This window comes from Prunus mume, linkage group LG8 (assembly GCF_029339155.1).
Source record: "Prunus mume cultivar Tortuosa linkage group LG8, ASM2933915v1, whole genome shotgun sequence".
Classification (NCBI taxonomy): domain Eukaryota; kingdom Viridiplantae; phylum Streptophyta; class Magnoliopsida; order Rosales; family Rosaceae; genus Prunus; species Prunus mume.
The window spans coordinates 14831420-14886702 of record NC_142705.1 but is presented as its reverse complement, the minus strand read 5'-3'; the positions used below and the strand labels follow the sequence as shown (position 1 = coordinate 14886702).

At 35.6% G+C, this 55283-nt stretch overlaps 1 protein-coding gene and 2 pseudogenes across 2 annotated transcripts; 1 reads left to right on the top strand and 2 right to left on the bottom strand.

The window, feature by feature from the left end:
• Nucleotides 1-12689: 12689 nt before the first annotated feature.
• On the bottom strand, nt 12690-25913 carry LOC148914811 (putative calcium-transporting ATPase 11, plasma membrane-type; annotated as a pseudogene).
• Nucleotides 25914-30347: 4434 nt separating this feature from the next.
• On the top strand, nt 30348-31291 carry LOC148914810 (uncharacterized). The gene is made up of 2 exons (XM_089043308.1): nt 30348-30670; nt 30934-31291. Exons 1-2 carry the CDS (start codon nt 30348-30350, stop codon nt 31289-31291), a joined length of 681 nt encoding a protein of 226 aa, XP_088899434.1.
• A 15040-nt stretch (nt 31292-46331) lies between these two features.
• On the bottom strand, nt 46332-52800 carry LOC148914809 (putative calcium-transporting ATPase 11, plasma membrane-type; annotated as a pseudogene). Its single transcript, XR_016122945.1, has 6 exons — nt 52481-52800; nt 48982-51381; nt 48735-48893; nt 47336-47499; nt 46959-47240; nt 46332-46777 (listed from the first exon to the last, which is right to left on the bottom strand). The product of XR_016122945.1 is annotated as a putative calcium-transporting ATPase 11, plasma membrane-type (transcript).
• Nucleotides 52801-55283: the final 2483 nt, after the last annotated feature.

Sequence of the window (55283 nt, the reverse complement as noted above, 5' to 3'; positions counted from 1 at the left end):
AGAAAGTGACACTAATTTTCCCTTTGAGAATTAATTATTGTGGTTAAATTTTGAACTCATCACGTTTGTCTCTTTTTTGTTGTAAAGAAAGTGATGAAGTCCACATAAAGAAAAGAAAGAAATAATATTCAAAAATCTTAATGATGATGTTGGAGCTTAATGATATATTGGGTAAGCCATCCAATTTACCTATAAATAGGCTTCTCGTAGCTTAGCAAGATACACCAGCGGAGAAGAGAGAAAAGAAACGAAGAGAAGAAAGGAAGAGTGAGAGGAAATGAGAGAGTGAAATCTGAGTGTTAGTGAGTTCTATCTAAGAGAAAATTATATCAGTGTAAACACTAAAAGAACAAATATAATTCTACTCCCAATATTCAGTGGTACGTTTCATACTCTAATTATTTTATTTTTATAACACGTTATTAGCACAATAGTCTCTCCTCTTTACTTCTAAATTATCCCAGCTCAACACTATGTGGTTATTTCTTTGTCTCCTATCTATCATATGTCTCCTCTCACTTTACTACTACGACAACATGCAAACTTTCTTTTTTGTATTTTCACAATTTTTATGTTGTTTCATCCATGTTTGTTTAATTTATTTTTTCATACTGTAATTTGGAATGGTGCGGTTTTATACCTCATCCTGTTATTTTATGGTGGTGTAATTTTCATTGCCCATTGCATTGTAACACATATTATTGTAATAAAAATGATAGTGTGATCTTAAAACCCATATTATTATATCTTGAATAGTGGCGCAGTTATATTGTCCACAATATATAATATGTTATATACTTCATATATATTAGGTGATGGTTTTATCCCTGCATTTACTTTATTTATTATATGGTGTAGGTTTATTAACCCTACGACAGTATTTATTTAAAAGTGTGGAGCGGGTTTATCGTCTACACAACTGCCTTTAGCATTTACTTTATTTACTGTATGGTGTAGGCTTGTTACTCATATGACAATATTTATTTGGCTTATTATCACAAAATGTCTCTAAGGTTTACGAAACTATCAGATTACATCCTTAATCTTTTTTTATGTTACTCGTGGTCCTCAATGTTAGTATGTGCGATCACAAATGATCTCTGCCGTTAGGTTCTGGAAAAAACTTTGTTAGTTTGCTAATGTGGCATATATATATATATATGTATATCACAAAACATCCCTGATGTTCACACACCTATCACAAATGGTCCCTACGAAATTGTTTAATTTTTTAATTTAAAATTCATAAAATTTTAGTTTTCTTTTTACAATTATTTATAAATGAAAAAACCATTTATAGAAGGATTTAATCTTGAGGACCATTTATGAACCCTAAACCCTTAGTTTTTTCATTTTTAAATTTTATGAATTTTAAATTTTTTTTTAAACTCCATTAATTTGTTGATGTGGCATATATATGGAGCCCACATCTACAATAATATAGTGTCACATGTATTTAAAATATAATATATATTTTTAAATTTTTTAAAATTCATAAAATGTTAAAAAGAAACCAAAATTTTATGAATTTTAAATATAAAAAATTAAAAAATTTCACAGGGACCATTTTGTGATAGGTGAGTGAACTTCAAGGATGTTTCGCTATATATATATATATATATATGCCATATCAGCAAATTAACGGAGTTTTTGACGGAACCTAATGGTAGGGACCATTTGTGATTACTCATACTAACCTTGAGGACCACGAATGACACAAAAAAAACATTAATGATGCAATCTGATAGTTTCGTAAACCTTAGGAACGTTTTGTGATAATAAGCCTATTTATTTAAAAGTGTGGCGTGGGTTTATCGTCCACACAACTGCCTTTATCTTTTATTTAAAGTATGAGGTAGAATTAGTATCCATGAAAGCACATTTACTTTATCGTACATTTACTTTACTATTTAAAGTATGGTGCGGAATTAACGTCCATACAGCAAGCAATTTATTTTACCACACATTTACCTTTATTTAAAGTATGGTGCAAGTTTATTATCCATACCAGCAATTTATTTACAAGCAATTTATAGCAATTTATGAATTAATTGTGTGATATGATGAGTTTTACAGCATATAGAGATCAGGACTAGAAATTCCTTAATCTTCATCATACAACTACGTCAGGACTTGAAGATCCTTGATGATGATAATGATATGAGAGCTGGCAGTATTTCCAGTACTATATTTGTAAACAAGAGATTGGACCTGAAGATCCTTGATTCTTGACATGTAAATAAGAACCTAGAGTTCCTTGATAATGTAACAGTACCGTATTGGTTAATAATGTCGTACACATGAATAGTAATTGTATTGGAAAATCTACTATACGCATGAATATGTATTCATGACTTGGTTAATAGTACTGTATACATGAATAGTGATGTATACATAAATATTAACCATTTTGGGTAATTGTCACTATATACAAAATATGTACTGGAAATTATAAAACTATACAAAATATGTACGGGAAACTATACATAAATATTAACCATTTTGGGTAAACTGTCACAATTATGTAAGGGGCTAAGTCCCAAAATATGTACGGGAAATTATAAAAATGTCCATACCATGAAAATATGTGTTTTGGGCCTGAAGTTCAAAATCTGACAATATTGAGAACCTGAAGTTCCAGCAGTTAAATGGACAACCCTTGAGGTATTATTAATTGTGGTACATCACATATTTCTTTGGCATAACAAAATGATGAATTTAATGAAGTTCGATTTTGTTATAATCGACACCTCAAGGAAAAAATATATGTTGTGAACATTCCGGTTGTTAAGAATACACCGTGAAATGGATAATATCAGGATAAACCTCAAAGGATGAATTAAGGCTCTCCACATATTTTGTTATATTATATGATCTGGGCCAGAATCCCATGGATCCAAATATATGAGAGATCCTGAACTTGAAGTTTTGGGTATATAGTAGTTAATGCTCTTCACTACTATATTGCAATATTATCATGGCTTTTACTCGATTTATATTTCATGCCCATTTGAAAAGGGCAAATACATTCTGAGGTCGTGTTTAGCCCGGGCAAGAAGTTCCGGACTCACATGCATTGAAATATGTAATTTGAGATATTTGATGTGGTTATTTGAACCTATAAGGCACAAGGTTCCAAACCATCATTTTGAAAAGACGTAAAAACCACAGGTGCAAGTTTAAGAATTTACCCAATTATTATAACAAGAAAGGAGCATACAACAGATAGGTTCTCTTCACCTACAAGGAAGGAGCAGTCTCTGTAAAATCTATAAAAATTTATTTTGTTATGGAAGCCTCTAAAGGAAGAGGACGACGCCTGTTAAGCTTAGCCATGAGCCTCTCGTGGTCTCCCAAAATCTTTCCATTGGAAATCAGCAGCATGTCAACAAGGCCTTATTTTCCTCTTTAAGTTTTTCAACCTCTTGCTGAGACTCATGAAGCATTCTCCGAAAAGATGAATTTTCAGTGTTAAACTCTTGAATCTCGTTTGCTCTGGCATGCAAAAAATCAACCATGTTAGAAACAAAAGCAGCACTCTAAATGCTAAAAGCCATTGAGTCGTCAATAGCCTATTCGTCACACCTTTTTGTTAATAGTATTTCATCCATAGGAGTAAGGAAATTCCTAGCTACTATGACAGCAATCGTATCATTCATCATCACAGAATCATTAACCATCACAGAATCATTAGCCGTGAGATGACAATTTTGGGATACAAATGATGGACGCTAGACTTTAGCATCACAGGTTGTTTTGGGAGCAACATTTAAATCGAAATAACTTGGATGAGAAGAAGAGGAAGCCATTTTAAGAGGGTTTTGAGGAAAGTCCTATAAAAGCTTAATCTTTAGAAAATGGAAGGAAGTTTAGTTGAAATGCAGATCAGGACTTGCAGAGGCAATATCTATAGATGGAAATGTGGAAGTTTATTAACGTGCAGATCAGGAAGTTTAGTAACATATTTATACACAAATTAGAGGGTTGCAAGGACTATTTTAGTTAATTTGAAATTTACCGGATCTACCTGTTCCTCTAATTTGTGTATAAATATGTTACTAACGAAATCTTCTTTGCATAATACATCCAGTTTTCTCCGTATCTAGTGATGCAATATCCACTTGTTTTTCCTATCAGTGAGCACTTGATGTGCTTGAGGAGCAAGACTATCTCTGATCATCCATGCAGGAAGCAAGACTATCCCTGATCACGTTTCAGCTAGATCAGTGAACTAGAAGGGCGACCACATGCTCTAATCTCCTGAAGTTCGTCTAGGCTATGAGAAATGAGAGTTTGTTGTCTGTTACCTCCCTAGTTTCCTTCCCTGATATCTTACCTACCTTGCAATCAATATCACAATTTTTTTTGTATCTTTTCTCTCTTTTTACAACTCTCTATTCATAAGAGATTTTGTTTTCTTTAGAACGAACATCTGAAGAACAAATCCATGTAGTGAACCTCACATTGAGGGTTATTTTTTTGGCAGAGATAGAAGAATTGTGATTTTGCTCTTGCAGGATATAACTAGATCATCAAGCATTACATTATATTTGCTGAGCCGATACGAGCTTGAATGATATTTGAGCAAAGTTTCTCCCACCTAAGGATGTAAGCAATACTTGTGTTATTTCATGCTTGTACTCTTATTTTGATATTTTGTACGACATCCTTAAAGGCAACCAAATGGAAAGATAAGGCCGTTCCAAAAGAATGCCATGCAAAGGATCATTCCAGAGGAATAATGACTTGCATTATAGATCGTTCCAAAAGAACGACTTGTATTATGACCATTCTAGAAGAATGACTTGTATCATTCTGATATGTATTCATTAATTATTAATGCAAAATTCATAGATTGCAAGTTGAATACATTAATAATACACTGCATAGATTAAAGTCCAATAAGAACATAACATGGGTATAGCAGTAATCGATATGATGAACGCTTGTTGCATAGCAAATGATATGGATTGAAGTCCCGTAAGGACAATCCATTAACATGTCAATATTAATACGGTGCACGCTTAATGCGTAGCAAATTATATGGTTTAAAGTGCTAGAAAAACAATTCATTGACATATGTGTATTAATCTGTGGCATGTTTGCAGCATGACAGATAAATGGGTTCTAAATGTTCCAACTCCCTGAATGGAGATTTTCCACGCCCCATTGTAAAATAATGCTCCATTTGGAGGTTAAGATCCACATTATCATATAATTCATCCTATAAGAGATGTCTGTCTAGAAAGAGACAATAAAAGCCCCTGAAGTGGCTTGGGTACCCAAAAGCAAAGAAATGCTTTACTTAATGCATGCGCATGCACATGAGAATAGTAGGATCACAAATTAATGAATGACAATTTTTGATTTTGGAGTAGCTACTCAAATCATCAATGGGCTGTGTTGATTGGAACCATATTCTATTATTAAATGTCGACAATCTCATTGGCCAAAAATGGAAAAAGGCAATTCTATTACAAATGAGAATAAACGTGAAGGAACAAACCTATAATACAAACCCCAAAAGATGTTAACCCTGAAAGTTATACTTGGGTGTTCGGAATGAAAGAGGAATATACTCAATTTATATGACACAATGTTTCTTGTAGAAACAAGGAATGTTGAGTTTTTCATATTTACAGATGCAATCGTGCCTTCTTATTACATATTTACGGAGACCAACATGTTATCTTTAAGGGTTATCAAATGCACGGAGCATATCGCCAGAAGCGATTCCCTAAAGATGTACAAGCAGAAGAAATAGCTAGATATGAAGTTATATAATGTGTCATGAAGATCCCTTAAATAAAATCCCTAAAGGATTGTGTTGATGCTCTTTTTGGGAGGTCAACTTAGAGAGAAGTAGATTGCCTTCGGCATGGGAGAAGGTGTGGACCTTTGGTAAGGGAAGAGCCTGTAGAAGACAAAGTAGGAGAAGCAGTCATTAAGGTTCAGACACCGGTGTGGTGCCGACCGATGGCTCTCCGATGCTTAAGTCAGCTAAGAGGTAAATTTGGCAGAGTAACAATTAAAGTGAGAGAGAAGTTACCCTTTTTACTTGGGTGCTGTTCCCTATTTATAGGGAAGTGAAAGTGAAAGGCATGTGCAAAGTTTCGATGTGGGACTTTGTGCAAGTCGCTCTGTGGTGAGACGTGTCTTGGAAATCAGGTTCAGATCGAGCTTGGCGATCGGGAGCTTGGTAGGTGTCGGCACCTCGGAAGAATGTCTTCCTTCGGTAGGGGAGAAGGCGTGTCTGCCTTGGTACTAGTCGTTTTGAGGATGGATATGCTCGGTTGATTATGGTGTACACAGTAGTCCCCCAAGTTCGCAATCAAGAAGTAACTGGGTTGGGAACTTGTTAGATTTTGTGTAATCCTGAGAGCATTCCAGGTTCGATGGAGCCGTAGGGCATTCCCTAGTCCCCTAAGTTGGCAAGCTAGAAGTTGCGTTAACACTTGGAAGGTATGACAAAAGTAGTGTGAGCCTCTAGAACTGTCGATAGTGGGTACCTGGCGTTCGACAAGAGTTAGGTCGTGGGATTGTGCCAAGTACACACTTGGTTTAGGTTATGCAAAGCGGGCTACTTTGGAGAGAAAAGTAAACTCGAGCCTCTCAAGCTTGGCAGAGGTTTTTGATTTGTTTTTTGGGCTTAAGGGTGAAAAGGGATGCGAAGATTGGTTCTATCTTGAAGAGAATGAGACTTAAGGTCGAGTTGCGTTCGGTAAGGTGGGTGCCGAATGGTAAGGGTGGCGTCGGCGTGGCTATCACGCGAGTCCCTTGCGTTCGGCCATATGGGTGCCGAGCGGTAGGGATGACGTCGGCGTGCATGTCGTCTGCGATTCCCTCACGTTTGGCGGTGGGTGCGAGCGGTAGGGATGACGTTATCGTCGCGTGTCACACGAGAGTCCTTCGTGCGTTCGGCCAAAGGGTGCTGAGCGATAGGGATGACGCGTCATCGTCGTGTCTCACGTGAGTCATTTTGTATGTTCGATCAAAAGGGTGTCGAGCGGTAAGGGTGATGTCGGCGTGCTTGTCGCCGCGAGTCCTCACACATTCAGCCCGGTGGGTGTCGAGCGATATGGGTGACCTTAACATGCATGTCTCGCATTAGTCCATGGCACGTTAGGCCGGTGGGTGCCAAGCGGTAGAGGTGGCGTCGAGGCTGCCATGTGGTATGTTCACCATGAAGGTGCCGAATGGTAGGGGTGGCGTCGGTGTGCGTGTCGCATGCAAGTCCCTCACACGTTCGGCTAGGTGGTTCTTGAGCGGAAGGGTGGCGTCGACATGCGTGTCGCATACGATTTGGAGAATAGCTTTTCAGCCATAGACAATTTTCAGTAAAAGCAATTTTCGGCAAATTTTCAGTGGTGGCGCGATTTCCGGCATCCTTCTATGGTGGTGATAACAGGGTACGTCTCGTTTCGTCTCTTGTTTTTGGATCAAATTACATGTTGACTATGAGTTTTGTATGAATATATGAAGGACGTGGATGAACTGGTATGTCCCTTGTAGAACACGTCTAGGAACTTGCTTTCAATCTTCACATGCCCATTAGTTTCTGTATTTTTCTGTTTGTAGATGTCTGATAACTCTGAAAGAGAAAGTCAGAGTCCAACTAGTCCTCATGCCTTGATGGGGAAGACTTAGAGAGTGTTGAAGCATTGGAGTACAGATGATGAGAGTATCAGTCTGAAGGCTTGGTAGAGGTTTGATAGTGGAGCAGGGTAAAGTAGGTGAAGAAGAGCAATCAGTTAGCTCTGGGGGAAGGCTTACCGAGAAATGCAGAGGAACTATACAACTTTGGAAGTTGTTGCCAATTGAGTTTTAGGTATAACACAGGCCTCATAAGTCAATTCTAGTGGATGGGGTGAGGCTTCTGGGTGCAGGACAATGATTGTGGCTTCTGCTAGTGTGAGTGTGCCAATGAGAGTCCCTTTGCCGAGGAAAAATAAGTTGACCATCTATGAGTTGAAGCAGGTGAAGGTAGATTTCAGATTCAGTTGTGTGGGACTGAGGTTGCCAACGCCTACTAAAGCGATGAGGTACCCACCTGAGGGATGAGTGATGCTGTTCTCGGCCATCTATAAGAATGGTTTGAGGCTGCCACTGCATCCCTGGTGCAGATGATGTTGGTGAGGCTAGGCTATGCCTTGGGCGTATAACCCCAACTTTTGGATCGTTCGCATAGTGTGTACATAGCTTGGTGGCTGGCCAAGCGGAAGGAACCATCCTTTGAGCAGTTCATGCACCTCTACTCTGTCTCCAAGCAGCAGGGTAACTTTGGTTAGGTGTAAGTGAATTGTCGAAAGGCGAATGAGGTGACCCTGGGAATGCATAACCAGGAAATGCCCCTTGTGAATGCCTTCCTGACCGGGGTAAAGATTGACGTAGGGGAGCTCGCTCGGACCAAGGCTACCAACTTTCCCAATGGGGTCCAGAAGCCCATTCTCTCCACCGCCAATGTAAGTGGTCTAGTGCCTTGGTTAGAAATTGAGAACATGGATTTTATGGATATAGCCAATGCAGATTTGCTGAGTAGAGCTCACACCTATCTAAATAATCCCATCTACTCATTCTATCTCACCCCTTGGAAGTTGTATTTTGATGGGTTTAAAAGCGATCTGGCTTATAGAGCAGGAATTGTTTTAAAAGATCCATTGGGAATCAGATACTGTTATTCATTCCAGCTAGATTTTCAATGCACCAACAATAGAGCAGAGTATGAAGCTTTGATCATTGGCCTCGAGATGCTAGGAGATTCCATGCTTGTTATGAAGCAGATTGCCGGAGAATACAAGTCTTTGAATCATTCCTTAACTGTTTATTTGGTGGCAGCTGAAATCTCCGAAGTCGGGAAGCCACTCGGGAACATATTCTAAGGGAAAAGAATTTTGCAACCAATGAAAGGGCTCAAATAGAAACAGGAGTGCAAATACCTGAAAACTGTGTATCAGAGAATCATCGAAGTGGGGAAAAAAGTCTACCATCTGTTACGACCAGGGGAATGGAGATAGATGTCAATTCTGCCATAATGACTGAGGAGGATTGGTGATTGCCTATAATTAGTTATTTGCAGTATCCAACCCTTCCTTCCGAGAAGAAGATAAGAATCATGGCTTTGAACTATCTCACGTGGAATGAAGACTTAGTTCGAAAGAGCAAGGATGAGCTACTCTTGAGGTGCTTGGGGAAGGAAGAATACATGAAAGTCATGGGAGAAGTCCACGAGGGAATCTATGGAGCTCATCAGAACGGAAGAAAAATGTGTTGGTTGATCAGAAGGTAAGGTTATTTCCGACCAACCATGATGAAAGACTGCATAGAATATTCCAAAGAATGTGAAGCTTGCCGGAAACATGGACCAATCCAACAAGCTCCCTCAACTCCCATGAATCCAATCGTTAAGCCATGGCCATTCAGGGGATGGGCAATGGACCTCATTGGTAAGACCTATCCAGCTAGCAACAAACACCACTATTTCATCATTGTGGCTACAAATCACTTCACTAAGTGGGTGAAGGCTAAACCAATCAAATCCACTACATCTCAAGAGATCATCACTTTCATTGAGGAGCAAATTGTACACAGGTTTGGCATACCTGAATCAATCACAACTGACAAGGGGACTTCCTTCATATCCAAGGAGATGCAAGATATGGAAAGTAGGCTCAAGATCAAGTTACTCCAGTCTACTCCTTACTATGCTCAGGCAAATGGACAGGCAGAATCAAGCAATAAGGTGATCATTAATATTATCAGGAAAATGCTTGAGGAAAATCCAAGGCAATGACATGAAAAGTGGTTAGAAACCTTATGGGCCTAAAGAACTTGAAAGAGAGTGGCAACTGGCATGACCCCATTGTTAGATATATGCCTTAGAAATCAATATAAAATGGATAATTTAAAGGAAATGATATATAATAGTAAAGGGGCAAGAACGTTGCTTTAGATATATAATGTACACAAAGTAACAAGTCCATGAATTAAGATATAAATGGAAAATGGTCTAAAGAAGTTGGATGTATGAGACCTTTCCATACATATAAATATCGTATCCTAAAAGGTTCCTGGTCATAGGATCACCAATTAGACAATGGTGACCCGCAAAGACTGGTACACATTATGTCCGCTCAATTGTGAGGATGTCTAGTTTCAAGTCATTCGTGTAGAGACACTGAGACAGATGTGTAGGTACTCTATAAAAGATGGAGTCTACTAAACGTGATCATGGAAATTAATCCTTAGACCCGGGACATCACAGTTGTCTTGTGTATATGTTGTTTCTCTTTGAGAACACTATACGGTCGTATCAAAATGATGTGACTTAAAGATATTCCTCAGGATTCTCAGCGTGTACGCAGAGACAGGTAAATGTACAACAAGGAATCTCTACTCTTAGTAAGAAGAGAGAATACTCTAAAGATATGATTCGTGAATCTTTGGCCAAAATATTGGATGGAAATTGAAACAAGAACGTTTGCAATTTCATCAAATTGAATAATATAATCATGAGATGTCATCTTAGGGATTTTGGCACAAGTTTACCATATCCCGAGAATATGACATAGAGTATTGAATTAGAGAATGATCGAATTGCATTGTAATCACAAACTGACTAGGTTCTCTAAATGAATTTTTTTTAGGTAGGGTAGCCATAACATACTGCTAGGTGTCACTCATGGCTTATGGAAGCTCTGTAAGGACTAATTATAATTAACTTTCACCAATAGGGAGAATTGTATGGAGGGATACAATTCACACTTGATTTAGAGTGAATCATTCATACCCACTTGCCTCGCTAATTAGAACCTACAAGATCGCACACCGAAAAAAGAATCAATTGGGAAATTATGAAGAGAGTGAATGATTTTGTGACTTGATCAAAGTCAATGTGAAAGCAAAGGTCAAAGTCAAAAGTCAAAGGCCAAAGGTCAAACGGTTGACCCGACACCTGACACGGTCAACTAAGGAAGACCGGGACCAACACTCGTTAGACAAGTAAGTGATTGAAGTAGTCAAGTCACTAGAGTAATTAAATTGATTAGATTAATTTAATTATTCAATTAAAGTTATGAAACTTTAATTAAAGGTCCCATATGACTTGGAAATTCGTAAGGGATTTAACCATATTGACTTAGCACATATGTGACACATTATAGGATTAATGTGTTGGACCAAGATAGCAAAAGATGACACACACAAAAGGAGGTGTGGCTACAAAAGGGCTTGGGGGCATTTTTGTCACTCTAGTTACATTTTTTTATCCTATAAGTGTGTAGCTATGGAATCATATCATCCTAGGGTTTTTCAAGTTGGTGAAATTGGAAGAGAGAAAACATCAAGCTCTCTCTCCCTAACCCCTGAATCTATCACATCAAGTGAAGGTGCTAGCACCACTCTTCACTTGGTGTGTACTCATTCTCTCATCCCATTCAATCCTTGGTGATGAGCTTTGGGGAGGTGCATATCTTTGTACCTATTTGAAGAGCTACAAGATGGAGAATCAACATCAAAGGGACACTCCCTCTACTTGAACACTATTCTTGGTTTCAAGATTCACTCCAAGGGTATGAACATATTATCTCTCTCAAATAGGATTTAGAGAGTCTTTGGTGCACTCTTTCATAGACTTATAAAGATTGGGACCAAATGAGACTTGCATGAATCCCTAGTTTATTTAATGCTTCCTTTCTTACTTTGATTTCATATTAGATATGGCATGCTAGGTGATTTATATTCTCAAAGTTTGGTTGTAGAGTTTTTAGAAATCTCTACACAACACCATTTCCACAATATTCACTTCACCCATATGCTCTAACCTATGGACATGATGCAATTCTGCCAATGGAAATCATAGTCCAGTCCATTAGAATTGCCCAGTAGCATAACTTAGTTGGAGAAGACTATTCACAGGCATTGCTGCTAGAATTGGAGGGATTGGACATGAGCAGAATTGATACCCTCAACAAACTCTTAGCAGGAAAAGAAGTTGTGGCAAGAGCTTATAATAAGATGGTTAAAAACAAGAGCTTTGAAGAGGGAGAAATCGTCTGGAGAGCAGTTCTGCCCCTTGGATCCCACGTGGCTGGTTATGAAAAATAGTCACCCACATCTGAAGACCCTTTTCTAATTAAACAAGTCTTTGGATTGGGGGCATATAGGTTACAGGACCAAGATGGAGAAGTCCATGCTGCGCCGATTAATGGCAAATGGTTAAAGAAGTTCTATTCAACTATGTGGGATTCACAAGCAGTACAAACAGATCCTGAGATCGAAGGAGAAGTGGATAGAACTATTTCTTGACTTTTGATTAGTTGATGTATATGTGGTTCATTTTTGTCTATTCTGCCCATCTGTGATGTTTGAATGAGGTGAAAAATATGAAAATGCAAGATTGGCAAAAATAAATAGAACTTTTCATTCATAATTGTCATTAATAAATGACTTAAGTTTTATTACAGAATAGATATTTTCTAGAGGCCTAGTTTCTTGAGAGTCTCTTGCAATCCAGCCTTCTTAATGGAGATCTCCTTCTGGAGAAGCACTCCTTGATGAATGGAGGCCTCTGCAATCTCTAGTTCATGCCTTGAAGTTGCGACCATGCTCTACACAAGGAAGCTGGACTTGGTCTTCGCACCCAATCCAGCTCTAAGATTCTTCTACCTCTTCCTTAGTGCAGCTACTTGCTTCTAGAGGTCCTCAATGTGCTTCTCCAGACTTATCAGCTGCAGATTTACCAATGCATCTAGTTCTAACTTCGATAGTCCACTCGTTGGCTTCATGCGTAGCCTTGCGAATCGAAGCACTAAAGGAGGGTCGAGATGTTCATATCGATTGTGAAGGTTGATTAAATCTCTAGCCGGACCGGTGATCTCAAGAACAGTCGAGGAGCCATGTTCTCCTGTGCGTGAGTCCGGATATTTCATCGGTTGATCAATAATTTCTTTGTTCTCATCTAGATCCAGCTCCGTCGACTGCCAGATTTTAATTCTATCCAATGCCTCATCCACTGCTTTGGACTTGCCTTTGTTTGGAGTGGCTTCTAATTTTTCAATCCTCCGCAGCAGAGCATCCAGGTCCATAACTTCAAACTTTGCCAATTCTGGATCAGCAAAGGAGGCTATAGTTGTTGAGCTTGGGACAGAATGAAGGGGCATTTGCATAAACTAGCCCCAATTAGGTTCTGTCTCAAACTAAAATCAGGAAATGGGATTTTTAGGGCCTAGCAATACTTACAGCCACGATCATGGGCTTGAGAGGGCTTTAGTAGAAAATGACGATTTAATTTGCAACCTACGATTATCGATCACTGAATTTTTAGCAGTCCAAATTACTCAAATTTAAATGCTGAAAATTGTTTTAATTTCTTTTGTTTTCCTACCCTTTTTTTCTTGGTAACCAAACAATCAGTCCAGCAAAACCTCTATAAATGGCAGCGTGTTCATATTTTTTTAACGAAATGAAAACAAAAACGTAAAACTGCATAAGCTGAGAGAGAGAGAGAGATAACTGGATTTGACGCTTCTTGTCGGCCTCGGACCGATTATCGAGATCGGCGACGAAGCGAAACCTTATGCGAGGGTTCTTGAGCACAATCGCAACAAGCATGCTAATCGATCCAAGTAAAATGCAAAGTAACCATAGTTGCGACTTAGTGGAACAAGATACTAGCAAAAGCTCCCAAGAACTCTACTATGATAACTTGAAGGCCACTGTGCAAACCATGACGCCTAGGAATACCCGGTAAATCAAACATGCCCACGAATATGTTCATCTTCTCTATGTCATGGTTGTTTATCTCATTAAACACCTGATAAAAACAAAAGCAAACAAACATCATATGTATGCAGGATTCGAGTATTGATCTTTGGTGTGTTAAGATTTGAGAGACAGACGGACACATGCATAGCCAGAAGAAGTTCTGGTGTATTAAACTTAATCCTGTTGATGATGCAAGAGAAAACTAGGGCTGCTTTTAACCAGTAAAATGTACCTCGCAAAACACAAATGTATTGAATATCATAGTGTCTAGAACTTCATTGCATCTGAACCAGAAAGTCCAAGTAGTGTTTCCCATAGAAATTGAAAACTCCAAGGACAATCAGTTGATAGATACTCTGGCCACACTACTACAAAAAGTGAAAAAGACGACCAAAAAGACGGTAGAAGAAAAACCGTCGTTGTATTTAAAAAGACGATAACAAAAAACCGTCGTGGATAAGTGACTTAAACAACAAAAAACGGAGGTCTGTTGAATATTTTTTTATAACGACGCACACAAATAAAAAGCGTCGTCTTATTAAAAAGGTTTTCTTCAGAGTTAAAATCGACCAAAAACAACGACATAGATAAGACAAGCGTCGTCTTTTAAAAATCAAGTGTCCTTTTTTTGGTAAAGACATGGTTGTTTTGAAAGAACCGTCGTCTATTATATGTAAAGATGACGCTTTTTATACAAACCGTCGTCTATTATTTGTAAAGATGACGCTTTTTATAAAATCCGTCGTCTATTATATATAAAGATGACGCTTTTATAAAACGGTCGTCTATTATATGTAAAGATGACGCTTTTTATAAAAGCTGTCGTCTATTATATGTAAAGATGACGCTTTTTATAAAAAACCGTCGTCTATTATATATAATAGATTACGCATTTTATAAAAAAACCTAGTCTATTATATGTAAAGATGACGCTTTTTTAAAAAAGGTCATCTATTATATGTAAAGATGACGCTTTTTATAAAACCGTCGTCTGTTATGAAGTAAAGATGACGCTTTTTATAAAAACCATCGCCTATTATATGTAAAGATGACGCTTTTTATAAAAACCATCGTCTATTATATGTAAAGATGACACTTTTTATAAAAACTATAAATCTATTATATATAAAGATGATTTTTTTTTTTTTTTTAAAATGGTCGTCTATTATATATAAAATGACGCTTTTTATAAAAAATGGTAGTCTATTATATGTAAAAATGACGCTTTTTATAAATAAATAAAAAGGTCATCAATTATATGTAAAGATGATGGTTTGTTAAAATAACCGGTAAATCATGATTTTTCATTTATAACCGTTGAAATTTTTTGTCCCGTTACTTGATCTCTGAATGTTTATTTTTTCCGATTTTTGGTGTATATGATCTCGACGTATAAACAAACAAGTTTGACAGTTGGATCGTTGAAACTAGTTTCTTAGAATGCGTATGCCATCAAAACAATATATTCACTAACAATTAAGAGTTTATTTATACTTTCATTAAATATAACATAAGATTTTGTGGTATCCACTAGTGTAAATATTTTAAATTGAAGATCAAATTCAGTCATTGTATTCATATAGGGTCAAGGAGTGTAGTGGTAAAAACTCATCAAAATCGGAGTTAAAATAACCGTTAAATCATGATTTTTCATTGATAACCGTCGAAATTTTTTGTCTCGTTACTTGATCTCTGCATGTTTATTTTTTCCGATTTTTGGCGTATATGATCTCGAAGTATAAAAAAACAAGTTTGACGGTTGGATCATCATAACAAGTTTCTTAGAATGTGTATGCCATCAAATCAATATATTCACTAATAATTAAGAGTTTATTTATACTGTCGTTAAATATAATATAAGATTTTGTGGTATCCACTAGTGTAAATATTTTAAATTGAAGATCAAATTTAATCATTGTATTCATATAGGGTCAAGGAGTGTAGCGGTAAAAAATCATCATAATTGGAGTTAAAATAACCGTTAAATCATGATTTTTCATTTATAACCGTCGAAATTTTTTGTCCCGTTACTTGATCTCTGAATGTTTATTTTTTCCGATTTTTGGCGCATATGATCTCGAAGTATAAACAAACAAGTTTGACAGTTGGATCGTTGAAACTAGTTTCTTAAAATGCGTATGCCATCAAAAAACTATATTCACTAATAATTAAGAGTTTATTTATATTTTCGTTAAATATAACATAAGATTTTGTGGTTCACTAGTGTAAATATTTTAAATTGAAGATCAAATTCAGTCATTGTATTCATATAGGGTCAAGGAGTGTAGCGGTAAAAAAATCATCAAAATCGGAGTTAAAATAACCATGAAATCATTATTTTTCATTTATAACCGTCGAAATGTTTTGTCCTTTACTTAATCTCTGAATGTTTATTTTTTCCGATTTTTGGCGTATATGATCTCGAAGTATAAAAAAACAAGTTTGACGGTTGGATCATTGAAACTAGTTTCTTAGAATGCGTATGCCATCAAAATAATATATTCACTAACTATTAAGAGTTTATTTATACTTTCATTAAATATAATATAAGATTTTGTGGTATCCACTAGTGTAAATATTTTAAATTGAAGATCAAATTCAATCATTGTATTCATATAGGGTCAAGGAGTGTAGCGGTAAAAAATCATCAAAATCGGAGTTAAAATAACCGTTAAATCATCATTTTTCATTTATAACCGTCGAAATTTTTTGTCCTGTTACTTGATCTCTGAATGTTTATTTTTTCCGATTTTTGGCGTATATGATCTCGAAGTATAAACAAACAAGTTTGACGGTTGGATCGTTGAAACTAGTTTCTTAAAATGCGTATGCCATCAAAAAATATATTCACTAACAATTAAGAGTTTATTTATACTTTCATTAAATATAACATAAGATTTTGTGGTATCCACTAGTGTAAATATTTTAAATTGAAGATCAAATTCAGTCATTGTATTCATATAGGGTCAAGGAGTGTAGCGGTAAAAAATCATCATAATCGGAGTTAAAATAACCGTTAAATCATGATTTTTCATTTATAACCGTCGAATTTTTTTGTCCCGTTACTTGATCTCTGAATGTTTATTTTTTCCGATTTTTGGCGTATATGATCTCAAAGTATAAACAAACAAATTTGACGGTTGGATCATTATAACAAGTTTCTTAGAATGCGTGTGCCATCAAATCAATATATTCACTAATAATTAAGAGTTTATTTATACTTTATATAATATAAGATTTTGTGGTATCCACTAGTGCAAATATTTTAAATTGAAGATCAAATTCAATAATTGTATTCATATAGGGTCAAGGAGTGTAGCGGTAAAAAATCATCATAATCGGAGTTAAAATAACCGTTAAATCATGATTTTTCATTTATAACCGTCGAATTTTTTTGTCCCGTTACTTGATCTATGAATGTTTATTTTTTCCGATCTTTGGCGTATATGATCTCGAAGTATAAACAAACAAGTTTGACAGTTGGATCGTTGAAGCTAGTTTCCTAAAATGCGTATGCCATCAAAAAAATATATTCACTAACAATTAAGAGTTTATTTATACTTTCGTTAAATATAACATAAGATTTTGTGGTATCCACTAGTGTAAATATTTTAAATTGAAGATCAAATTCAGTCATTGTATTCATATAGGGTCAAGGAGTGTAGCGGTAAAAAATCATCAAAATCGGAGTTAAAATAGCCGTTAAATCATGATTTTTCATTTGTAACCGTCGTAATTTTTTGTCCTGTCACTTGATCTCTGAATGTTTATTTTTTTTTTTTTTGGCGTATATGATCTCAAAGTATAAACAAACAAGTTTGACGGTTGGATCATTGAAACTAGTTTCTTAGAATGCGTATGCCATCAAAACAATATATTCAATAACAATTAAGAGTTTATTTATACATTCGTTAAATATAACATAAGATTTTGTGGTATCCACTAGTGTAAATATTTTAAATTGAAGATCAAATTCAGTCATTGTATTCATATAGAGTCAAGGAGTGTAGTGGTAAAAAATCATCAAAATCGGAGTTAAAATAGCCGTTAAATCATGATTTTTCATTTGTAACCGTCGTAATTTTTTGTCCTGTCACTTAATCTCTGAATGTTTATTTTTTTTTTATTTTTGGCGTATATGATCTCAAAGTATAAACAAACAAGTTTGACGGTTGGATCATTGAAACTAGTTTCTTAGAATGCGTATGCCATCAAAACAATATATTCAATAACAATTAAGAGTTTATTTATACATTCGTTAAATATAACATAAGATTTTGTGGTATCCACTAGTGTAAATATTTTAAATTGAAGATCAAATTCAATCATTGTATTCATATATTGTCAAGGAGTGTAGCGGTAAAAAATCATCAAAATCGGAGTTAAAATATATGTTAAATCATGATTTTTCATTTATAACCGTCGAAATTTTTTGTCCCGTTACTTGATCTCTGAATGTTTATTTTTTCCGATTTTTGGTGTATATGATCTCGAAGTATAAACAAACAAGTTTGACGGTTGAATCGTTGAAACTAGTTTCTTAAAATGCGTATGCCATCAAAACAATATATTCACTAACAATTGAGAGTTTATTTATACTTTCGTTAGATATAACATAAGATTTTGTGGTATCCAGTAGTGTCGTCTGTTATATGTAAAGATGATGGTTTGTTTTAAAAAGGGTCTTCTATTATGAAATAAAGATGACGCTTTTTATAAAAAAAAGCGTCGTCTATTATGTAAAGATGACGCTTTTTATAAAAACCGTCGTCTATTATATGTAAAGATGACGATTTTTATACAACCGTCGTCTATTATATGTAAAAATGACGTTTTTTTTTATAAAACAACCGTCATCTATTATATGTAAAGATGACGCTGTTTATAAAAAATCGTTGTCTATTATATGAAAAGATGACGCTTTTTATAAAAACCATCGTCTATTATGTGTAAAGATGACAATTTGTTTTTATAAAAGCGTCGTCTTTAAAACACGCTAAAAATGGGCGCTTGTGAATTCGCGCCGACAAATTTTCAAATTTTACCTGTCTTTGAAAACCTTATCTCTCATTAACAAGCGTCGTCTTTTAAAACACGCTAAAAAAAGGCTACTTAAGTGAATTTGCGCTCGACAAATTTTCAGATTTTCCTCGTCTCTGCAAATCTTATCTCTCCCTCCTTGAAACCCTCCTGCACTCTCTAAAACACCCTCATGAAACTCTCTACAAAATCATCAAAAAATCGATATCAGTGAAGGAGTTGAGAGATTGAGGTCTTCGCAGATCTATAAGATGTAGAGGGATGTTCTGTATTTGAGAATCAAAGCTGGTTGAAAGGTTTGATTTGAAAGTCACCTAATCTCTTAATACCCTTCTATATCTTGCTAGTGAATTCTAGATTAGTCTCTTTGCGTTTCTGGTATGTTCTTTGTCTCCCTAATTTTAGATTTTGTCTTTTTTGATTTGTCTGGTTTGTTTACATATTTTTTTTATTTTATATTTCTAGTTTCTTTTTAGATTTTCTGATTTGGTTATCAGGAGATGAGGAGGAAGCCTACAAATTTATAACTTTTTCTTTTGCAGGTTTTCTATGTGAGTCGTATGTTTTTTTATTGTTGAAAATTTGCAGGTTCTCGATGGTATTTTTTATGCTCATTTTACAAGTTTTCTATGGAAATATGGACCAATGGTAAAATTTCTCTTCTACCTAATTTTTTATGTTTATAATCTTAGCTTCTTCTTTTTCTCTATTTGTCATTTTGATTTATTTACAGGGATGATGGAGGAGACTTCAGTTGTGCATCATTTGTATGTTTGGATGAGGAATGCTTGGATTAGGAGTACGTAGGTCTTGTTAGGAATTATGTTTGTTGTAGAATAAAGATTGGTTAACTATGTAATAACTATTGAATCTTCAAGTTTTATGAAAGAAACTATTTTTGAGTGTATATATTCATTAATAAAGCATTATGGTTGGTTTTCTAATTAAAATCGTTGTATAGCATCATAGGAAATAAAAAAACTAAAATGTAGCAGTTTGGAAACTTATTAGACGACAGTTTTTATAATAAATTATGGTCTTTACAGATAATTAACGACGATTTTTATAAAAAAAAGGTCGTCTATTATATGTAAAGATGACGCTTTTATAAAACCGTAGTCTATTATATGTAAAGATGACGCTTTTTATTAAAAAAAACCGTCATCTATTATATGTAAAGATGATGATTTTTATACAAACCGTCGTCTATTATATGTAAAGATGACGCTTTTATAAAACCGTCTTCTATTATATGTAAAGATGATGTTTTTTATAAAAAACCGTCGTTATATGTAAAGATGACGATTTTTATACAAACTGCCGTAAATCTGTTATATGTAAAGATGACGCTTTTATAAAAAAACCGTCGTCTATTATATGTAAAGATGATGCTCTTTATAAAAAACCGTCGTCTATTATATGTAAAGATGACGTTTTTATAAAAAACCGTCGTCTATTATATATAAAGATGACGCTTTTTATAAAACAACCGTCGTCTTTATAAACAATCCACGATGGTTTTCATAAAAAATCGTCCTCTTAACATACAATACACGACGGTTTTATTAAAAAATAGTCGTCTTTTTTCCTATAATTAATGATCTTCATCTCTAAACAACGACGATTTTCTTTAAAAACTGTCGTCATTACGCCGTCGTAGTTTGACACCCAAATAGATGTCGGTCGATTTCACGACGTTTTGAAAACCGAATGCACGACGGTGAATTCCCGTCGTCTTTTGCCTTTTTTTGTAGTAGTGCCAATGATATTTGTCCACATGGCCTCGGTTATGAATTTTGTAACCCCCAACAAAACAGGGGCCTTTTCATAAGTCCATCATTTGGAGGCTCTGTTGCCAGTGCCACTGCCCCAAGAGTGTCCATAATCATGTTGACCCAAAGCAATTGCACAGCCGTAAGGGGAGCAGATCCTGAAAGAGGTTAAATTTATCGTTATTTATTTGTCTTTCTAAACAAATATAATGGTGTAGCATGCAAGAAAAATCTGCCAGATCAACATACCTGAGACACATGCAGAAACAAAATTGATTATTAGAGCAACAACGTTAACTGTCAACTGGAACTGCACAAAGTTTTGAATGTTTACGTACACTGAACGTCCCCATCTGGCCACATTTACCATAGTCTTAAAATTGTCATCCAATATGGCGACATCAGCACTTTTCTTGGCAACCTGTATATACCATCCATGAATTGGCTATTCAGAACTAGGAACAACATCCAATTATCAAGCAGCGAAGAGGAGAAAACAAATCCTAAACGACACAAAATGGTAGTTAACCTTATGCACATTCAGATTGCAGGAAACAAAAAAGGGCCCCGTCGATAATTAGCTAAATATAATTGAGTAGAGGGACTTGTGATTTCCAGAAATCAGCAACTGAAATTTATTGGAAGGATACCATTCCAAGTATACTACTTGGACAAGGTAATGGTTCAAAAATGATTTAGAAAAGTCATAGAGCAGCTCGTTGAGGTACACGTTGTAGTTTGGAGTTACCTTTTCCTTTAGCAAGCAGTATTTGCTATAATTAGCAAGAGGACCAGAGGGAAATCACAGTAAATATCTCAAGTTGGCCTATTCACCAAGTCAAGGGGTGTTAAAAAGCAACATAAATTGACAAAAAGAACAAGACACCAATTTCTTTTTCTGGTAAATGTTATACAAGTTACAACAATCAAGTTGCATTCACCAGCTTCTTGGTAGGAGGGTACTGAAGAGGGCAGTTCGAAACTACAGCCTTAATTGTTTTTCCTTCTGGCTATGCACCAAGAATATATCCTTAACATAATTGTTTTACTCAGTAACATGACGCGCCATGTGTCATACCATCAAAGATTATGTGTCTTGTCAACGCATGCTACATGTGACATACATGAAATGAGTTCAAGTGAAATATGTGACAAATCATGTTAGTAGCTATGTCATGGAGTAAATCAATTTTGTTGGATGAAAACATTTGAAAGTTTCAGGGGAAAAAAAGCTGCAAAGTGATAGTAAGGAGAAGTTATGGGAACTGAAATTCCAAGGAGCAACATAGGATTAAATCATCAGTCTGAAAATGGGTGTCATAGAATGAGTTATTTGAGTAAGATGATGCTTGGTCATCAAGGTTGAGATACACAGAAGAAAAAGTAGCTGAGGCACAAACCTCTGTTCCTGCTATGCCCATAGCAAGTCCAATGTCTGCCTCGTGCAAAGCAGGAGCGTCGTTGGTCCCATCACCAGTCACTGCAACTACCTCACCAAATTCATCTCTCAGAGTTTTTACCAAGGTGTGCTTATCCAATGGTAAAGACCGAGCCATCACCTGTATCCACATGAACATTTCAATTTTTTGTGAACATCTTTAAATAGTTATGGTTGAGGGTGAAAATTTTCCAATGAAATTATTTAGTAACCTGAATCCTCGGTGTAATAGCTTTCTTCTGCTCAGGAGACATGTTACAAAACTCCTGTCTTTCTATGGCTAAACCATCCTCTGTGAGTGTGCCGCATTCTTTAGCTATGGCTTTAGCCGTATTTAAATTGTCACCAGTGACCATTCGTACAGTTATTCCAGCAGGTAAACAAGTTTGAACTGCATCCTTGACCCCAGGGCGCACAGGATCCTTGATACCGGCAACTGCTACCAATGTATAGCCATCATCTGGGATGTCATTTTCGATGGAAGAGTCATCTATATTTTTGAAAGCCAAGCAGAGCGTTCTCAAGGCTTCAGAAGCAAAAGAATTAATGACATCCGTGATATTCTTTACCTTTTCTAGGGAGAGAATAATAGATTCTCCATTAAAGTCAATAAATTTGTTACACATTCTCAGTACTATTTCTGATGCACCTTTGCAAAAGGCTTGTTTCCCACCATGAGGATGAGCTACAAGCACAGACATTTTCTTCCTCACAGAATTGAAAGGTTCAACCTTAAGAATATTAACCTCTCTGCGCACGGCATCAAAATCGCCACCCAAAAGTAAACCAAATTCTAATAATGCTGACTCTGTTGGTGTCCCCGAAATGGAGGTCTTTCCATCTTCCTTAATAACCTGAGAGCTTGTATTTTGGAATATAACCTGTCAAAGGATGCTTGATGCTCCAGATATTTCTGATCTCAATATTTCTCTACTCTCATTACCTCTTACATCCAAAAGATTTTCACATATCCATATCTTGTTAACTACCATGTGGTTTGTGGTTAATGTCCCTGTTTTATCTGTGCAGATGCAATTAGCAGAACCCATTGTCTCACATGCTGAGGGATGCCTTACGAGTGCCCTATCATTCATTAATTTTTTCATAGCAAAAGCAAGGCTCAGCGTCGCTGCCAATAGTAATCCTTCGGGAACTGCAACAACAATTATAGTTACTGCAATGACAAAGTAGTTCAATAGGATTACTGGATCGGTTGAAGACCAATCAGTGATCTCGTTGTTAAGTATTTTTTCCACCAAAAATCTTACTGCCAATACCAAAAATGTCAACACAGCAAAAGTCAGACCAATTTTGCCAATAATTCTAGCAACACCATTCAGCTTTACCTGCAGTGGGGTCTCATCTTCTTCTCCTTCACTCAGAGTTTCCATCAACTTTCCCCATTCAGTTCTCATACCAACTGTTGTCACCAGCATTATACCTGACCCATCCTGCACTTTAGTTCCTGAAAGAAGAAAAGGCTTCTCTTCATATACATTCACCGGCTCACTCTCACCTGACAAGCTTGACTCATCAATCAGCGAAGAGTATCCTGATATGAAAATCCCATCAGCTGGAACTTGGTCCCCATTGACAAATGGACAATATCTCCAACAACCAAGTCATAAATGGAAACTTTTTGTCTTTTTTTATCCCTAGTGACCTGAACAAAAATCTTTTTCTTCTCCCTGTCCAAATCCTTGAATTGCAATGACTGTCTGTAGTCACTAATGGCAGTAACCATAACCACTTAAACTATACTAATTAGAATTCCCACACCATCGTCCATGCCTTTTGGCCACCCCTCAGTGGCAATTCCAACTCCTATTGAAACCACAGCGCATACCAGAAGGATAATTAATGTCAAGTCTTGTAGGGCTTCCCATACAAACATAAAAAATGTTCCGGGAGGTTTCTCCGTATAGCGGTTTAAGCCATAAACATTTTGCCTGATTGGTATGTTACTATCCTTGACACCTTCATCTAGCGAGACAGAGACTTTCCTTAAAATCCCATGAATTCCACCATGCATTTTCAAGGCCTTAATATCACGGCCACGCGTGATAGATGCAAGTTCATCTGGGTGAATGCTGAAACCTCCGGTTCTGGCATCTTCAGACAGCTTGTATTCATCCTGTCCTGGCTTTTCATTGGATTGATCACCAGCACCAGCTTCGTAAGATCACATAAGAAAGAGAGAGAAGGAATGAATACATACTTGACCTATAAACTTAAAGATGATACCTTTAATAAACTGCAGTGCTGCTTTCTGAACGCAAAGAGCAACGTGAATCTTTTCCTGGTAAAACAAAGAAGAATGACAAAGTCAAAAAACAGATGACAATCATAGTCCCCCAGAACTATAGTAGCAGTAGAAGTTCACAATTCAAAGTCTTCAACTGAAAATAACAGAGTAACCACCGAGTATATTCAAACATATATAGCTTACAACCAAATTTGTGCATCTGCACGCATATATGCAGTTGTTTCTCCTGTACGGTCCTCAAATAAGATCTTGTCCTATTATCAGTTATCACATCAGATTTGAACTACTCTCAATGCATCTCAGTATTCAATATATACAAGGTATTAAAAGTTGTTGCAGGTCTGAAAACACAAACATTTACAAACTATTAACAAACAATTGATATAACTTGTTTGGGACTACTTCTCTAAAATAAATGAGACTAGCCTCTCTACACGTGCTTGCCTGCGAAAGACTTTTTTAAAAAAAAAAATTAATTTATTTTAGAATAAAAAAAGATAATGGGTAGTTGTGTTTTATAAAAATATGATCTATTATCTGATTTTTCATTTAATTTAATTTTTTAAAATATAAAAAGTGTGAATTTACCATATTATCCTCATTTACCTTATAATTTCAATTCTTAATGTTTGCATTAACTATTTTTTGGTATTTTGAATGTTTCGTCATTCTTTGGCTTTTGCTTTATAAATATAGATAAAACAGAAAGAAGCTTATCTTAATATTTTAAGACTCAAGTGGATGAAATATCATCTACATAAAATTTAAAGAGCCCACGATGCCCCCACTTGGGTGACCCACCCTCCCAATTTAAGGATCAAATTGGATAGGGACTCAACTAATAATCTCTATCAATACTCACCCACTATTGTCTAAAATATCGATAATATCGACAAAATATCGAGGATATTATCGTTTTTTCGAGTCACGGATATTTTGGAACGTATTCATAGACATATCGTATAAATATCGACGATAATATCGGAAAATATCGATGTCGATAATTTCGCTCACACTTCAACAATATTTTGTCAAAATATCACTATAATATCGAATATATCGAAAATATCGATGTAATGGAAAAAATGAAAAAAAAAAAACACACAAAGCACACACGCAAAGGGAATTCAAACCCTTGCCATTTCACTCCTCCAACGCCTTAATCACCATGTTGCTTATGTTTTTGCGATAATATGCTAAAATATGTATACTTTTATTGTTTTGTTTTGAACTATTTTTGCAAAAATTAGATTTTCACATGAGACTGTGAGTCTTTGACCTTTCCCTTTTGGGATGGAATCGAACGGCTCATAGAAAGAATCCGAGACCCAATCTTCAAATGATTTTGCTTATGGACAACGTCAACCAATCTCGAATCCATATGAGTGGCACGTTAACAATTACATGCAAAACTATTTTGAGGATTTATCATTTAGTGATTTCTCTTCACAATACACTTACTCTACACATAGAGATGATGAAGATAGTGAAAAATTTGAACCTCATAGCTTGTGAAAAGTCATGGCGTGTGGAAAAGTCATAGAGCAGAGGCTCAATCACTCCCAAAACACATCGAACAAGACCCCTCCCCTCTTGCCTCTTCTCTCTGTCTCTGCCTCTCTCCCTCTCTAAGCATGTATATATTTTTTTATGGTGTTTATTGAACATGTCTAAAATTTTTAGATATCTGATTTAAAACTACTTAAGCTTCCCACTCAAAATCCAACCCCTTTCTTGTTTAAAAGATATACAATTTTTTATAATGAATTTTCCATTTTTAAAATACCCTTGAAAATGGAAAGACTAAAATACCCTTAAAATGGATGGAAATTGGATGATGTTAAAGTCATATGACAAATCATGGATTTTGAAAAATTAAGGTGACATTTCTATTAAAATTTTCTTTAATGTGATAAATTGACACTGAGGTATAAGTTAATGTGACATTTCTACAAAAATTCCTTAGCATTATTAGGATGCATAATTCTCCAAATAAAACAAAGTTGCAACTCAGATGACAAATCATGGATTTTGAAAAATTAAGGTGACATTTGTATTAAATTTTTCTTTAAGGTGACAAATTGACATTGAGGTATAAGTTCATGTGACATTTCTACAAAAATTCTTAAAAATAAATAATGAGATTACAAGCCACTAATGCCTAATAACCAGAGCTCCAATCGCAACTGAAAGAACCAGAGATCCACCACATCAAAGCGAACCAAATTGAAAGTGAACCAGAGCTCCAATTTCAAATCGTGCGTACTTTAAACCTACAAGGGTGAAAACATCATTTATATTGTAAGTTTTAAAGTTGGGCCATGCATTAAAGAAGAAGGGTACCATTGTCTTTTTAGTTATTATTTTAAGCTAGGTCAATGAATTTGGGCCTCCTCTTTGGCCTAATCTAAAATAAAATTTGGTTCCTAGGTATTTAAACCCAAACAAAAATAATCTGTCTCAAATACTAATTAATAAGGATAGTTATGTCTAATACCTAATTTTTCTTAAAATTTAATCCAAAAGACTTTAAATTGACACATGATCTTTAAAATATAACCCAATTTCTTTATAATTAAAAAAGAAAAATAACCCTAATTGAACTAACATGAAACTTAATACCCCCAAATTGAGTTATTCTTTCGTTGAAGAGTGAGGCCAATCTTCATCTCTCTCTCTGTCTCAATAATTATTTTCAAATTTAAGTACTTCAATAGTAAATGGATATATGATGGATTGATGCTACGAAGGTTATATCCAAAGGGAAGACAAACCGATAGTGAATAAGCCATGCCTTGAGAATGAATTGGTTCTGTGAAATGTTGATTAAGTTCTTGGTTGTAGATTTATCAATTTTAAAAAAAAAATTATTTGACAATGCTATTGGCAACCTGGGAAGAGTTCTGTATTTGATACAATAGTTGTTTGCTTTCTGGTTGGTCTCTTTGTATTTTCCGGCCTTCGTGCCATTGGAATGAATCTGCTACTTTCGACGAAAAAAGAATCTATTTTCTTGTTTTGTTTCTACTCTTCTATATATTTGGATATAGAATCAGACCCTTACACATCCATTTGAAAAAAAAAAAAAAAAAAACAGAAAAGAAAATCGTGTAAGTTGTAACGAGGATGAAGAACTGATTTGGGGAAGAGAAGATTAGGCTTTACTTTTAATTTTTTTTATCTGGTGTTATTTTCATAGTTATTGGATGATATTTAAATGAGGTGGCATGTTTAAAATAAAAGACAAGCAGATTGAGAATCCAAGCAGAGGATTCAGATCCTTATATATATTAGGGTCATGCTAGGGAGACTAACTTTAGATACCAACTTGTGTATCATCTCTTTTATTTAGATACCAACTTTCATAATTACATCATAACATGTAAATTTACATAATTTATTTGATTCTTCCCTCCACGAGATCATGATTTGTTTTTCTGGTATTTCCAAGAAATACGAAAACCAAACTCGTAGTTCTTTATTAATGCATAATACTCGAGCAAGTTCCAGAGCAAGAATTAACATACTTCAACCTTCTCTCCAAATCTGACGATAAAAATATAAATAAATAAAAAAGAAGAAGAAAAAGAAACGTGAGTCCAATAATGTACACAAATAATCACACAAGAAGAGAGAGAGAGATTATGGAGATGAAGGGGTTATTATTTGGTTCAGGTAAATACACATATAATCAGCCAAGCTATTAATCAAGATGACGAGGTTGAAATTGGATAGAATGATGACCCGATAGTTAAGAGCTCAAGAATTAATGTGGAAGAAGAAATGCAAGGGCCCCTCGTACTAGTATTGATGAGGAAATGGGGGTTTCTCACATACACATTATCAAAGTGTCACAGAAGTTCAAATATAAGACCATTTGGTCTACAATTCAATGTCCTTATCTATTGGACTAGACCACGTCAATGCCCTTTGAATTTTGGTGATCCGTAAATCCTTTAAAGTATTATTGGCATATCTTATGAATTTAAAATTAAATAATTTTTTTTTTTTGGTACAGTCTTCATATATTTTAAAATTTTCCTTAATTTGTGGGGGTTGAGTTTTTCCTTAACTATGTGGGAAATTGTTGGAATTTTTTGGGTATTCAAAATACAAAATTAATTTCAATACTTATTTTATGTTGAATTTAATTTTCCAGATTTTGAGTGGCTTGATTACCTCTTTAAAACTGAAGTTATGTTGTACATCGATTATAAAATTTTTTGATATCTCCTTTATCCAGATTTATCCTATCTTGTTTTAATTAGCTCCCAAATGTTTACGTTATTTTCTTTTACTTACCTATTAATTTGTTTTTCTTCAGTTTCATTGTACCTTAATAGCTTTCCAATTTGTGTTATAAAAATTAGTTTTCTTCTTTCTGTAAAGCCAAATACAAAAACCTTTATATTATAAATAACATATAAACAAATTGGAAAGCTATTAAGGTACAATGAAACTGTAAAAAACTATAATTTTTATAAAAATCTAAAGCCTTTGTCGCCTCCCTACGTGCAGGTACCAATGGTCTACAAGACTCTAAGATACGACTCTTTGTACACAAACTCAAGATCCACTTTGAGCACGTTCATAGACGGATATAGGTATCCAAGTCACATAAAGTAGAGAAAGTATATAAAAAGTAGAATATGAGAGAATCAGATTATGGTGATGATTGTGGTATGTGATATTATGAAGGTGTATTGTTGTTGTTCAAATGTGAAGGAGGAGTGGCCTTTTATAGGCATCCAATAACATGTAACCTTCACCACATTAAACTATAAAATTAAGGCATTTAATATATAAATAATACCTGAAAATTAAATATGTATAACACCCACAATAAATAAAATAAAACAGCCAAAATAATTAAATAAATAAAATAGTTGCATTTTTAAAACCTTTTTAAAATTCCATAATAAAAACTCCCATAATAAATAAATAAAATTAAACGTTTTATTTTTTTATTAATGTTTTGACTTTTTTTTTTATATTTATTACAGGAGTTACAAATTGTTTAATTTTTAGTTTTTATTTTCTATTTATTGCCTTAATTTTTTTGGTTAAACGTGTTTGGAGGTTACAAATGTTTGATGCCTATAAAAGGTCACTCCTCCTTCACATTTGAACACACCACAATCAGATTTCTCTATTCTCATACTTTCATATATTCCATACTTTCCATATTATTATTTTGAGCAACGGTTCTGTGGCTTGAAGATTTCTATCCGACTGTAAACGTGCTCATAGCGGACCTTGAGCTTGTGTATTGGGGTCGTATCTTGGAGTCTTGTAGACCATTATTACCTGCACATAGGGAGGCTACAAAAGCTTTAGGACAGCGTCTTTGACTTGCTTTCACTATACCAGGCTTGTTTTCTTACTCTTAACTTATTTTATTTATTTGTTTGTTTCTTTATTTTTACTTTACTGTTAAAGCTTTGTTTTTTATATTATTTATATCTAAAGGTTTGAATAAGAATTTTGATAAATAAAAAATAAAAAAAACTAAAATTTCATTAACAATCTAAACCTCCTAGGGTTACAAAAATTACCATAACTCAAGTGGAGGAAGTGTAACCCTAGCAAATGACACTGTCACACAAGTACGTGGAATAGGAGAAGTGGAATTGAAGATGACATCTAGGAAAGCTTAAACTCTCATGGATGTGTGACATGTTTCTGATGTGAGTAGAAACCTTATCAGTGGATCGTCCTTAGTAAAACAAGGATACAAAATTGTAATTGACTCAAATATGATTGTTATTACTATAAACAATGTCTTTATTAGAAAAGGATATGTTTGTGATGGATTGTTCAAAATAAATGCAGTTTTTGAAGAAAATAAAATCTCTCCTCAAGATTTCAATGTTGAATCTTGTAATGTATGGCATGGAAGGTTAGGACATGTAAGTTTGAGCAAAATCAAAAGGTTAATAGATCTTGAGCTAATCCCTAAGTCTAACGTAGACCTTAAGCACAAATGTGAAGTGTGTGTTCAAGCCAAACAAACTAGGAATTCTTTCAAACATGTAGAGAGAAACACCCAAAAGAGCTCATACATAGTGACATGTGTGATTCAAATAGGTCTCCTACTAGAGGTGGAAACAAGTACTTTGTGACATTTATTAATGACTTCTCTAGGTATTGCCATACTTATCTTATTAAGACAAAAGATGAAGTGTTTGATAAACTCAAGGTTTATAAAAGTGAAGCTGAAAATCAATTGGAGAAAAAGATTAAGAGATTTAGATATGATAGAGGTGGAGAGTATACCTCAAATGAGCTTGGAGTGTTTTGTGAAGAACATGGAATTATACAAAAGTTACTCCAGCATATTCACCACAATCTAATGGAGTGGCTGAAAGGGAAAATAGAACTCTTATGGATATGGTAAATTATATGCTTCTTAGTAGTGGGCTACCTGAGAACTTGTGGGGGGAAGCAATGCTAACTGGTTGTTTCATACTTAATAGGATAACAATGAAGGACAATGAGAAAACTCCTTATGAGTTATGGAAAGAAAGATCACCTAACCTTAGAATCCTAAAAGTGTAGGGGTGTTTAGCTAGGGTACTCATACCCGATCCTAAGAGAAAGAAAATAGGTCCCAAGACTATAGACGCAGTTTTCCTCGGTTATGCCAAAAATAACAGTGCCAATCAGTTTTTGGTGATTAACAATGAAGTAAAGGAGGTTGCAAACAACACAGTTATGGAAGCTAGAGATGCTACATTCCTTGAAGATATTTTCCCACACAAGACAAGAATTTCTAAGGAAGTAAAAACAAGTGAGAAGCCTTCTAGCTCAATTATGATTGAAAATTTAGAATCTCAAGAACTCAGAAGAAGCAAAAGAGCAAGAGTTGAGAAGAATTTTGGAGATGTTTTCTATACCTTTCTAGTGGAAGGAGATCTCACAAGTTACAAGGAAGCTGTTATGTCTGTGAATGTACCATTCTGGAAAAAGGCTATAAATGATGAGTTCCAATCTATAATCCAAAATAATACATGAATGTTAACAGATTTACCTGCTGGAAATAAAGTGATAGGGTGCAAGTGGGTGTTTAGGAAAAAGTTGAAACTAGATAGAAGTATTGATAAGTACAAAGAAAGATTGGTAGCTAAGGATTTTACACAAAAGAAATGGATAGATTGCTTTGATACTTACTCACCTATTTCTAGGATTACCACCAGAAGGACTCTAATAGCTTTAGCATCTGTGCATAATTTAGTGATTCATCAAATGGATGTAAAGACGGCATTTTTGAATGGAGACTTAGATGCAGAGATCTATATGGAGCAACTTGAAGGATTCATAGTTAAGGCCCAAGAATACAAAGTGTGTAAGTTGGTTAAATCTTTATATGGCCTAAAGCAAGCTCCTAAGCAATTGCATGAGAAATTTGACAAGGTGATTCTAGATTATGATCTTAAGTTTAATGGTCATGACAAATGCATTTATTATAAAGAGAATAATGGAGAACATGTAATCTTGTGCCCATATGTTGATGACATTTTGATCTTTGGGATGAATTTAGAGATTGTGAATGATGTAAAGTCATATTTATCAAGGAAGTTTGACATGAAAGATGTGGGAGAAGCACATATAATCTTAGGAATGAAAATTGAGAATACAACACAAGGAATTTCTCTAAATCAATCTAGTACTATTAAGAAGATGTTGAAGAAGTTCAATTACTTTGAGTGTAAGCCCACACCAACACCTTATGATCCCAATGTTCATTTAAAGAAAAATCAAGGTGAACCATTTTCTCAGCTAAAGTACTCCCAGATAATAGGTTCTTTGTTGTACATTGCAAATAAGACTAGGCTAGACATTGCTTATGTGGTTGGAAGATTAAGTAGGTATACACATAACCCAAGCAAGAAACATTGGAATGCTTTGGAAAGAGTTGTCAAGTACCTAAGAGGAACAATAGATTTTTCACTGTGCTATAAAGGATTTTCAAATGTAGTAGAGGGATGTAGTGATGCAAATTGGATAACAGACAAATGGCTCCGAATGGGCTTTCAAACTCAACCTCAACCTTAAAATTAAATTCCCTTCAATTTATTTATATTTAGATATTTACTTAACATATCATTTTTCTTGCCAAATTATGAAGAAATTGTTAGTAGTTTATATTTGTGTTCAGGCAGAATGGGAATATACACCTCTAGATGACCGAAGAACCGAAAGAGATGCTAGTATAATATTGGGTCTCCCTCTCCAGCGAGATCAGAAAAGGTTGTATTAAAGTTTATATAGATCCCGAGCCTCTATATTTATACACAATTCATTTATTGACATTTCACAACATCTAGGCTATTCTTATAATCTAACGACTTAAGATTTGACACATCATTTTAAAACTTTTGACATCTATCCCTATTAAGTTTTAATAAAAATATAAAATATAAAAAATAAAAACCTAGTAGCCATCCAAAAAATTTACAAAATACACACACACAAAATCACATATTATACACGTATTTTTTATATATTATTGAATAAAAATAATATACATTATAAATTTTAAATAAATTAAATTAATTATATAGTGGCCAAACTTTTCATTTGTACTTTTCAAATAATACATGTACTTTTTTTTTTGGTACTTTTTTCTGTTCTCTATTTTACTAATTATGAGTTGCAGTTTTGTGAGATTAATTGCTCAAATATAAGCCATGATGCCTGGTTTCATGAGAACGAGGAGAGACTTGGGATGATCGATAAGAATGTTTCGAACAAGAAAAGAGAAGATTTTTTTTATTTGTCATCCAGATATAGGACAATGCACGTACTTTTTTTTCTTCTTTATTCTAACTAAAACCCAAAATTTGAGTTGAACACCAAATTGTCCATAAATATTGAATTACTTATTACAATATGATGTTAGGATAAATACTATACAAATTTATAAATAAATCCAATCCTAGACATGTATTTATAAAAAAAAAACCCAAGCACTATTTAAACATAGAAACACACCTAAAATTAACCCCAAAGTCAACTTTTTGGGTGTGTTTATAAATGGGTTTTGAGTGTGTGTAATGATGGGTTTGGGTGTGTTTATATATTAAAATAGTGTTTGGGTTTTTTTATAATTTCAACCCCCATTTTGGGTGTTTTAGTGAAACTCCCTAAATACTATCGTACATGACAATATTTTTAAATTTAGGTTTTTCTTGGAAGTTGAAATCCAAAATCTTCTTGGCACTCTCCTAATCCTCAATCTTCTTTAACCCTAACATTCTTAACTCTCCTTCTGTCTCTGCAAACCATGAGTTCTAGAACCAATTCTGCACATTGGATTGAAAGCTCTGAGAGTTCTAATGGGGTTTGTTTTTATAACTAAAATTCATCATCAATGAGCATGTAATAACAATCACAAATCAAATTCAAACAATTTTTAATGTTTTCATTTGATAAAGTTAAATATTAGTATGCTCGGTGAAAAAAAAAAAAAGAGTTCAAGAGAAAGAAGAAGAATTCAACCAAAAAAAATAAGAGAAAGAAGAAAGCATGAAATCTTTCCCCTTGTTGTAAATGCATGAGTTGGTGGATGACCACCATACCTCTTAATATTCCACCATTGAATTTTATGTAACATATGCACTAAGTATTTGTAATTAGTGCTTGTAACCTGTAGGTATATTGTAAATGATGGTATTGAATCTCCTATCTTGTAAGCCTATAAATAGGTGATTCTACAAAAGATTAAGAGAAGAATAAATATGGTAAAACTTTATCTTTAGCATATCACTTCTCTCTACATTTTCTCCCTCTAGTTTTATAACACGTTATCAGCACGACATTGCTCTTGATATGTTTTCTTTCTTTGAATTTTCTTTCTTTTCATATGAGCTAAAGTCATCACATGATATAGAGTTTCTTTGTACTCACCATCAGACTTCATCATGCTCGTTTAAGGAAAAAAATCCTTATTCTTGTTACACATAAATATAATGCCGTGTTTTTTTTATTTGTTTGTTTATTTAATTTTAAGTATGATCTTAATTATTATGATGAGTTTGTATTATACAAAATATCAGGCTCGAAGTTCCTCAATCCTCATCATATAACTAGATTAGGACCTAGAGTTCTTTTGATTGAATCAGAACTTGAAGTTTTTTTATTCCAAATAATTGAGGGCGTGAAGTTCCTCGAATTTAAAGAGCACATAAGGACATGAAAATCCTTGATTTTGTATTAATCAAAATCAGAATTCCATAAGGCCTGCATATGTTAAGAACCCGAACCAGAAGTTTCGAGTTCATATACATCGATTTGAGTATGACGTTCAAAGAACAACTATTAATTCAATTTATTTAGATCTACGTATTTGAACTTGAAGTTTCGAATATATGTTGATATGAACCTGAAGTTCATAGTTTTTCATGGATCTTAATACTCTATATCTTAATATTATATATGAACCTGAAGTTTATTACTTATTTGCGCCTATATGAACCTAAATTGGTTGGAAATCTAATTCTTAAACTTGTAGTTTTATCTACATATTGAATCCACATTAATATTGGATTGTCTTGGAATTTCATAGTCTTTAATTTATTTATTTTATTTCTCGTTTATACCACTTTACTCATTTTATTTTATTTTATTTTATTTATGTTGGGTTATTAGTTAATTTCGTTTTACAATGGTAATGTTTTGTATTACCGCCCCAATATTGACAGCCATAGGCGTCTATTGGAGAAATTTCCTACTTTCTTTTGTGGGTAGAAAGTTTATGATGTCATGAACCAGAAGTTCATGAAGCCCCAATATTACACAACTATTAAAGTAGTTGAAGATTATGATGTCATGAACCAGAAGTTCATTGACTGAATAACTTTTATGTTGTGGCATGACTGTCTTGACAATCCATGTTCCTCAATGATACATAATATCTTTATAAATTTGTAAGGACATCGTTTAAAGACTTGAAATATTGTCTTTTTCAACAAATATCATTACAAAGAATGCTCACAAATAAAAGCTGTCGTAAGATCATCTCAATCAAAAATTGACTTTAAGCCCTAATTTAAGGGGATATTTGTGAGCATATACAACATTTAATTATGAATCACTTCACCAGTTTTACTGAATGTGCCTACTAAAATGGTCCCATATTTGATAATGATAGTGAGTTTATTTTCCTACATTTTGAGACAATTTTCCCGCCGTTAGGGAGAGAAATGACAGTTCCTGAAGAACGTCGTAAAATAGTGTTGAATTGGTCCGCTTTTGTCTCATCAAGATAATGCATATATAAAGTTATGAATATGCAAGCATGGATTGATATTCATATATCACAATCCATTAACATGACAATAAGTGACTGTGAGCATGACAAAATATAGGTTCTAAAAACTTAACTCCCTAGAAGTGGAGATTATTTGAAAAATTCAAGCCCTATAAAAAATAACACTCTATATGAGGTTATGATCCACATATTCTAATTAATTCATCGTAAAAGAAATGTTTGTCCCATAAGTAACAACATCAGCCCCTGAAGAGGCATTGGTACGCCAAGGCAATGAGATGCTTATAAATTATACATGCGCATGCACATGAGAGTTGTGGGATCATGAATTGATGATACATTTGGTTTATTAGCAGCTACTACAATCACCAAGGGCTATGATTATATTAAATCTCGCCTTATGAATGTCGACAAGTTAAGTGATTGGCCAAAATGGAAATAGGCAATTCCATTTATCACTAAATATGAAGTGTGAGATATTGAACCTATAACTCAAACACCAAATTACAAATGTTAAGTATGAAGGTTATGAATGGTGCTTGTGAAGTGAAATAAGATCACTAATATTACATAAGGTTTCCTAGTAGAGACATGGTTTTAGTCTCCCATCTCATCATAGATGCATCCACATTTCTATAAGTACAATTGTTATTTTAACGCGAAACTTCTAGTATGTGTTAAATGCATATTTATTAAGACTGTATAGTACATGAAGATCCTCAAAACTCATGAAATATTTAAGATATATCAGATGAAGCGACCCCTTGAAGGATATAAAGTACCACAATATTCTTAATTAAGAGTTAACACTAAGAGTTTGAGTATTTTGAATGCAAATTTGATATTGTTGTAATATATTCTAACTAATTAAATTAGTCGTTGATGCTCCTAAAGAGTTTAATCATTTGAAAAGTGAAAAGCAGGTCGAATAGTGTGATAGACGATCATGTATGAAGACAATGTTGCTTGTATTGCTCAAATCAGAGAATGGTTCATCTAGGGTGACATAGTTTTAGAAAAAAGCCAAGAGATTGGTGTTAAACAAATTCGTTCACAAGATAATTTGGCGAACCTTTTTTCCAAAGCTTTTTCTGAAGCCTAAATTCCAGAAGTTAATGAAAATCAAGGGGAGATATTAATCAGAGGGAGATATCAATCATGGGGAGCATCCAATTCTACTACATACAAGACATATGCGCATTGTACTCTTTTTCCCTTCGACTAGGTTTTTGTCCCATTGAGTTTTTCCTAGCAAGGTTTTAACGAGGCAACATAAGCGCATGCAACACCATATCAATGATCCAGAAGAAAGTTTCACTCTTTTTACCTTCGCTTTGGTTTTGTCCCACTGGGTTTTCCAAGCAAGGTTTTTAATGAGGGAACTATGTCATTGTATGGTGGACATCCAAGGGGGAGTGTTGTAAATGCATGAGTTGGTGGATGACCACCATAATAAACATGGTGAAACTTTATCTTTAGCATATCACTTCTCTCTACATTTTCTCCCTCTAGTTTTATAACACCCCTTTATTTTTTCACATGCTTATGTTTTTTTAAAACTATTTAAAATTTTGTTGTTAGAATGACAAGGAGATTTGAACTTGGGCCTTGTACCAAGGGGTATGCGTTAGAAACAAGCTCCACCAAATACATTTTTATGTCAATGTGCTGCACGCTGGAGTATATATACAGTTTTATAATATTAATATATATATATATAGTATAAAGGGAAAAAAATTTCGGTGGCCCTCAAAAATCGGGTGCTCTGTGCCGTGGCTCCACTTGCACCACGCCAGGGCCACCCCTAGGTTTACGTTTAGGATGGAGAAGAATGAGACTCAAATTACTACTTCTGTTCTCTCTTATTAAACCTGATAAGGAGATATAGACAATAGAAATTTTAGATACATTTTCAAAACAGTTCACATGTGCTCGGGAAAAAATATGTAGACATTGAGAATTTTATGATTTATTTTTTTTAGAATTAGCGATAGATACATTGCATTGAGGAGGGGGGCACTTATCCTGGGATTCGAATAGGTGACCAAGGGGGGGAAGGGGGAGGGACCTCACCACTAGGATTAGCAGTAGAATTTTATGATATTTGAATGCTTGTTTTAGCCAAATCATATTGTCTCTCATTTGTCACACTCATTTCTCTAACAAACCCAAAATACCAATTACAAAAAGATTAATTCAAGCTTCAAGCTTTCAGCTCAATATGTTAAAGCACATACACACATGGAAACCAACAATCACAACATCACCTCATATATATATATATATATATATATATATACATTCCCGATCTCTTGAATCACAAGGGTCCAAGAGATTTGTGGTCACTCACAATTGGATGTTAATCCAACAATTCAAAAAAAATTTCTTAAAATGAGTACAAGAGTAAGTGAACCGTTAAATTTACATCAAACGGTGAGTGACTACAAATCTCTTGGACCCCTATAGTCTGAGAGATCAGGTCTATATATATAACCTGAAAAGAAGAAAAAACAATTAAATGTCATTGAAGTTTTTTATAACATTAGTTATTCACGTGTTTTTTTTATAACACTAGTCATTCATGTGTTTTTTTATATAATATTCTTCGACATAAAACTCCATGCATGTCACAAAATCTTCGCCTGATTCATAATGTAGACAATTTTTAAACTCAGGGATACATTTGATATATGCAATGTACTTTTTATAGAAATAATGATATATAAAGTTAAGGTTAATTGTTTTACTAGTCCCTGAATTTAGACTTAATTTGCATTTGAGTTCCTCAATTTCCAAAATGGTTCACGTGGTCCTTTAACTTCACTTTCGTTAGGACAAATGGTCCCACTGTCAATTTTGTTAACTTTTTCTGTTAAATGCAGGGGCAAAATGGTATTTTTATATTAAAACAAAAAAATTGAATAAAAAAATCATATCTTTAAAATAACAATAAAATCAAATCAAATAAAAAACCGACAAAAAAAAAATTGTTTGGGGGAAGAAAATAGGAATAGAGGGGGAGAAAGTTTTTTTTATATTTTTTATTCATATTTTAATCAATTTTGATACGAAAATACCATTTTGCTCATGCATTTAACAGAAAAATTAACAAAATTGGCGACATGACCCTTTGGTCTAACGACACTGAAGTTAAAGGACCACGAGAACCATTTTAGAAATAAAGAGGCTCAAATGCAAATCAGGTATAAGTTCAATGATTAATAAAACGATTAACCGTATATAGTTATAACTTGTATCCGTCGATGAGAGTGACAATAAAAATATTCTGAAAAAAATTTCGTCTACTAATCTTTCACTCCCCCAACTTCAAAAAATGATTTAGCCTTTCATGAATTAGAGAGCAATTAGTTAATTAAAATATTAAACCTCAATCTTTGGTCACTAATGGATAGACAACGGTATACTTGATGTTCTAATAATAATCCAACATTTATAATTAAGTAAACGTTAAACTGGTTCGAAACGAAACTAGAAATATAATTCTTCAATTATGCCAAAGATCGAGATCTATTGAGAAGTGAATTTTTATTGAAAATTTATTTACAAACGATGTGATGTTTTTAAATTATAAAACGATATTGCAAATTACTTTAATATACGACGAGGTGGATCAAACTCGAGTGCAAGGAGGCACATTGCGTTGGCAAAATGATATGATATTTACAAAGCTATTTCTATAGTGGGACAATTCATCTATAACAAAGCTACGCCGCCACAACTGACTAGCCACTACTAGGTATCAAACTCATCACAAATATGTATTATCGTTCATATGAGTCGAACACAACAAACAATTAGCAGCAAACCCTTTAACCGACATCCCAGTGCTTGATCTAAGAACACCACCACCAGCAATGTACTTTTTGATAAATGAGTACAGCTGCAATAGCCAATATCATACCAAACATTGCATATTGGGGCTTACTTGGGGAGGAAGCCTGATCGAAAGTGACAAAATCTCTAGGCAGAGGCCAATGAGTAAGAGCGCCCACTCTACCCAAGTAGCCTACAAAAGAAACTAGTATTACGTCATAAAAGTTCATAGATATCTTGTAATAAATAAACGTAGGTTATGTTAAACAACTCGCCTTCTAAATCTTGTTCTTTGATGTAACCGATGGCAATAGACTAAACTAGTAAATATTAAAACACTTAGAAACACACAAGAATTATACTGGTTCGGCAGAACTTTTGCCTACGTCCAGTTGTGATTTCTCTAGGTAGAGAAATCACCGCTCCTTTGATTAATAATAGAGATTACAGAACTTTTGCAACCCTAGAACTAATCTCAAAACTCTTGGCTGTCTCTGGCTGTTTTTCCTCTCTTTAAAATAAGCCTTGTCACACCCTATTTATAGATATAGAGTTGGCTTACATGTCCCAAGGCTGATTGGATTCCTATTCCTAAGTAGATTAGGAAATTACACTTATCCAAATCCTAATAGACTTCTAGAAATCCAAACCTGAATTTAATAAGGAAAACTGAAATTCTTTCCTAATCCCTCTAGGACAAGAATTGGTATACCTCTAATTTTTCTAAAACAATCCTAAACCAACTAGGACATATTTGACGAGCCAAAATCCTAACTATCTCCACCTTGGTGAGTCAAACCAAGTCTTGATCGTTGCACCCTAGAGTATCTTTGAACCTCCTTGAAGCAACTCTGGAAATCTTCAAGAGTCTTCACCTTGGCAATCTTCTTCTTACCTTATTGCACCTCAAGTGAGGAGGCGCTCCACTTTAATCAATCAACGAGATTGATCAAGTTCAAGCAATGCTTGAACTTCTTGGCCGGCACTATCTTTGTAAGGAAATCTGCGGCATTGTCATCCGTATAAATCTTTTCAATCCAAATCTCCTTAGACTCCACCCAATTTCTGATTCTGTGATATCTTGCTTTAATGTGCTTTGATCTTCCAGAAAAAACTTGATTCTTTGCCAAGTGAATGGCACTTTGACTATCACACTTCAGCTTCACAAAATCTTGGGTGATTCTCATTTTACCTACCAAGCCATTAAGCCAAATTGCTTCCTTTCCAGCTTCGGCCAATGCAATGTACTCTGCCTATGTGGTCGACAAAGTCGTAATTGGTTGCGATAGTGCCCTCCAACTGATCGGTCCTCCTGCGCATGTAAACACATAGCCAGTTGACCTTCTCTTGTCCAAGTCCCCTGCATAATCAGCATCCACATATCCCAACACCCTTGCATTTTCTTTTTGCTTCTCAAACATAATCCTTTGTCGCCAAGAACCCTTCAAATAACGCAAAATCCACTTGACTGCATCCCAATGTTGCTTTCCTGGATTTCCCATGTATCTGGAAACGACACTGATTGCTTGAGCTATGTCTGGACGTGTGCATACCATTGCATACATAAGGCAGCCCACGACATTAGCATAAGGAACCTTCTCCATTACTTGCTGCTCTTCCTCGGACTTAGGACACTGTTGCCCACTTAACTTGAAGTGAGCTGCCAAAGGAGTCAAACTGCCTTTGCTTCTTGCATGTTGAACTTCTCAAGAACCTTCTGAATATACTTGGCTTGTGATATCCAGATCCTTCCAGCGGTTCTATCTCTCTGAATCTCCATGCCAAGGATTTTCTGTGCTGCACCTAGATCCTTCATGTCGAACTCCTCGCTCAACATCTTCTTCAAGTCTTGAATTCTAGACTTGTCTTGACAAGCGATTAGCATGTCATCCACATATAACAACATCAATATGACCATCCCATCTTGGAATACATGATAGTACACACAACAGTCATATAAACATTTTCTAAAATTAATTTTCAGCATGAAGTAATCGAACCTCTTGTACCACTGCCTTGGAGACTATTTCAGGCCATACAGGGACTTCTTTAGCTGACATACTAGGTTTTCTTTCCCATATTCAACAAACCCTTCTGGTTGAGCCATGAAAATTGTCTCCTCTAGATCCCCATGAAGAAACGCTGTCTTCATATCCATCTGCTCAATCTCCATGTCATGTTGAGTTGCCATTGCTAAAAGCAATCTGATAGAAGTATGTTTAACTACGAGTGAAAAGATCTCATCATAATCCACCCCTTCCTTTTGTGAGTATCCTTTAACCACGAGCCTTGCTTTGAATCTCACGGCATCTTGTTCATGTAGTCCTTCCTTTTTCCTAAATACCCACTTGCATCCAACTAGCTTTCTGTCTTTGGGCTTAGGAACCAACTCCCAAACAGAGTTCTTGTAAAGAGACTCCATTTCTTTTGTCATAGCACTTATCCAACTATCTCGCTCATCACTTGCTATAGTTTCTCGATAAGTAGTTGGATCTCCTTGACTAATGTTGAGAGCATAACTAACTTCGTCTTGGTCAAACCCAAACCTGTCAGGTTTCTTCTTGTTCCGATTAAGTTTGTCCAGTGCTATGCATCTCTGAAATGCAGGTGGATTGTTGGTTGGAGTTCTAACCCTTTGGGATGTCTGGCGGATTAGAGTGCCTTCAATCTGCCCTATTTCTTGCTCCACCTGATTCCTAACTGGTGAACAATGCTGATACTCTTGGTCGTTAAGGCGTATTCTCAAAATACCGATATCTACAATTGTGCAACAGCGCGTGATTTGGTAATACGCCAATTTGTCCACTATTAGTAGATAAAATAATTTCTTTCACTTCCGAATCCCAAACAATTCGATTCGGGGTCAGTACACAAAGATTTAAGGTCATTTCTTCAATTTGCTCTCCATTTCTAAGTTCCTAAGGTCGTAGCTTTCGCAGTAGCTTCATCGATGTTACCTACCAAATAAAAGGCCTGTTCGGGAAGGCCGTCTAATTCTCCAGAAAGGATCAATTTAAACCCTCTAATCGTTTCCGCTAGACCAACATATTTTCCTGGGGAACCGGTAAATACTTCTCTCAAAACCATCAGATTCAGCATCTTGCTCAATTTGCTCCACCTGAGCTGCTTCTTCGTCTGAACTGATTAACGGAATCTTTGTTGCTTCAATTTCAGCATCGTCTTTCTTCTCCCTACTGCTCTCGACTTTATTCAGAGGCATGGTTGTCTCATCAAAGACAACATCTCGGCTAACAACCTTTTTCCTGTTGTTGATATCCCAAAGCTTGAAACCCTTCACTCCTTTCTCAAAACCTAAGAATATGCAATGTGTAGACTTTGGTTTGAGCTTGGACCTTTCATCGCTTGGAATATGTGCATAAGCACTACAACCGAATACCCTGAGCTTGGAATAGTCCACCGGCTTCTCAGACCATACCTCTTCTGCACTCTTAAAACCAAGAACTGTAGATGGTGATCTGTTAATCAAATAACTTGCATGATTAACGCTAAAAACTATCAGGCAATCCTGCATGAAATCGCATGCTTCTCTCTCTCTCCATGAGAGTTCGGTTCATCCTCTCATCAGCTCCATTTTGTTGGGGATTCTTCTTTACTGTGAAGTGCCTTGTGATGCCTTCTTGCTTGCAGTAATCAGTAAACTCATTACTTGTATATTCACCTCCATTGTCACTTCTCAGGTACTTGATCTTTCTTCCAGTTTGATTCTCGGTTTCTGTTTTCCATTCCTTGAACTTTGCAAAAACCTCGGATTTCTGCTTCATGAAATAAACCCAAACCTTCCTAGAAAAATCATCCATGAAAGTAACAAAATACCTGGCTCCACCATTTGATTTGATTGGTGCAGGGCCCCAAACATCTGAGTGAATATAGCTGAGTTGCTCCTTGCTTCGGTTATCTGCACTGCTACTCGTGAATGATACCTTCCTTTGCTTTCCAAGAACACAATATTCACAAAAGTCCAGTTTGCAAGATGACACGCCTTCCAACATGCCTTGCTTGTGTAATTCTTGCAACCCTTTCTGGCTTATGTGCCCGAGCCTATGATGCCAGAGTTCAGGTCTTGTCTTCTATACCTTGATTTACAGAAACAGCTGCTCCCCCAACTATAGTGGTCTCAATTAACTTATACAGCTTATTGGGTTGTAGGTCACCCCGCATTACCACCAGTGATCCTTTGGCTACCCTGAGTCTTCCCTTTTTAGACTCGTACCCATAGCCGGCCTCATCTAAAGTACCCAAGGAAATCAAATTCTTTCTTAGTCTAGGGACATATCTAACGTTCCCCAAAACTCGTATCATCCCATCAAACATTCTGATTTGAACAGTGCCGATTCCTTTAACAGGACATGAAGAATCGTCCCCCATTAAAACTTCCCGCTGCTGACTTCTTTGTAAGTATCGAATCATTCTCTTACTGCACACATATGAAAAGTGCATCCGGTATCCAAAATCCAATTTGTGAAAGCCTTGGAGCCTAATGTTACTGAAAGAAGCTCCCCGTCACTCTCATGCTCGGTGACTGCACTAGCTGAACCCGAGCTTCCTTCCCTCTTGGCTTTGTTCTCTTTCCAAATCTTGCAGTTCCTCTTCCAATGATCGGCTGAACCACATTCGAAGCAACCTTCCTTCTTTTCCTTTTTCTTCTTGGATTTTGACCTACCTCTGTTGCCTGTTTTCTCTTCCTTTGTCTTTTCCCGCCCCCTCTCCTTGCCTTTGGCATAAAGGCCTTGAGAGCTTTCAGTTATATCATCTAGTTTAGCATATGACTGAAGAGCTTGAATCACGTCTTCAAGCTTCAGGAACTCTTTTCCAAACATTAGAGTTGTTCGAAAGTGCTTGAAAGACGAAGGTAGAGACCTCAGCAAGATGATAGCCATATCATCATCTTTGTAAGTTTCTTCGACCTTCTGAAGATTAGTTATGCAATTTTGAAACCTGCATACGTGATCTTCAATATCACCTCCTTCTTCCAGTCGAAGTCCGAATAGTTCATCCTTTAGAAAAAGTTTATTGGACACGGTTTTGCCCATATAAACATTCTCCAACTTTTCCCATGCTTCTTGGGCAGTCATCTTTTCTGTGATGTGTGACCGAACTGATCTTGTGAGATGGATCTCGATGGAACTCTTGGCTTTCTTGAGAACCTTAGTTCATGCTGTGTCTGTCATGCCTGTTGGCTTCTCACCGCTGAGTGCATCATCCAAATCTTGCTGTATCAGTACGTTCTTCATCATCCTTTGCCAATCCGTGAAGTCATCCTTGCCGTCAAAGGGCTTTAACGCAGGTCCTAGATCCGCATTCATCTTCCCTTTAGACATCGTAGAACCCCTTAACCTAGCTCTGATACCACTTGTTAAATAACTCGCCTTCTAGATCTTGTTCTTTGATGTAACCGATGGTAATAGACTAAACTAGCAAATATTAAAACACTTAGAAACACACAAGAATTATACTGGTTCGGCAGAACTTTTGCCTACGTCCAGTTGTGATTTCTCTAGGTAGAGAAATCACAGCTCCTTTGATTAATAATAGAGATTACAGAACTTTTGCAACCCTAGAACTAATCTCAAAACTCCTGGCTGTCTCTGGCTGTTTTTCCTCTCTTTAAAATAAGCCTTACCACACCCTATTTATAGATATAGAGTTGGCTTACATGTCCCAAGGCTGATTGGATTCCTATTCCTAAGTAGATTCGGAAATTACACTTATCCAAATCCTAATAGACTTCTAGAAATCCAAACCTGAATTGAATAAGGAAAACTGAAATTCTTTCCTAATCCCTCTAGGACAAGAATTGGTATACCTCTAATTTTCCTAAAACAATCCTAAACCAACTAGGACATATTTGACGAGCCAAAATCCTAACAGGTTAACTATGGTTACGAAGGAATTAATTCAATTAAAGTCAAAAATCTTGTACAACAGCTTTGATGCAGGACGCATAGGACCTAAATTTATTAGTTTCCCTATATATTTGTTAGTTTCTTAGATTCTTTAGTTTTCCAAATTCTAGTAGGATTTCTACTTTTCTAGATTTCCAGATTTCTAGTTTTAAGTTTCCTATTTTATTTGGGTTAGGATTTCTATTTAAGCAAGGAATTTTTATCCTATTATGTCTAGATTTTAGTATGCTATAAATAACCCCATGTAGTTCTTTAAAATTTAGATTTGAATGTTGATTTAACCTTTTTCTAGAACACTCTGATTTCGTCCCTTCGATCTATATTTTCTTTTCCTCAACCTCCGATATTCTTCTTTATTCTACTATTTCTGCTCTTTGTCTCGTCTTTTCGAGACTCAAGTGGACGAAATATCATCTATAGAAAATTTAAAGAGCCCACGATGCCCTAACTTGGGTGACCAACCCTCCCATTTTAAGGATCAAATAGGACAGAGACAGCCAATAATCTCTATCAATGGCCACCCACTACCAACACAATGAAAACCTCTTGTTTTAAAGTCATTATTTTTGACATTTTTGTCATGCGAAAATTCCTAGAAATTTTGTCCCTTGCCATTATTGGAAGATGAAGTCAAAAAGCTCTTTTTATTATGAGTGCTGCTATTTCCAACCCCTGTCTTATTTCCCCATCTACCTTATCACCCTTTATAAACCACCTTATGTGGCACGCCAACTCATCTAATAAAGCTAAGTCTTTTTTATTTTTATTTTTATTATATCCTAATTAAAGCAATAATTACCAAAATGTCTTTCCATCTCCCTGTTTCTTCTTCCTCCTCCCCCACCTCTTCCCACAAAATTTCCATTATCGCCAGAGTTCTCACCAGCGCCGCTAAACCCATCTAGCTCACTCATTCTCCCATGACGGTTCCTTCTCTTCACCATGGCAGTTGTATCGGATTTCTCACTGCCGCTACATCATGATTCATGCCTCTCTCGTCTTCTATATTTTCTAGATCTATATATGAAGATAATTGGTTTGACGCTTCTATAAACAGCGGCAAAACCTCTACAAACGGTGGCCTGTTCATATTTTTTTAACGAAACGAAAACAAAACCGTAAAAACGGCATAAGATGAGAGAGAGAAAGAGACCTGGATTTAACGCCGCTTCTTGTCGGCCTCGGACCGCTTATCGAGATCTGCAACAAAGCGGAACCTCCTGCAAAGGTTCTTGAGAACAACTGCAACAAGCATGCTAACTGATCCAAGTAAAATGCGAGTAACCATAGTTGCCACTTAGTGGAGCAGTGCTAGCAAAAGCTCCCAAGAACTCTACTATGATAACTTGGAAGGCCACTTTGTGCAAACCACGACGCCTAGGAATACCCGGCTGTCAAACATGCCCACGAATATGTTTATCTTCTCTATGTCACGGCTGTTTATCTCATTAAACACTGATAAAAACAAAAGCAAACAAACATCATATGTATGCGGGATTAGTACTTATCTTTGGTGTGTTAAGATTTCAGAGAGACAGACGGACACATGCATAGCCCGAAGAAGTTATAGGTTGTATTAAAGTTAAGCGTGTTGATGATGCAAGAGAAAACCAGTGTTGTTTTTAACCATAAAATGTACACGCAAAACACAAATCGTTGAATATCACAGTGTCTAGAACTTGATTGCATCCGAACCGAAAGTCCCAAGTAGCTGTTTCCCATAGAAATTGAGAACTCCAAGGACAATCGGTTGATATATACTCGGCCAATGATATTCCACCACATGGCCTTGGTTATGAAGCTTGAACCCCTCCCAACAGGGGGCCTTTTCATAAGTGCATCATTTGGAGGCTCTGTTGCAGTGCCAATGCCCCAAGAGGGTCCATAATCATGTTAACCCAAAGCAATTGCACAGGGGTAAGGGGAGCAGATCCTGAAAGAGATGTGAAATTTATCGTTATTTATTTGTGTGTTTCTAAACAAATATAATGGTGTAGCATGCGAGAAAAATCTGCCAGACCAACATACGAGACACATGCGAAACAAAATTGATTATTAGAGCAACAACGTTAATCACAACTGCTGCACAAACTTTTGAATGTTTACGTACACTGAGCGTCCCCATCAGCCACATTTACTATAGTCTTAAAATTGTCATCCAATATGATGACATCAGCACTTTCCTTGGCAACCTGTATATACCATCCATGAATTGGCTATTTAGAACTAGGAACAACATCCAATTATCAAGCAGCCGAGAGGAGAAAACAAATCCTAAATGACACAAAATGGTAAGTTAACCTTATGCGCATTCAGATTGCAGGAAAAAAAAAAAAAAGCACCGTCGATAATTAGCTAAATATAATTGAGTAGTTAATTTAAGCAGAGGGACTTGTGATTTCCAGAAATCAGCAACTGAAATTTATTGGAAGATACCATTCCAAGTATACTACCGGGACAAAGTAATGGTTCAAAAATGATTTAGAAAAGTCATAGAGCAGCTCGTTGAGGTACATGTTGTAGTTTGGAGTTGCCTTTTCCTTTAGCAAGCAGTATATGCCATAAGTAGCGGGAGGACCAAAGGAAAATCACAGTAAATATCTCAAGTTGGCCTATTCCCCAAGTCAAGGGGTGTTAGAAAGCAACATAAATTGACAAAAAGAACAAGACACCAATTTCTTTTTCTAGTAAATGTTATACAAGTTACAACAATCAAGTTGCATTCACCAGCTTCTTGGTAGGAGGGTACTGAAGAGGGCAGTTCTTATCACATCTAAGGCTTTTTCAGGTTTTCTTAGGAAGCAGTTCTATTTTGGTGGTTATTTCTGTCCAAGGGTAAATACGGGCACGAGGCACCAAAATAGTAATATTAGTAACAAAAATAATAAAACAAACAACAATAATTCGAAACTACAGCCTTAATTGTTTTTTCTTCTGGCTATGCACCAAGAATATATCTTTAACATAATTGTTTTACTCAGTAACATGACGCGCCATGTGTCCTACCATCAAAGATTATGTGTCTTGTCAACGCATGCTACATGCAACATACATGAAATGAGTTTGAGTATGTGACAAATCATGTTAGTAGCCATGTCATGGAGTAAATCAATTTTGTTGGATGAAAACATTTGAAAGTTTCAGGAAAAAAAAAGCTGCAAAGTGATAGTAAGGAGAAGTTACGGGTACCGAAATTCCAAGGAGCAACATAGGATTAAATCATCAGTCTGAAAATGGGTGTTAGAGAATGAGTTAAAAGAAGTGAGTAGCTAGCGGCTTGGCTTGTAGTTGTAGTCTTTTAGCTTATGTAGTGGTCGGCCTTCCTACAAGCACGCACCCGCCGGAATGCCTCCTTGGTATTTTAGTAAGATGATGCTTGGTCATCAAGGTTGAGATACACACAAGAAAAAGTAGCTGAGACACAAACCTCTGTTCCTGCTATGCCCATAGCAAGTCCAATGTCTGCATCGCGCAAAGCAGAAGCATCGTTGGTCCCATCGCCAGTCACTGCAACTACCTCACCAAATTCATCTCTCAGAGTTTTTACCAAGGTGTGCTTATCCAACGGTAAAGACTGGGCCATCACCTGTATCCACATGAACATTTAAATTTTTTGTGATCTTTAAATAGTTATGGTTTAGGGTGAAAATCTTCCAATGAAATTATTTAGTAACCTGAATTCTTGGTATAACAGCTTTCATCTGCTCAGGAGACATATTACGAAACTCCTGTCCTTCTATGGCTAAACCATCTTCTGTGAGTATGCCGCATTCTTTAGCTATGGCTTTAGCCGTATTTAAATTGTCACCAGTGACCATTCGTACCGTTATTCCAGCAGCTAAACAAGTTTGAACTGCATCCTTGACCCCAGGGCGCACAGGATCCTTGATACCGACAACTGCTATCAATGTATAGCCATCATCTGGGATGTCATTTTCGATGGAAGAGTCATCTATATTTTTGAAAGCCAAGCAGAGCGTTCTCAAGGCTTCAGAAGCAAAAGAATTAATGACATCCGTGATATTCTTTACCTGTTCTCGGGAGAGAATAACAGATTCTCCATTAAAGTCAATAAATTTGTTACACATTCCCAGTACTATTTCTGATGCACCTTTGCAAAAGGCTCGTTTCCCACCATGACGATGAGCTACAAGCACAGACATTTTCTTCCTCACAAAATTGAAAGGCTCAACCTTAAGAATATTAACCTCTCTGCGCACGGCATCAAAATCGCCACCCAAAAGTAAACCAAATTCTAATAATGCTGACTCTGTTGGTGTCCCCAAAATGGAGGTCTCTCCATCTTCCTTAACAACCTCAGAGCTTGTATTTTGGAATATAACCTGTAAAAGGATGCTTGATGCTCCAGATATTTCTGAACTCAATATTTCTTTACTCTCATTACCTTTTACATCTAAAGGTTTTTCACATATCCATATCTTGTTAACTACCATGCGGTTTGTGGTTAATGTCCCTGTTTTATCTGTGCAAATGCAACTAGCAGAACCCATTGTCTCACATGCTGAGAGATGCCTTACGAGTGCCCTATCATTCATTAATTTTTTCATAGCAAAAGCAAGGCTCAGCGTCGCTGCCAATAGTAATCCTTCAGGAACTGCAACAACAATTATAGTTACCGCAATAGCAAAGTAGTTCAATAGGATTACCGCATCAGTTGAAGACCAATCAGTGATCTTGTTGTTAAGTATTTTTTCCACCAAAAATCTTACTGCCAATACCAAAAATGTCAACACAGCAAAAGTCAGACCAATTTTACCAATAATTATAGCAACACCATTCAGCTTTTCCTGCAGTGGGGTCTCATCTTCTTCTCCTTCACTCAGAGCTTCCATCAACTTTCCCCATTCAGTTCTCATACCAACTGTTGTCACCAGCATTATACCTGACCCATCCTGCACTTTAGTTCCTGAAAGAAGAAAAGGCTTCTCTTCATATACATTCACTGGCTCACTCTCACCTGACAAGCTTGACTCATCAATCAGCAAAGAATATCCTGATATGAAAAATCCATCAGCTGGAACTTGGTCCCCAATTGACAAATGGACAATATCTCCAACAACCAAGTCATAAATGGAAACTTTTTGTCTTTTTTTATCCCTAGTGACCTGAACGATAATCTTTTTCTTCTCCCTGTCCAAATCCTTGAATTGCAATGCTTGTCTGTAGTCACTAATGGCAGTAACCACAACCACTAAAACTATACTAATTAAAATTCCCACACCATCGTCCATGCCTTTTGGCCACCCCTCAGTGGCAATTCCAACTCCTATTGAAACCACAGCGCATACCATAAGGATAATTAATGTGAAGTCTTGTAGGGCTTCCAATACAAACATAAAAAATGTTCCGGGAGGTTTCTCCGTATAGCGGTTTAAGCCATAAACATTTTGCCTGATTGGTATGTTACTATCCTTGACACCTTCATCTAGTGAGACAGAGACTTTCCTTAAAATCCCATGAATTCCACCATACATTTTCAAGGCCTTAATATCACGGCCAAGCGTGATAGATGCAAGTTCATCTGGGTGAATGCTGAAACCTGCAGTTCTGGCATCTTCAGACAGCTTGTATTCATCCTGTCCTGGCTTTTCATTGGATCGATCACCAGCACCGTGCATTTTCAAGGCCTTAATATCATGGCCACACGTGACAGATACAAGTTCATCTGGGTGAGTGCTGAAACCTGCAGTTCTGGCATCTTCAGACAGCTTGTATTCATCCTGTCCTGGCTTTTCATTGGATCGATCACCAGCACCATGCATTTTCAAGGACTTAATATCATGGTCACACGTGATAGATGCAAGTTCATCTGGGTGAGTGCTGAAACCTGCAGTTCTGGCATCTTCAGACAGCTTGTATTCATCCTGTCCTGGCTTTTCATTGGATCGATCACCAGCACCATGCATTTTCAAGTCCTTAATATCATGGCCACACGTGATAGATGCACGTTCATCTGGGTGAATGCTGAAACCTGCAGTTCTGGCATCTTCAGACAGCTTGTATTCATCCTGTCCTAGCTTTTCATTGGATCGATCACCAGCAAGATTTTCAGGCTATTAGGAAAAAAAAATCAAAAGCCAATTTTTCAATTTTGTTTGTTTTGAACAAAATAATCTTCCGGGTTTGAAATAGTATATTATGGGATTTCAACAACTGTCATGATCATTTGGTGGAGTAATGGGATTTCAAAAGATAGTATGACCAACAAGATTATCAGGCTAAAGGAAAAAAAATCATGAATCCTAGTATTTAGTATTAACCCTTGGATTTATTATCACGCAATAAATCAAAGAGTCCTCAATTCTTTAGCATGACCCTAGTATTATACCATAAAATCAAAATTAAAACTAAGTTTTTCAGGCCCATAAGATACTATTTTGAAGTATCTTTCACTTTCAGCATTAATATATATTTTCCTTTTAAGAATTACTAGAAATTAACATACTGTTTTCTAATACACGAAAGCATACATTGGTGCTGACAATTATTATTTCAGAAAGACGACCAAATCCGTGTGTGCACCGTGTTTGACTGAAAATCACAATCAACTGAAATTAAACAAATAGTTGAGCATGATCTGCCAACTCCTGCAACCCCCTTTTTGGTTTTATAATCAAACAAGACGTTAATGTAAAAACAATTTTTCTTGATAATTTAATACGATCCATAATATTCCTTACCAAAACAAAAAAAAAAAAAGTGAAGCATAATTTTATGCCATGTTAGCATCACATACATATATGCCAGATGAATGATATTCATATAAATTGAAATAGCATGGAAAATATTAAACGGACGGGGATCGAAAAACAGTACTACAATAAAGAAATTGAGAACAAACGTGGGACCACCCACGCGTAACGCATTGTAAGCCGAAACAAAATCCCTAGCCTCCCGCTTGTCTTTCTTTCTTTCGTTTCTTTCATTAGCGATCACTGAATTTTTAGCAGTCCAAATTACTCAAATAAAATACTGAAAATCGTTTTAATTTCTTTTGTTTTCCTACCCTTTTTTTCTCGGTAACCAAACAACCAGGCCAGCTAAACCTCTATAAACGGCGGCGTGTTCATATTTTTTTAACGAAATCAAACAAAAACGTAAAAACTGCATAAGATGAGAGAGAGAGAGAGAGAGAGAGAGAGAGAGAGATACCTGTCTTTGAAGCTTCTTCTTCTCGGCCTCGGACCGCTTAGCGAGATCGGCGACGTAGCGGAACCTCCTGCGAAGGTTCTTGACGTGCGCGACGGCTTTTTTCCATCTCCGAATAGTTTCCTCCGAAGGATTCTTGCTCTCCATTTCCACTGTTTTTTTCTCTGTCCTCACAATATTCAGAGAGATGCAGAAAAAGAGAGAGTCGTTCAGAGGCGAAGACTAGAGGGAGAGAGGGAAGGGAACGGGAAGGGGAAGCCAAAGCTGTGGAGTCGCAGTCTCTAAGCCAAGGGGGAAGATTCCGTACATGTGAGTATAAAATGTTTGTCCTGTGGCCTGCCGTAGATGGAGGCCACGTCACGTGGTTTACCGCGTTGGCGGGATTATTTAATCAGAGAACGTTGTTTACGTGTGCATTATTAGTGGGAAAAGTTTTTTGTTTGCTTACCTCGTCACATGATTTTGATTTCCTTGGCGGATTATACAAATTAGAAAGTGACACGTTTGTCTCTTCTTTTTTTTTTGTCCTTTTGAGGATTAATTATTGAAGAAAGATTTTTTTTTTGTCCTTTTGGGGATTAATAATTAAATTTTAGACTCATCACGTTTGACTTTTTTTTTTTTTTGGTGCGAAAATCACGTTAGTAGTGAAGAAGTATCCTAGACTTTTTAGCTATAAAGAAAAAAAAATTAACTTGACCAAAATACCCTAATTCTGAAATTCTCGAAGTTTGACTTAGCATTATAGGCTAAAATATAAGAAAATTTAGTGTATAGACTATTGTTTAGTGTTTTCCACAAAAAAATAATTAAAAAAAAAGAGTATAGTTTAGTGATTAAAAAAAATTAATAATTCAGATATCATAAATTAAGTATTTTGGTTTTGAATTTGGTGAATGGGTTTTGAATTTTGTTTTATAATAGGACAACAATGTGGCCTAAATTGGATAGACCTATTTAAAATCATAGGAGAAAATATTGTTTTGCCCCTCTTAATTTAAGAGGTTTCTCTCAAAATAAAATTATTTGAGGGAATCCTCAATAGATGGGGACTATATATATATATACTAGCGTTTTAGCATATGCTCACGCATGTGCCAATTGGTTTTTTATTTTATTTTATAGAATTAAAAAAGATAATAGGTAGTTGTGTTCCATAAAAATAGGACCCATTACCTGATTTTTTTTATAAAAAAAAATAATATGAAAAAGTGTGAATTTACCATATTACCCTCATTAATAATTTTAATTCTTGATGTTTGCATTAACAAAGGGCATTTTATGGTATGAAGATGTGAAAAATAGATGGTTTGGATCATTATTTTTTATTTTATTTTATTTTTTTGTAGGAGACCTTAAAGGGTGTCCTCAAAATTTAAGGAAACCTTCAATAGAAGGCGACTATATATAAGGTCCTTCGTTACAGAGTCCACAATGCGGATTGGTTACGAATATCTATTTTCGACCATGCGATGATATCAACTTTCAGCGCTTCATTTCTTCTTTCTTTCTCTCTCCGAGTTTACTCCTCTCTCTCTCTCTCTCTCTCTCTCTCTCTCTTTCTCTCTCTCTCTCCTCTTTCTTTTTAATTCTTTCTTCCGTTTTCTTTCCTTTCCTTCTCTCTTCTCTCTTTGTTTCCTGCGTTTATCCCTTTATCTCTCTCTCCTTTGTCTTTTTTTTTCCTTCTTTCTCTTCACTAGTTTTCTTCTTCCTCTTTATTCCTTATCTCTTATCTATGTTTCTCTTTTCTTTTTTTAATCCTGTGTTTCCTCCTTCTCTCCCTCTAAGAAAGATTTGAGGAAAAAAATCATTTGGGGGAAAAATTGTCATGGCGTCAGCTATAATTACTGGAAAAAATTGACTGCTCCATGTATTGCTCTCATGGATTGTTTAAACCTCTAAAATAATTTTTCCCCCAAATAATTCTTAGAGAATGAAGAAGAAAGAAAGAGTAGAGTGAAAAGTAACAAAATGTCTCAGAAACAGAACCAACTAGTCATGGAAGAACAACATACTCAAACATAGTCTCTGATTCTAATAAGAATCTTCTGTCAGATATATGACCTAGAAGTCAATATATAATGGAATATTTTAAGGATAAGGAATAAAAAGGAAGAAGAAAATTGGTGAAGATAAAGAAGAAGAAAAAAAGAAAGAAAGAGGAGAGAGAGATAAAGGGATAAATGCAAGAAACAAAGGGAGAAGAGAGAAGGAAAGGAAAGAAAAAGGAAGAAAAAAGAAAGAGGAGAGACAGAAGAGTGAACTCGGTGAGAGAAAGAAAGAAGAAATGAAGAGTTGAAAGCTGGAATCATCGCACGGTCAAAAATAGATATTCGTAACTAATCTGCATTATGGACTCCATAACGGAGAAGGATATATATATTCCCTTCTATTAAGGAATCTCTTAAATAAATTATTTGAGGGACGCCCTTTAGGATACCGTACAAATTTTTTTTTCAATGATCCAAACCTTCTATTTTGTAGGTCTTCATTTATAGATAATCCTTGCAAAAAATTAGACAAATCAGAGACCGTTTAAACGTGTAATTGTGTCATATCAAATCAATGAACACAGTGCTTCAAAAAAGTACTACAATTTCAATAATTTAATTGAATGGTCAAATGGTATCGGATTCAAGTTATTTTTTGTAGAGATAATTTTTGAATGAATATCTATAAAATAGATTATTTGGATTAGTGAAATGCAATGTGGATTAGGCCCTACAAGGGTGTCCCTCAAATAAGCTTATTTGTGGGATCCCTATATATATATATATATATATATACAGTGAGATGTAAAATATCA

What these genes read in the sequence shown, in the direction of transcription:
- LOC148914810 (XM_089043308.1), top strand. Translation starts at nt 30,348, where the DNA reads ATGTGTGATTCAAATAGGTCTCCTACTAGAGGTGGAAACAAGTACTTT. An exon ending in ATAGAACTCTTATGGATATG is followed by an intron (nt 30,671 to 30,933) that starts GTAAATTATATG and finishes CAAAAATAACAG; the next exon opens with TGCCAATCAGTTTTTGGTGA.